Raw genomic sequence first — 72,089 nt, 5'->3', positions numbered from 1 at the left:
AAAAACAAGTTAATAAAAATTAAGTGTATATAAAATGGTTCACTTGGAATTTACTATGAGTTACTGTCTGGGTGATTGTAGGCATGTTTCATAACCTGCTTGTGTGGTATACAATGCATCCAGAAAGTATTCACAGCGCATCACTTTTTCCACATTTTCTTATGTTACAGCCTTATTCCAAAATGGATTAAATTCATTTTTTTCCTCAGAATTCTACACACAACACCCCATAATGACAACGTGAAAAAAGTTTACTTGAGATTTTTGCAAATTTATTAAAAATAACAAAATTAAGAAAGCACATGTACACAAGTATTCACAGCCTTTGCCGTGAAGCTCGAAATTGAGCTCAGGTGCATTCTGTTTCCCCTGATCATCCTTGAGATGTTTCTGCAGCTTCATTGGAGTCCACCTGTGGTAAATTCAGTTGACTGGACATGATTTGGAAAGGCACACACCTGTCTATAGAAGGTCCCACAGTTGACAGTTCATGTCAGAGCACAAACCAAGCATGAAGTCAAATGAATTGTCTGTAGACCTCTGAGACAGGATTGTCTCGAGGCACAAATCTGGGGAAGGTTACAGAAAAATTTCTGCTGCTTTGAAGGTCCCAATGAGCACAGTGGCCTCCATCATCCGTAAGTGGAAGAAGTTCGAAACCACCAGGACTCTTCCTAGAGCTGGCCGGCCATCTAAACTGAGTGATCGGGGGAGAAGGGCCTTAGTCAGGGAGGTGACCAAGAACCCGATGGTCACTCTGTCAGAGCTCCAGAGCTTCTCTGTGGAGAGAGGAGAACCTTCCAGAAGGACAACCATCTCTGCAGCAATCCACCAATCAGGCCTGTATGGCAGAGTGGCCAGACGGAAGCCACTCCTTAGTAAATGGCACATTTGCCAAAAGTCACCTGAAGGACTCTCAGACCATGAGAAAGAAAATTCTCTGGTCTGATGAGACAAAGATTGAACTCTTTGGTGTGAATGCCAGGCGTGAGGTTTGGAGGAAACCTGGCACCGATCATCACCAGGCCAGTACCATCCCTACAGTGAAGCATGGTGGTGGCAGCATCATGCTGTGGGGATGTTTTTCAGCGGCAGGGACTGGGAGACTAGTCAGGATAAAGGGAAAGATGACTGCAGCAATGTACAGAGACATCCTGGATGAAAACCTGCTCCAGAGTGCTCTTGACCTCAGACTGGGGCGACGGTTCATCTTTCAGCAGGACAACGACCCTAAGCACACAGCCAAGATATCAAAGGAGTGGCTTCAGGACAACTCTGTGAATGTCCTTGAGTGGCCCAGTCAGAGCCCAGACTTGAATCCGATTGAACATCTCTGGAGAGATCTTAAAATGGCTGTGCACTGACGCTTCCCATCCAACCTGATGGAGCTTGAGAGGTGCTGCAAAGAGGAATGGGCGAAACTGGCCAAGGATAGGTGTGCCAAGCTTGTGGCATCATATTCAACAAGACTTGAGGCTGGAATTGCTGCCAAAGGTGCATCGACGAAGTATTGAGCAAAGGCTGTGAATACTTATGGACATGTGCTGTCTCAGTTTTTTTATCTTTAATTAATTTGCAAAAACCTCAAGTAAACTTTTTTCACGTTGTCATTATGGGGTGTTGTGTGTAGAATTCTGAGGAAAAAAATGAATTTAATCCATTTTGGAATAAGGCTGTAACATAAGAAAATGTGGAAAAAGTGATGCGCTCTGAATACTTTCAGGATGCACTGTAAATTTGGAAACAACCGACTATAAAAGACAGTATATGTAAACTGATTTGGATGGCGCTATATAAAGCCAGTGAATCACCCTGAATTACTTGGTGACAAGAAACTCATCATGTCACCTACTCATGGAGTGTAAATTTGGAGACAAATCCATTAGAATGTACAGTATATGTAAAATGGTTCCGATGGCTTTTACTGTGAAAAGCGCTCTATAAAATCCCAGGTTCAATCCCAAGTCAATCTTGACACATAAGCAGTTGTATTCTAACACACGATATCTGGTGGCCTGTCCAGGGTTGGGTCCAGCCTTGCACTGAGTGGCATTGAGATTTAACTGGCATCATAACAGGTGGAGTGGTTGGGAGAAAGTTGAAAAGGTGAAATTCAGGTGCAGATGGGTGCCATCATGAGGGTACCATTTCCTTCATAAATGATATGTGGTAAGGACTCATATCAGGAAAGGACACCAGCAATAAAATTGGAGACCAATATAACCAAAAAACTCTACAGCTGAGGCCATATTGTAGGGCCTTGCCCTCACTCTCCTTTGCATTCATGAACATAAAGAAGGCACCAGAGAAAATTCACCATCTGGCCGCTAGATGGCACATAGCCCTGGATAGGAAGTTACGAGAGGCTGAGATGTTATCCATCCATCCATCCATTTCCCAACCCGCTGAATTCGAACACAGGGTCACGGGGGTCTGCTGGAGCCAATCCCAGCCAACACAGGGCACAAGGCAGGAAACAATCCTGGGCAGGGTGCCAACCCACCGCAGGACACACACAAACACACCCACACACCAAGCACACACTAGGGCCAATTTAGAATCGCCAATCCACCTAACCTGCATGTCTTTGGACTGTGGGAGGAAACCGGAGCCCCCGGAGGAAACCCACGCAGACACGGGGAGAACATGCAAACTCCACGCAGGGAGGACCCGGGAATCGAACCCAGGTCCCCAGATCTCCCAACTGCGAGGCAGCAGCGCTACCCACTGCGCCACCGTGCCGCCCCTGAGATGTTATTTTTTCACTAATACCGATTGCTGCAAGGACCTTGGACAGTACAGGTTGTAATTTTGCTTGTGGCCACTAGATGGAGACCTTGGCTGCTTTTAATGATTTCAATTATACAGCACAGTTGACGAGTTTCCAAAAGGGGGACTTACAGGACAAAAAGAGCTGAAATACACACACAAAAAACACACACACAAACATATCTATATATATTTACATAAACACATGTATACTGTAAATTTGTATATATGTACTATATATGTGCATTTACAGTATATGTGCATATATCTACATATATAAATATGTGTGTGTGTGTGTAAATGTATGCATTATTTTCTTCTGACTTTCTATTTTCCATGGTGATTTAATTGGAAAATTAACAAGACAGGCAGCGGCTCTGCACATTGGGAAGGCTTGATGACTCTTTAATCACAAAGTATCTGTAATGAAAGAAAGCAGGTGCTGTGGAGACGCGTCGTGTGTGCCTCAAAGGTGAGGCGCTGCTGCCAACTCGCCGAGATGAGTGCCAGGCCAGCTCACAGACCGGCATCACGCCACAGAGGTGTTAGAAAGTGGACCAAAAAAGTTACACGATGTAATTTAATCGCTCAGTCTCTCTTCGGCAGACTCATTTTCTTTCCCGCCTCATTTCCCATCACACCAACGCATGCATGCTAATGAATGGCACTTGATGAATATTTCATTTTTTTGATCAATTTAGAGATCTCTCTACATGACGCTAATGAATAAATCGGCTTCGTTCTTCTTGTATGTCCTCCTCTGATAGCCGACAGCTTGTGTAAGACAATAAACGCTTGGAGAGTGCAGTGGGCGGGGCAAGGACACTTTAATTAGCATAATAAAATGCAAAGACTCCCAGAAGAAACCTCCGTGTGCCTCAGTGTACACCCACCTCCTCATTACTGCCCACCCATGTCTCACACAATTCTGCCTTCTTGTCATTATCTTCCCAATGCTGCTGGTCCTATGTGCCTCACTGCTACATCACCAACATGATGTGCCCGATGGCTGACTGAGGATGGTCTTCCCATTCTTACTACATCTCTGCGCTTCTGTGTCTCAGTCATTAGTATGGCTGTCATCGCGGCTTTGTACAACACCAGTTTGTTTGTGAGGCTGGAAGTCTGAACACTCACTGCTGCTCACCTTAGCACCACCATCCTCGTACCTTAATGTCTATCTATCTATCTATCTATCTATCTATCTATCTATCTATCTATCTATCTATCTATCTATCTATCTATCTATCTATCTATCTATCTATCTATCTATCTATCTATCTATCATATAGTGCCTTTCACATCTATCTATCTATCTATCTATCTATCTATCTATCTATCTATCTATCTATCTATCTATCTATCTATCTATCTATCTATCTATCTATCTATCTATCTATCTATCTATCTAGTGATTTCATATCACAGTAATATATTATATAGTTCCTTTCATATCTATCCCTCCATTTTTCTGTTTTCTGCATGAATGTTCATCATTGTTCATCACAGTGTCACCTCTGTTTCTCATTGTCATCCCCGTAGTTGACATTTCCCTCCTGCAGGTGACACGTATCTCCCAATCCCGATGTAGATTGTTCTATTTTTTTGACTTCTGTCTTTATCATAGAGTACCAGTCACATTAATAAAAATATGAAAGATGCATCTCCTAGCCCTGATGGTCTCCCAATCTTCTCCGTTCTCCTCTCTGTAAGTGTGTGCTCTCTTTCTACTTGGGTCTGACTTAATGACTTGTCATTCATGAAAGCATGTCATTTGCTAGGGTATCCATGTTGACAAATTCGCGGTCAGATTTTGAAGTAGTAGCAGTCCACATCACACAGGGTCACGGTCTGTGGGTGTGTTTGTGTGTGTCCTGCGGTGGGTTGGCACCCTGCCCAGGATTGGTTCCCTGCCTTGTGCCCTGTGTTGGCTGGGATTGGCTCCAGCAGACCCCCGTGACCCTGTGTTCGGATTCAGCGGGTTGGAAAATGGATGGATGGAGCAATCCACATCCCCTCTTTAGGATGAACAGGTCTGTGTTGCGATTTTTAAGAAGATACTAAGAGTAACTGCTGCCTTGAGGGTTGAGCCCCTTCTGGGTTACTCAGTGTTTAAACTTGTAGAAGCCTCTGTGGCCACGAGAGAGAGCTCTCATGTGATGACCCAGTACATATGAAGGACTCCTGCTGTCCCCACAACAGACTCTGCAGGTGAACCCAGAGGTGAGTCCTGCAGGACTCCAATGGTTGCTTCCTTACAGGGAGTGGGCAATTCATGGTGAAGTATTTAGAGGTTAGAGGGTGGACTATGATAGCATCATAGGGTGGAAAGAGGAGTAACTGCGCAGACAGATAACAATATACTGTATGAAGGCTATCTCAGAAGGGTGGCAAGCCTTTTCCTTTTTAGATATTTTGTGTTCTGCCATCATTGGGTATCAGTTCATGTATTTTTTTTTTTAAATACATTGTGGCCTTCAGTTATGGGAAGACATCAGATGGTGGCTATCCTATCACATTCCCATACAGCCCCTCATGTAGATTCACCAGCCATATGGATTATGTTAATTGCTTTATTCTGGAATTCGCCATGAAAGGTGCTATATAAAATATACTGCCTTGTTCCCGTGCTGCCTCAGTCTCACAATTCATTGAGTGCTTTGAGTTTTCTTAATAATAAAAAAAAACGTGTTGCCATTTCTTTGTGCCGCGCTTTGATCTTATCTGCTCTTCTGCCGCTCCTGTCGGGCGTGTGGCATTTCCAGCAAGACGTGCGCGCTTGTCAGACGGGCTGCCCCCTGATTTCGGCGCGAAACCTTTTCATGTTCATGTTTTTCACTCTGTCCTCAGTGAGCCACCGTGACGGCGCCCTGATAAGCGGATCATCCTGTCTGTGGCGGAGATAAGCCGCAGAAAATGACTGCTGTCCAATTAGTCTCGAACAAGAGCAGAGAATTTGGGCTTTCAAGAGGCTCGACTTTGTCTTTTCATTCAAGGAAAGGCAGGAGAGGCTCAAAAGCCGGAGCTTTGAAGAGCGCCTTTCAAGTCGAATCCATTTATTCAACCCGAGCCTTTTCAATTATATTATATAGCACCTTTTCGCGGAAAATTATGATGGCTCCGTAGGGCAAGTGGCAGAGAATTAAAACAAGGGACACGTACGCATTAAGAGGTGACAGTCTTTATATGCAAGGTGACTGAATAACTAAACCTCTTAACAGCTGCCATGTTTATACGTAAGGCGTGAAGCCAGCGCGCAAACCGCAACACGAGAAGTGCGCGTGCGCTAAAGACCGGAACGCATTTACACTCGCGGCGGGCCGCAGGATCGGTGCGCCGATGTTCTCTAGTCAGTCGGTGACAGTGTTTTCATATCTGTTAGTCTATCCATTCACTCATGCTTTTCACATCAATCTACCGATTATATAGTCCCCTTTATGTCCGTCTATGTCAGTGGTTCTCAAACTGTGGGGCGGGCCCCCCTAACGAAGATGTGAAAAAAAGAAAACAAGAATCGAAAATATGAAAAATACATCTATTGAAACCAAAACAAATTAACTTAAACTACATTCTGATACTATAAAAATAAATAAAGAGTTAGATAAAGGGCGGCACGGTGGCGCAGTGGTGCTGCCTTGCAGTTAGGAGACCTGAGTTCGCTTCCCGGGTCCTCCCTGCGTGGAGTTTGCATGTTCTCCCCGTGTCTGCGTGGGTTTCCTCCCACAGTCCAAAGACATGCAGGTTAGGTGGATTGGCGTTTCTAAATTGGCCCTAGTGTGTGCTTGGTGTGTTTGTGTGTGTCCTGCGGTGGATTGGCACCCTGCCCAGGATTGGTTCCTGCCTTGTGCCCTGTGTTGGCTGGGATTGGCTCCAGCAGACCCCCGTGACCCTGTGTTCGGATTCAGCGGGTTGGAAAATGGATAGATGGATGGATGGATGGAGTTAGATAAATGTCGATAAAAGTTAAGTAGGTATAATGAAATATGTATCATTATTTAAAAAAGAACAAATTGGTATTAGTGGACTCCTTTAAAAAAACGTTAGGGGGCGCGATTAAAACAATTATGAAAACTCGGGTCGCAAATACTTAAAGGTTGAGAAACGCTGTGTTAAGTAGTGCCTTATCTATCTATCTATCTATCTATCTATCTATCTATCTATCTATCTATCTATCTATCTATCTATCTATCTATCTATCTATCTATCTATCTATCGCCTTTCATATCTGTCTATCCATCCATCCATTATCCAACCTGCTATATCCTAACTACAGGGTCACGAGGGTCTGCTGGAGCCAATCCCAGCCATCAAATTTTTAATTTAATTATCTATTGTAATTTTAATCCTTTATTTGCACTTCGTGTTGTTACACTGTGGACCCTGAGCTTCACAATTTTGTATATCTGTATACTTATATGTGGTTGAGATGACAATAAATTCTGCTTTGACTTTGACTATCTATCTATCTATCTATCTATCTATCTATCTATCTATCTATCTATGATTTGCACATGGTAAATGTGGCAGTTAGAAAGAAGAAAATTGCAGCCTGCTGTCTTTTCATTCACAGATATTACTCAAAGATATGCTGTTATTCAAAAGGTTATCATGTCGGTTTTTGTTTTAAAAGATTAATACATATATTCTAACCAAAAAGGTGTTTTTTTGTGTTTTGACCCATTAGACGAAAAGAAATGTTGGGGAACCAATTGTACAATCCTGTTTGATATTGGGCTTTAAAAACAAAGGGCTCTATCAACAAAAAGATGAAAGTTTCTCCGTGATGTCCTCTGTGATTGCTGGTTTATAATGAGATGCCACTTTCCGGGTGTCGTCTGGTTTTATGATGTCTGACGGGAAGGGGCGGAGCCTGAGCAGGATGCTGTGGGCGGAGTTAGGAGTCCAGCCAGGACGGCCTCTCCGAACTGCGGGTGAAAAAGATGATAGTTTGTATCTTATGTTTTGCCTTTTAGGCTTTTCCACAATAGATGTAATTTAATTTTTTATAGTGCCTTATATCATAATAAATACTTTCTTTTATTTGATGCGTTTTGGAGGTAACATCATTCATGTGTTTTTCAGGATGACCACCATCTGAGGGTGAATTTCAGGATTAAAACCATTAATTGTTTTTCGGTTTGATTTCAGTTTTTTTTTGTTGTTCATAAATCTTTTCAGGGTGGACCCCCATCAAAGTGTCATAGTGTTTTGTCTTCAACTCCTTCAGAGAGAATACATCATTCTCTAGAATAAAAATATTTTCTTATCGCATATAGTGCTTTACAAGAATAATACAATTTTGGTTTAGGGTGAATGTTATTGTTTTGTTTTTCATAATTCGTTCAGGGAGAACATCCTCCTCTACCAGAATAAAAGCCTTTCTCTCTCATATCGCGTATAGCGCCTTACAGGGTGAACACCATCATTTCCAGAATTAAGGCCTTTGTCTCTCTTTATTGTGCCTTTCAGAGGGAACATTCCCCTTATCCAGAATAAATGCACTTCTTTCTGTTTATTTCTGTCTTGCAGAATAAAGGCCATTTTCTCTCTTTATAATGCCTTTCTGAGGGAATACCCTCCTTTTCCAGAAGAAATGCATTTCTTTCATTAATACTTCAGGGAGAACGCCATCTTTTTGCAAAATAAAAGCCTTTCTCTGTTTATTGTAGTGCCATGCAATGCGAGCACCATCAAAATTAAGGGCTTTAACTCTCTTTATAGTGTCTGATGGATGGCAGGGGTCCTTTCCTGGCTGGGAGGCTGTCATAAATAAGGGACCAGGGAAGGAGATGTGCACTTGGCAATGTCTCCCCCGGACTGCTAGATGGCAGACCCCCCCAGGCTGCAGCGGTGCCTCAGATTCCCACAGGGCTCCATGATGTTTTTGACCGGCCCTGTTGGGTTTGGTGCAGACCACCAGGGGGAGCTGCAGAGCCAAACTCTGGGCTTCCACTACACCTGGAGATGCTTCCAGATAATGTTGATGGACCACCTGAAGTGCTCCCAGATGCAGCATAAAAGGGACCACTTCATTTGAGGAGCCAGAGTCGGGAGGAAGAAGGATGAAGCTTCCCTGAGGAGTGGAGTGGTGTGAAGGTGGAAGAAGACAGAGACAGAGAGAGAGAAAGAAGAAGAGAAACTGTTGTACTGTGCTGTTTATTGGTGCTCTGTATTGTGCTGTGTGCTGGGGAACAAAGTAAACGATTTCCACAGCGGACTTGTGTGCGCCTGGTGGCTGTCTGTGTCAAGTTTGGGGAGCCGGTGCGCCCCCTGGGTGCCACAAGTGTCTTTCAGTGGGAACATCCCCCTTTTCCAGAATGAATGCCTTTCTCTGTCTTGTATAGTGCCTTTCAGGGTAAGCATCATCCTTTTCCCAGAATTCCTCCCTCCCTCTCCCATCCTTCACTTCCCTGCCTCGCTCTTTCTCTTTTTCTGTCTCCGTTCAATCATCCTGCTTAATTCCGTGCCCACTCTCTCCAGCTCCTCGGCCGTCTCCTTAGAAGAAAATAAGGTCAGCGGCAGCAATTTGGCCCTGCAGATTGAGGCTGGCTGACATGTGCAAAGAAACTTCACTGACCCACTTTATCAAAGAGCGGCTCTTTGGTGCCCAATCTGTCGTGGGTGACCGGGAAGCTGGCGGCCGGCTGGCCAGCCAGGTCATCTACCAGTCTACAGACTCAGCATTTGGATTCCTTTGGTCAGGTTTAGCTCATTTGGGGGGCATCCACTCATTTTATGAACCTGCAATTTTTATTACTGGATGAAAACACCCACCCTGGTAGGCTTACATTCCTAATGGGTGTTGAGCCCTAATGGAGGTTCGGAACATTTGAGGGGTGCACACCCCTGTGGGTACTGGGTCAGTTCAGAGGGGCACATTAACCCAACAGACACAAATGGATGTGGAGGACAGGAAGACATCACACAGATGGGATGTGTATGGAAATTGAACCCAAGTCCCCACAGTTGTGAGACAACACCTTTCACCACCGTGCCACTCACTAGCAAATACTTGAAAGATTTATTGCTTGCTGTGTGCTGCCAATTGAACAGACAGAATACCACAAAAAAGGTTTGGGGCAGCCATCTGTCTACTTGAAATAAGGCTGAAATATCACAGTTGTGTACAGAATCGAGTCCAAAACAGAACTGACTTAGAGGAGATGAAATGGGAAGGCAGAGGAAGTGAAGTCATTACGGCCGGGACTGGAAATGAGCTCATCATGGGGGTGGTAGGATATAACAGGGAGTGGTGTCATCAGGGGCGGAACCAGAAGTGAGGTCATCGGGTCAGAACTGGACATGATGTTGTCGTGGGGGTGGTGGGATGTAACAGGAAGTGGTGTCATCTGGGGGCAGAATCAGAAGTAAGGTCATTGGGGCCGGAAATGGAAGTGAGGTCATCGGATCTGGATCTGGACATGAGGTCATCGTGGGGGTGGTGGGATGTAACAGGAAGTGGCATCATCTGGGGCGGAACCAGAAGTGAGGTCATCGGGTCAAAACTGGACGTGATGTTGTCGTGGGGGTGGTGGGATGTAACAGGGAGTGGTGTCATCGGGGGGGCAGAACAGGAAGTGAGGTCATTGGGGCCGGAAATGGAAGTGAGGTCATCGGATCTGGATCTGGACATGAGGTCATCGTGGGGGTGGTGGGATGTAACAGGAAGTGACATCATCTGGGGCGAACCAGAAGTGAGGTCACCGGGTCAAAACTGGACGTGATGTTGTCATGGGGGTGGTGAGATGTAACATGAAGTGACGTCATCAGGGGGCAGAACAGGAAGTGAGGTCATTGGGGCCGGAAATGGAAATGAGCTCATCATGGGGGTGGTGGGATGTAACAGGGAGTGGCATCATCGGGGGGCAGAACCAGAAGTGAGGTCATTGGGGCCAGAAATGGAAGTGAGGTCATCAGATCTGGATCTGGACTTGAGGTCATCGTGGGGGTGGTGGGATGTAATAGGAAGTGACATCATCTGGGGCGGAACCAGAAGTGAGGTCATCAGGTCAAAACTGGACGTGATGTTGTCGTGGGGTGGTGGGATGTAACAGGGAGTGGTGTCATCTGGGGGCAGAATCAGAAGTGAGGTCATTGGGGCTGGAAATGGAAGTGAGGTCATTGGATCTGGATCTGGATATGAGGTCATCGTGGGGGTGGTGGGATGTAACAGGAAGTGACATCATCTGGGGCGAACCAGAAGTGAGGTCACCGGGTCAAAACTGGACGTGATGTTGTCATGGGGGTGGTGAGATGTAACAGGGAGTGGAGTCATCAGGGGGCAGAACAGGAAGTGAGGTCATTGGGGCTGGAAATGAAAGTGAGGTCTTGGGGGGGTGGGAGTAACAGGAAGTGGCATCATCGGGGGGCGGAACCAGAAGTGGGATCATTGGGTGAAAACCGGACATGACGTTGTCATGGGGGTGCATAACCAGACGTGAGGTCGTCTTGGGGGTAGGGGGATATACAAGGAGTGGCATCATCAGGGGCAGAACAGGAAGTGAGGTCATGAGAGGAGTAACAGGAAGTGGCATCATTGGGGAGGGCGAAACTGAAAGTGAGGTCATCCGGTCTGAAACCAGAAGTGAAGTCATCAGGTCTGGAACCAGATGTGACATCATCGTGGGGGGGGGGAGATGTAACAGGAAGTTGTGTAATCGAGGGGGAAGAGCTTGAAGTGAGGTAATCGAGTCCAGAACTGAATGTGAGTTCATTGTTGGGGTGGTGGGATGTAATAGGAAGTGACATCATGGGGGCGGTACCAGAAGTGACGTAATCGATCCCAGAACTGGACATGGTGTCATCGTGGAGTAGGTGAAATGTAACAGGAAGTGATGTCATTGGGGCCCAGGATGTATTTACTGTAATTGGTCTGCAGAGGAACGAGAGAAAGGGTTACTGCAACTTCATCACCCCCTGGTCTGGCATGGAATTACCCTCATTTGAGCCCTTTAGCTGCTTCCCATGCACATGTGTGTGACAATATGCAGTACAGTCACAGAGTGGATCCTCAGTGGGGTAATCTGATTGGCTGGTCGGAAAGCTGCATTGCCTGATTTTGCTCATAGTTTCAGCCATAATCCTGGTCAACGTGCAAGTAAGATTCATCAGGAGCTGGACTGGGACCACCAGTATGGCGGGGAGGAACCAATGATGGTCTTGATGTGCAGTGGTTGATCTACAGGTGCCTTCAGAAAATGTTCAGATCTCCACGCTTTGTTCACATTTTGTGATGTTGTAACCTTATGATAAAATCATCTCTATTCATTTTTTTCCCACAATACCCCAGAATCACCAAGCAAGAGCAGAATTTTAAGATTTTGTTTTGCAAATATATTCAAAATAAAAAACTGAAAAATTGACACAAGTATTCAGACCCTTTACCTTGATTAAGGTGTATCCCGTTCCATTGGTGATCATTGCGATTTTTGGAGTCCACTGGTGGTCAATTCCATCGAATGAACATGATTTGGAAAGGCAGACACCAGTTTAAAGGTCCAACAGTTGAGCAAAAAACCAAGCCAGAAGATCAAAGGAACTGCCTGTAGAGCTCAGAGACGGGATGGTGTGGGAGATCTGGAGAAGGTGACAAAAAAAAAAATTCAGCCGCCATGAAGGTTCTACGTCTTAAATGGAAGAAATTTGGAACAACCACAGCTCATCCTGGACAGACTAAGCAATTAGGGGAGAAGGGTTTTGGTAAGAGAGGTGACCAAGAACCTGATGGGTACTCTGGTTGAGCTCCAGAGAACCTGTGAAAAGATGGGAGAAACTTCCAGATGGGCGGCCAGAATGGCGGCCATTACCGTGACACTTCATGGATCTGTCCTTTATGATAGAGATGGGAGGAACTTCCAGAAGGGTGGCCATCACCGTGACACTTCATGGATCTGTCCTTTATGATAGAGATGGGAGGAACTTCCAGAAGGGCGGCCTTCACCGTGACACTCCATGGATCTGGGCTTTATTTTAGAGATGGGAGAAACTTCCAGAAAGGCGGCCATCACTGTGACTCTCCATGGATCTGTCCTTTATGATAGAGATAGGAGAAACTTCCAGAAGGGCGGCCATCACCGTGACACTCTGTGGATCTGTGCTTTATGGGAGAGATGGAAGAAACTTCCAGAACGGAAGGGTGGTCATCACCGTGACACTCCATGGATCTGTCCTTTATGATAGAGATGGGAGAAACTTCCAGAAGGGCGGCCATCATGGTGACACTCCATGGATCTGTCCTTTATGATAGAGATGGGAGAAACTTCCAGAAGGGCAGCCATCACCCTGACACTCCATGGATCTGGGCTTTATGACAGAACGGCTAGACAGAGGCTTCTCTTCAGGGGAAGCCGGGTTGGAGTTTGCAGGAAGACACCTGAAGGACTGTCAGACTGTGAGAATCAAGATTCTCCGGTGCAATGAAACTGAAATTGGCATCATGTATGGAGGCAACCAGGCGCGGCTCACCATCTGTTCACTACTATTCCATCGGTGAAGCGTGGTGGTGGCAGCATCATGGGGTGGGGTTGTTTGTCAGCGGCCGAGACAGGAAAACTAGACTGTGCTGAGGAAAGGCTGAACAGAAGACATCCATAATGAAAACCTCCACCAGAGCAGCCTGGACCTCAAACTGGGCTGAAGGTTTAACTTTGTCACAAGAATAGGCTGGAGCCATAAAAAGGTCTGGAGCAGCCACCCGTATATTGCTTCCTGACTGAAAAATTAGTTTAAATGGTGAACAGCTGTGTACAGGTTTGAGTCCAGGACAGAAATGATTTGCTGGCACAAAGATGGCGACTTTAAAGGAGAGGGGAGGAAGTGATGTCATCATTGGGGCTGGGAAACGGAAGTGACATCATCAGTGGGGGAAGAAACGGAAGTGATGTCATCGAGGCCAGGTGGAATTTCCCATAACTGGTCTGCAGAGAAGTGAGAGAAAGAGTTAGTGCACTACGCCACCCCTTGGTCTGGCCTGGCATTACTCTCATTCAGGCACAAAGGAAAGACAACAGGGAGGGACAACTCTTAGAATGTTCTCAAGTGGCCCACCAGCAGCTGGTACCTGAACCCAATCCATCCATCCATTTTCCAACCCGCTGAATCCGAACACAGGGTCACGGGGGTCTGCCGGAGCCAATCCCAGCCAACACAGGGCACAAGGCAGGAACCAATCCTGAGCAGGGTGCCAACCCACCGCAGGACACACCTGAACCCAATGGAACCTGAAAATAGCCATCCACCGTTTTTTGTATGGTTTGGTTACGCATACATAAAACATGACATGTTGTCACACATGCGCGTCTGTGGACCACTCTGCGGACTTATCTGTGCTATGTACTACCATTCCGGGACAAGATGTTGACGCTGGACCTTACCTTCTCCACAAATTTCCTCCACAACACAGAAAAGGCACCCAGTGAGACCTTCCAGTTCCCCACCCTATAAAATCCCACTGCTGCCGTAAGGAGGTGTTCAGTCTTTCGCCGAACTTACCGCAGGATGGAGTTCCTTCCTCGATGTACATAGCCTGACGGCCGATCTTCATTTGGAAACTCTCTTGTATCGATGCACATAACGGCTTGATTTTATCGTTGACTTTACATTGATCTATGTTGGAATTTAACAAGGATGGCCAGGTTGGCGTCTCAACATTTTCCAGTGGTGATGAGCAGTTCCGCACTCGACCACAATGTGTTTGCCAAGATGAAAAGTCAAACTGCAGCCATGTCAGAATCTCCTAAACGTTATCAGAGCTTTTTAATGCAGTTAATTAGAGCACCAAGTGAGAAGAAAGTTAGCCGTTAGCAGTGACATTCCTAAAAAGGACAAGACATACACACACCGGCCACTTTATTAGGTACACCTTGGCATTACCGCATTGGACGCCGCTTTGCCATAATTCTTTGTGGTATTGATTGAACAAGGTGCTGGAAACATTCCTCAGGGACTTTGGTCCATAGTGACATGATGGCATCACGCAGTTGCTGCAGATTTGTTGGCTGCACATCCATGATGTGAATCTCCAGTTCCACCACATCCCGAAGGTGCTCTACTGGATTGAGATCTGGTGACTGTGGAGGCCATTTGAGTCCAGTGAACTCCTTGTCATGTTTGAGATGATTTGAGCTTTGTGATATAGCGGGTGGGGAGGCACGGTGGTAGCGCTGCTGCCTCGCAGTTAGGAGACCTGGGTTCTCTTTCCAGGTCCTCCATGCATGGAGTTTGCATGTTCTCCCCGTGTCTGCGTGGGTTTCCTCCCACAGTCCAAAGACATGCAGGTTAGGTGGATTGGCGATTCTAAATTGGCCCTAGTGTGTGCTTGGTGTGTGGGTGTGTTTGTGTGTGTCCTGTGGTGGGTTGGCACCCTGCCTGGGATTGGTTCCTGCCTTGTGCCCTGTGTTGGCTGGGATTGGCTCCAGCAGACCCCCATGACCCTGTGTTCGGATTCAGCGGGTTGGAAATGGATGGATGGATGGATATGGCGGGTGATCCTGCTGGAACTCGCCATCAGAAGTTGGGCAAACTGTGGTCATATAGAGGTGAACAATAATACTCAGGTAGGCTGTGACATTTAAACGATGCTCAGTTGGTACCAAGGGGCCCAAAGTGAAAATATCCCCCACACCATCACACCACCACCAGCCAGAACCATTAATACAAGGCAGGATGGATGCCTGCTTTCATGTTGTTGACGCAAAATTCAGAGCCTACCATCTGAACGTCACAGCAGAAATCGAGACTCGTCAGACCAGGCAACATTTTTTCCAACCTTCTGTTGTCCAATTTTGGTAACCCTGTGTAAATTGTAACCTTATTTGCCTGTTCTTAGCTGACAGGAGTGGCACCTGGTGGGGTCTCCTGCTGCTGTAGCCCACCTGCTTCAAGGCTCCAAGTGCTGTGTGTTCAGAGATGCTCTTCTGCACACTTCGGTTGTAACGAATGCTTATTTGAGTTCCTGTTGCCTTTCTATCAGCTCAATCCAGTCTGGACATTCTCCTCTGACCTCTGGCATCAACAAAGCATTTTCACCCAGAGAACTGCCGCTCACTGGATATTTTCCCTTTTTCTGGACATTCTGTGTAAACCCTTAGAGATGATTGAGTGAGAAAATCCCAGGAGATCAGCAATTTCTGAAATACTCAGAGCAGCCTGCCTGGCACCAACAACCAAGTCACTTCAGTCCCCTCTCTTCTCCATTCTGATGCTCAGGTTTGAACTTCAGCAGGTGGTCTTGACAAGGTCTACAGGCCGAAGTGCATTGAGTTGTTGCCATGTGATTGGTTGATCAGATATCTGCGTTAACAAGCAGGTGTACCTAATAAAATGGCCGCTGAGTGTATGTGACAAACATCATGTCTTGGTGGTCTGAGTCAACCGATAATTTATTTTGAGGCCATGTAGCTTTGTCATAAGCAGTGATGTTCCATTAACGCAGATGTCAAGATACGGCTGACAAACGTTGTGTCTTCCTGGCCTGGGTCTGGCGGTGATTCATTTATTTTGAGGGCATGTAGCTTTGACTGACGTGACAGTGATGTACATGGTGTCTGAACCCTCAGTGTTTCACATGGCCTGCATTGTGTGACGGACGGCTGGAACCCTAGCCTGGTTGGGACACCTGGAGAACAGAAGGACCGGGAGAGAGGCGATATCCTCCCTGGGACCCAAGAGGACATCCCCCCTGGATTACATCAGGACCACAGGACTGGAACTTGGAAGCTCAACCCTGTTGGGGCCCGTGGGCCATTGCCAGGTGGCGCCTGGATCATTCCAGAGCCATGGACTGCAGCACTTCCGTCACACCAGGAAGTGCTGCCGGAAGAGGCACCAAATGCACCTGGAGTACTTTCGGGTGCCCATGCAGCACTTCCGCCACACCGGGGCGCACCTGGAGCACATCCGGGTGCAACATAAAAGGGGCCACCTCACATCATTTGAGGAGCCGGAGTCGGGACGAGTAGGACAGAATTTGTGGAAGAGGAGTGAGCGATACTGATGGTGATTCTGTGCATTTTGAGAAGCAAGTAAATGGTGTGTTCTGGACTTCTGTGTGTCCTGTACCTGTCCGGGGCTGGGCTGAACTTCCACAACTGTTAGTTGTAACAGCAGTCACGTCATGCATGTGCCAGGTGATAGCGCCAACCCGCTCAGACGCTGGCGCCTTACCCCGAGAACACAGAGGAGAGGCGCTGTAATGCCATTCATGATCTTGAGCTCTCAGTTGCAGAGCACAGCCAGATGTTTTGGAATGCAGGGGGCGGGGTCTCTACGCATCAGACTGCTCTACCAGCCAATGAAGTTCTGCAGCATTGTGATTGCATATGTATGAGACTAATTATCATACGCCATATTTGGAAGTTTCAGGGTGGCGTTTGTGGCGCATTTCTATGCACATTTTTACAAGGTGATCACGATCTGTAAACAGTAAATTGTGTAGAAATGATTCATAAATCTCATTTTTTGTAGCGTATGCATTTTCTTGTTTTTTTGGTGCGTTAATATGAGTTTTATAAATGAGGCCCCAGGTCAGTTGTGTCCCTCTGACACCATGTGTGTGTGTTACACTCCACCGGTTTTGATTCTCTGGCTTTCAGTGGGTCCAAAGACCCCACCCAGTCTGTGCCCCCCAAGATTCCAAAGGACGACTTGACCACATTCTCATTTCACTGTCTGGTAGGATCCAAATTAAAATCCTACTTAGGACCCCCATAAAAGGGCTAAGAGTGGCCCAGCCCTAAACTGACGACCCGAAATGCATATCAATTTGGAGGCCAAAGTCCATGGATGCCGATTCCAAGGTTACTTAGGACTGAGAGGACATTTTTGCACGAGGCTCCTCTTCTCCCCACAGGCTGCCACCATTGTCACACCACACTCTTTTTTCTTTCTTCTGTCATTTGCATTTTAAGTGCCTGTCACCGAGATTGGAATTGAGTTGCAGCTCCGTAAATGGACAAGGTCAGGGGAAGAGGCCAGGCCGGCTCTCTGGAGGCTCCCACCTCAGGCAGCATGAAATTGCCAGGCCTCGTGTCCACGGGGATGACGGCAAAGTCTTTAGAAAACAGGAGACGAGGGCAGAGGAGGAAGTTGTGAAGAAGAAATGCAGGCTTGACATTTGGCAGATGACCCTTTCTTTAATGGATCTGAACTGTCCGGGAGTTGAGGTGACCTTTAAGAGTCACAGATCTGCTAGCCCTGATGGCCGTTGTGGCTACACAAGACTGAAGAAGCATGAAAGAATGACCAGCGGTTCTCCGTCTTAATGATGATGTCTTGCAGACCTTAAAGGGTTACAGCCAGGGCCGTCTTAACGCATGGGCACGCTGGGAAGTTGCCCGGGGGCCTAACACTAATCTTATGTATGTTTGTGACTTGCTGAGTGGTTGTGTAGTTAGGGACCCCAGTGCACTGCTTTGCCCGGGTGCCTAAAATGCTGTTAAGATGGCTCTGGTTACAACAGGAGTGCCCACCAACCTGTCTTGTCCTCCTTTTTTTTCCTGTCCTCCAGTCTGATGGGACAGCAGCCACCCTTGGCCATGTCCTAAAATGATCCTCTTCAGAACCCAGCAGTGGTTTTTACTGACCCAATGGAGACCACCAGACAGTCCACACAAGAAACACCATCTCCACTACCATCACATCACATGAGAGGTTGGGCATGAAACTCAAAGAAGTGGCTGTTCAGGGTGTGGTGTGTAGGTGGGTGCAGAATTGGCTCAGACACAGGAAGCAGAGGGTGATGAGGGTACGAGGAACCAAATCAGAACTGGCTGACATTAAGAGTGGTGACCAGCAGGGGTCAGTGCAGGGGCCACTGCTATTTTTAATATAAATAAATGATTTAGATAGGAATATAAAGAACAAGCTGGTGAAGTTTGCGGATGATACCAAGATAGGTGGATTGGCAGATAATTTGGAATCCGTTATATCATCACAGAAGGACTTGGACAGCAGAGAGGCTTGGGCAGATTTGTGGCAGATGAAATTTAATGTCAATAAATGTAAAGAATTACACATAGGAAGTCAAAATGTTAGGTTTCAATACACAATGGGAGGTCAGAAAATCGAGAGTCCACCTTATGAGAAGGATTTAGGAGTCATAGTGGACTCTAAGCTATCGACTTCCAGACAGTGTTCAGAAGCCATTAAGAAGGCTAACAGAATGTCAGGTTATATAGCGCCTTGATGTGTGGAGTACAAGTCACCGGAGGTCCTGCTCAGTCTTTATAACACACTGGTGAGGCCTCATCTGGAGTACTGGGTACAGTTTTGGTCTCCAGGCTACAAAAAGGACATAACAGCACTAGAAAAGGTCCAGAGAAGAGCGACTAGGCTAATTAGAGGACTACAGGGGATGAGTTATGAGGGAAGATGAAAAGAGCTGAGCCTTTACAGTTTAACAGAAGACTAAGAGGAGACCTGACTGAACTGTTATGACGTTAATTAGTGTGGTGGATCGAGATGGTGACTTTAAAATGAGTTCATCAAGAACACGGGGACACAGTTGGAAACTTGTGAAGGGGAAATTTCACACAAACATTTGGAAGCTTTTCTTTACACAAAGAACAATAGACACTTGGAATAAGCAACCAAGAAGTGAGTGTGGTGGACAGTAAGACTTTAGGGACTTTCAAAACTTGACTGAGCACTGGTTCCCCCCCCAGAGTTGCATACTCAGCCCACTCTTGTTCACTGTGCTGACTTTTTGATGGCATGGCTGCAAACAGTTCTCACACCACCATTAAGTTTGTTAATGATTGTGTCTCAGCAGCAACAGGGATGGCGGTCTTGTGCAAGTGTAACATTCTGACTCTTGAAGTGGAGAACATGAAAGAGATGATTGTTGACTTTAGGAAGGCCCATGCTGTCCACACCACACTGCACATCAACGACTCTATGGTGGAACTGGTCAACTGGTGTGCACCTGGCAGCCGACCTTACTTGGTCAATTAAGGATAACCTCCATAGCCAAGAAGGTGCAGCAGCGTCTCCACTCCTTTCAACAACCGAGGACAGCAAGACTACCTTTCACTGTTCAGGGGCACCACCAAGAGCGTCCTGACCAGATGTATCACCATCTGCTTTGGAAACTGCAACATTTCTGGCCATAAGGTCCTACAGTACAATGGACACAGAAAAGATCATTGGGACCTTCCTAAATTCAAGACATCTTTATTTAGCATTGCATCTGCCAAGCCTACAGCATTGGTTAGACCCGCTGCCACCCTTCCCAGGATCTCTTTGCCCCATACCCATCTAGCAGAAGGTTCTGTAGCATCCAAACCAGTTAAATTTTGAGTCAATATGAAGACAATACTTTTTGCAGTCATTCATTAGTAGCTTTGCTGCCCATTTAAGACAGGGTGAAATCTAAATAATCAATGTAAACCTCTGCATTTGCAGTTCACCATCTACTGGACTGTATTTTGTAATTGCATGTAACAATAAAATGCACTGCATTTATCATTCCAACAGATTGATCATCATCACCATTTTTTAGTAATAAAATGCATTAGTACAAATGATTGTGATGTGCCATCTGTTGGAATGGAAAATGCAATGCACATGTCTCTGTTATATGCCATTTGGAATGGGGTTGGTAAAACCAGTGTTAAAGTTTGTGAGGCGACAGCTGTTCAAATGACAAATGCAATGCAGGTTTATTACTACAAATGTTTGTGATGCACCATCTGTTGAAATGACAAATGCAATGCATGTGTCCCTGTTATATGCCATTTGGAATGGGATTAGAAAAAGCAGTGTTAAGGTTTGTGAGGCGCCATCTGTTCAAATGACAAATGCAATGCAGGTTTATTACTACAAATGTTTGTGATGCACCATCTGTTGGAATGAAAAAGGCAATGCATATGTCTCTGTTATATGCCATTTGGAATGGGATTGGTAAAAGGAGTGTTAAGGTTTGTGAGACGCCATCTGTTCAAATGACAAATGCAATGCAGGTTTATTACTACAAATGTTTGTGATGCACCATCTGTTGAAGTTGTTTTGCTTGACCTCCAGTCTCCTCTTGAGGTGCACATCCCACTAGTCTTCTGGTTTCTTATCGAGTGACTGGTCTTCTGTTAACTGGCTATTTGCCCCTTTTTCCTGACTGCATTACCTGTCTGCAGTATTCAGATCAGTTCCTATCCTGCCCCGTTTATGGTTGTCTGTTCCGTGGTCCTCTAGTCTCTTATGGATGACCAAATCCCCCCAGTTCCTTTGCTAGTCTTCTCTTGTCTGTGTTACTCCCCATCCACTCTGACTACTGTTTTCAGCTCTGATTGTGTCCAACCCAACATGCTGATTGGCCTCCAGCCCATTCTTGATGACCACCCCCCTCTGTTTCTCTGCTTTCTTTTCAGGTGACCGGTCTTCCCTTGACCGGCCATTTTCTGCTCTTTCCTAAATACTCTGTGTATCTACTGTTTTCAGCCCTAATCACGTCCCACCTCATCTCTTGACTGGTCTCCAGCCCTCTCATTGATGATCACATTGCTCTGATCTCCCACTCAGTACTATGATTTCTCTTGACTGGCCTTTTGCACCTCCTTCTTCACTACAAAAGAGGTCACATCTGAACTCATTCCACACACAACTCCAGAAATGAACTGAAAAAAATGACTGACACCCTAGGATGGTGACTTGTGGTCTTCCATCACTTAAGTCATCACCACACTTACTGAAATTCCTGGTATGAAGACCCTCGACCAGACTCCGTACAGGGGGAGTCTGTAGGCAATGCGACCATGTAGCCCTTTGAATGGTGCTGTGCTCCCCAAGGTTCATGTTTGGCACCTTGCAGAGAATCCAAGCTGACAGACCCCTCCAAGAGAGACGTCAGAGGAGTGATCTTCCTCAGCTTTACCGTGGCGTGACCTCTTTCTGCCACATTTCAGATGGGATTTTCTGTGAATGATTCATTCATTTCTTATTCATGACTCTCTCATCTTTTTTTGGTCTGCTATAATTTCTTTCTATGAGTTTACCGGAGAGGACGGCAGTCCGAGGCTGCGGTCATTACTGTATGTTTAAACTCAAATGGGAATGCCAGAACCAAAACACAAGTCCTCCCGGATCTCCAATAAGATGCAAGATGATTATTAAAATTAATTATTAAGTTAAAAATCAAATTAAGAATAAAGAAATCCATTGCGCATAGTAGAAAAGCATATACAGGGTGAGCCAAAATGAAGTCCCACATTTCTCAAGGTTATTGCGTGAGGTAGAAGCAGCTGAATGGGATATTCCTTTGATAGGTGATCCATAGTAGTTTTAATGCCTTGGTCCGGTCCGCACCGTGCTTTCGCTGTCGAAGCGTTCTTCAGAAACAACGAATCCATCATCACTACGCAAGGCGCCTTCTGAACGCACTTCAGCGTTCCTCCTAACGATGAGGACCCAAATCGGAAAGCAATTCTTCAGTAGGTAGCTAAATTTAGACAGACGGGTACAACATTGGCCATCTTTGGACTGTACGGATGCCTGAAAACATCCAAGCTGTAAGGGCGTCCATTTTGCAGTCTCCTACACGTTCAGAGCGCTTCTCCCTTAGGCATTTCCAACACGTCTTTGAGGAGGATTTAGCACAAGGACCTTAATTTCCATCCACACAAAATGATGGCAGTGCAGGAACTCACTGAGAGAGACTGGGAAAGCCGTAAAGAGTTGCGTGCGGACATTCTGCAAACCGTGATGCCATCGTCATGGGCAGTGACGAGGCACATTTCTATTTGAATGGTTACGTAAATAAGGAAAACTTTCACTATTGGGCTGAAACCAACCCTCGTGAACTCCATCAGAGACCCCTGCACAGTGAGCGTGTGGTGCGCCGTTGAAGAATTTGGCATTATAGGTGAGGAGGAGGGAGCAACGGTCACCGTCACTTCACAATGTTACATCGAAATGCTGGAGAACTTATTGCGGCCCCAACTGGAAGAAATGGATGTGGTGGATGCCTGGTGTCAACAGGATGGAGCAACAGCTCATACGGTGTGGAGATCCATGCAAGTTGTGCGGGAGATGTTTCCGGGGACACTGATCTCCCTGCGCGGCGATGTTGGGTGGCCGTCACTTTCGCCTCATCTCGCTCCGTGCAATTTCTTCTTGTGGGTGTTATCTCAAGTCGAAGGTATACACTGTCACACACATGTGAGTAGGAGGCAGGTAAAGGGCCTAGTAATTATAATTCCACAACATACCAGGGGGTGGCGAGGTGCGCAGTTCCTTGCAGACCAGCCAGGTTCCGGCGCCTCTGAAGACGTCACTTCAGGTCCCCAATGACATCACTTCCGGTCCCCCCCCTAATGATGACGTCATATCCTGTACTGGCCTTTAAAGCTGCCATCTTGCCTCCATACAATCAGTTCTGTTTTGGACTCAAATCAGTGAACATCTCTTTTCATTTTTAACCTATTTTTGCAGCCGTGAGACAATATACGGGTGGCTGCCCCAAAACCTTTACGATATCTTTGCCTCATTGTTATCACAACACACACCGACGTCAAACCCTTGAAGCCCTCAAGGATGCTTTTTGACACCACCCCTCCGCTATTCCCCCTTGAAATGGCCGAACGAGTCATGCGAGTGTTCAGAAATCGTCTCGAAGAGTGAATCGCTAATGACGGCCACCACCTTGAAGACATCGTTTTTAAAACACAGTGAAAAAAAAATCTATTTTGTATCCCCTTTCTTGTGTCGTAATGAAATTTATTTTATCTTGTAGCGCTTTTGTAGAATAAACGTTTGAAATGTGGGACTTCTTTGTGGCTCACACTGTACAATCAAAAAACAGCCAAAGGAACAAAACAAAGTCAAAGCAATGCAAAACCACCAGGACTCTTCCTAGAGCTGGCCGGCCATCTAAACTGAGCGATCGAGGGAGAAGGGCCTTAGTCAGGGAGGTGACCAAGAACCCGATGGTCACTCTGTCAGAGCTCCAGAGGTCCTCTGTGGAGAGAGGAGAACCTTCCAGAAGGACAACCATCTCTGCAGCAATCCACCAATCAGGCCTATATGGTAGAGTGGCCAGACGGAAGCCACTCCTTAGTAAAAGGCACATGGCAGCCTGCCTGAAGTTTGCCAAAAGGCACCTGAAGGACTCTCAGACCATGAGAAAGAAAATTCTCTGGTCTGATGAGACAAAGATTGAACTCTTTGGTGTGAATGCCAGGCGTCACATTTGGAGAAAACCAGGCACCGCTCATCACCAGGCCAATACCATCCCTACAGTGAAGCATGGTGGTGGCAGCATCATGCTGTGGGGATATTTTTCAGCGGCAGGGACTGGGAGACTAGTCAGGATAAAGGGAAAGATGACTGCAGCAATGTACAGAGACAACCTGGATGAAAACCTGCTCCAGAGCGCTCTTGACCTCAGACTGGGGCGACGGTTCATCTTTCAGCAGGACAACGACCCTAAGCACACAGCCAAGATATCAAAGGAGTGGCTTCAGGACAACTCTGTGAATGTCCTTGAGTGGCCCAGCCAGAGCCCAGACGTGAATCCGATTGAATATCTCTGGAGAGATCTTAAAATGGCTGTGCACCGACACTTCCCATCCAACCTGATGGAGCTTAAGAGGTGCTGCAAAGAGGAATGGGCGAAACTGGCCAAGGATAGGTGTGCCAAGCTTGTGGCATCATATTCAACAAGACTTGAGGCTGGAATTGCTGCCAAAGGTACATCGACAAAGTATTGAGCAAAGGCTGTGAATACTTATGGACATGGGATTTCTCAGTTTTTTTATTTTTAATAAATTTGCAAAAACCTCAAGTACACTTTTTTCACGTTGTCATTATGGGGTGTTGTGTGTAGAATTCTGAGGAAAAAAATGAATTGAATCCATTTTGGAATAAGGCTGTAACATAACAAAATGTGGAAAAAGTGATGTGCTGTGAATACTTTATGGATGCACTGTAGATAGATAGATAGATAGATAGATAGATAGATAGATAGATAGATAGATAGATAGATAGATAGATAGATAGACAGACAGTCATATGAAAAAGTCTGTGAGCCCCTCTCAGCCTGTATAATAATTTCCTCTCCTTTCAACATAAAAGATAACAGTGGTATGTCTTTCATTTCCTAGGAACATCTGAGTACTGCAGTGTTTTCCGAACAAAGAGTTTTAGTGACACAGTATTTAGTTGTATGAAATTAAATCAAATGTGAAAAACTGGCTGTGCACAAATGTGGGTCCCCTTGTCATTGTGCTGATTTGAATGCCTGTCACTGCTCAATGCTGATTACTTACAACACCAAATTGGTTGATGAGCTCATTAAGCCTTGAACTTCATAGACAGGTGTGTCCATCATGAGATATAAAGGTATTTATATTTGACTCTCCTCTGAAGAGTGACAGCATGGGATCCTCAAAGCAACTCTCCAAAGATCTGACAACAAAGATTGTTGAGTCTCCTGGTTTAGGGGAAGGCTACAAAAAGCCATCTCAGAGGTTTAAACTGTCAGTTTCAAGTGTAAGGAATGGAATCAGGAAATGGAAGGCCACAGGCACAGTTGCTGTTAAATCCAGCAGGTCTGGCAGGCCAAGACAAATACAGGAGCAGCATATGAGCAGGATTGTGAGAATGGTGACAGACAACCCACTGATCAGCTCTGGCTGCAGATGGTGTATCTGTACGTCGTTCTACAATTCAGCGCAATTTGCACAGAGAACATCTGTATGGCAGAGTGATGAGAAAGAAGCCCTTTCTGCACTCACACCACAAACAGAGTCGCTTGTTGTATGCCAGTGCTCATTTAGACAAGACAGATTCATTTTGGAACAAAGTGCTTTGGACTGATGAGACAAAAATGGAGTTATTTGGTCAGAACAAAAAGCGCTTTGCATGGCGGAAGAAGCACATCGCATTCCAAGAAAAACACCTGCTACCTACTGTCAAATTTGATGGAGGTTCCATCATGCTGTGTGGCTGTGTGGCTAGTTCAGGGACTGGGGCCCTTGTTAAAGTCGAGGGTCAGATGAATTCAACCCAGTATCAACAAATTCTTCAGGATAATGTTCAAGCATCAGTCACAAAGTTGAAGTTACGCTGGGGTTGGATATTCCAACAAGGCAATGACTCAAAACACAGTTGGAAATCTACAAAGGCATTCATGTAGAGGGAGAAGTACAATGTTCTGGAATGGCCGTCACAGTCCTCTGACTTGAATATCATCGAAAATCTATGGGATGATTTGAAGCAGGCTGTCCATGCTCAGCAGCCATCAAATTTAACTGAACTGGAGAGATTTTGTATGAAGAATGGTCAACAATACCTCCATCTAGAATCCAGACACACATCACAAGCTATAGGAGGACAGCGTCTAGAGGCTGTTAGATTAGCAAAAGGAGGCTCAACTAAGTACTGATGTCATATCTCTGTTGGGTGCCCACATTTATGCACATGTCTAATTTTGTTATGATGCATATTGCGTATTTTCTGTTAATCCACTAAACTTAATGTCACTGCTGAAATCCTACTGTTTCCATAAGGCATGTCAGATATTAAAAGGAAGTTGCTACTTTGAAAACTCAGCCAATGAGAAACAAAAATCCAAAGAATTAAGAGGGGTTCCCAAACTTTTTCATATGACTGTAGAATAAAAGTAAGGTCCAATGGCCAGGGAGGACAGAAAAAACAAACAAAAAGAAAAACTCCAGATGGCTGGAGGAAAAATAAAATCTGCAGGAGTTCCAGGCCATGAGACCACCCAGCCCCTTCTAGGCATTCTACCTAACATCAATGACCTCAATCAGTCCTCATGGTATTCAGGGTTCTCATGGAAGGACTTCATGATGATGGTCATGTGGACTTCTGGCCTTTAATCCATCAAAAATCTGCAGGGGTCCCGAAGTCACGAGACCCCCCAGCCCCCTCTAGGCATTCTACCTAACATCAATGATCTCAATCAGTCCTCATGGTATTCAGGCTTCACGTGGAAGAACCTGATGATGATGATGGTCATGTGGACTTCTGGCGTTGTAAACCATCAATGTAGGGACATCACGGCGCTTTCATCAGGTGGTGGTGCAGATCACAACAACAAAGAAAACCAGAAAAAGAACAGCAGAGAATCTAGGGGTGAGTACGGATTTTGGAGCCACCATGAATGATAATGATAAATTAATTGAATATACAGAGTATCAGGATTAAGCTGAAATGAAGCTATGAGAAAGCCGTGTTAAAATAACGACTTTTTAGCAGTTTTTTAGTCCAGAAACCCCGCCTCCATTTCCACGCCTCCATTTAGGGTACCACCCCTTTTGTTCTTTCAAGTGTCAATCATTTCTCTGACTGCAGTTCTACTTCCCTGCTAGACTCCATAGTCTATCAGCAGCCAGGCCAGGCTTCACCAGTGATGATGATAATAATAATATTAATAATAATAATAATGTAGTAACAGATGGCACTGACTTCCCAGGAGGCTCTGCGGCCTGCACCTAAAATTATACTGTTAACTTTGATTTCTTTCATGTTGGGTTTCAAACAGTTGTGTTTAATGTTGGTTTACAGCTTTTGGCAATGGGAGTGTTTTATTGAAGTTTAAAGTTAGGGTTTGAGTTTGCCTACCACCAGGGCCATCTTAACAGCATTATAGGCCCCCGGGCAAAGCAGTGCATTGGGGGCTCCTACATAAACAACCGCTCAGCAAGTCACAACATCCATAGATTAGCATGAGGCCCCTATGCTCAGTGGGGTCCCCGTGCAACTGCCCAGCATGCCCATGCGTTAAGACGACCCTAATTGTAACCCTTTAAGGTCTGCAAGACATCACCATTAAGACGGAGAACTGCTGGTTATTCTTTCATGTGTCTTCAGTCTTGTGTAGCCAGAACGGCCATCAGAGCTGGCAGATTAGCACTTAAAGGTCAGCTCAACTCCCAGACAGGTCAGATCCATTAAAGAAAGGGCCATCTGCCAAACGTCAAGCCTGCCTTTCTTCTTCACAACATCCTCCTCTGCCCTCGTCTCCTGTTTTCTAAAGACTTTGCCGTCATCCCCGCGGACACGAGGCCTGGCAATTTCATGCTACCTGAGGTGGGAGCCTCCAGGGAGCTGGCCTGGCCTCTTCCCCTGACCCTGTTCATTTACGGAGCTGCAACTCAATTCCAATCTCGGTGACAGGCACTTAAAATGCAAATGACAGAAGAAAGAAAAAACAGTGCGGTGTGAAAATGGTGGCATACGTAGATTAGCATGGGGCCCCTATGCTCGGGGGCCCCCCTGGCAACTGCCCAGCGTGCCCATGCGTTAAGATGGCCCTGTCTGTGTCAGCCTTCCTTTAAAGGAATCCTGTGGCATCTTGACACACCTCTTGAACCAGTGGGGTGCTACTGTTTTCCAAGGATATCAGCTTTTCAGTGTACTAACTTTAAAAAGGGCAATCGTTTTATAAAATACAGTGGGAGTGAAGCACAGGAGAAGGAACAGAGTCAAGGCAAAGAGGGGCTCAAAGCTAAAAGTCGGGAGGAAACAACATCAGAGCCAAAAATCAGAGTCAAAAGCCAGAGCTTGGATTCAATAAGGCAGTAATGAAAATATCAAGTAAAGTGAATGGCTAGGTTTGGTTCAGTCTCAGATACAAAATGGCCGTCCAGGTGACATTTTAACCCTTCACCAATTACCCTTAATGTCACGACCTTAGAGGCCACGTCCCTAGCAACCAGGATCTGTATCATGAGGACTGAAACCATAAAATGGCCACCCCCGATAGTCTAAAGAAAATGGTATCTGAAAAGAAGCTAAATAAAAGTCAGAAAATAAGAAAAGAATTAAATTCCTTGAGTAGATAAACCTCAGAAACGATACCTAGGAATGTTTACAGGTCAGAAAAGCCTGAAAAAAATAAATGGAGAAGTTCTGTTCAGCATGTCTCAGATAAGCCCCCCCAAACAAATTGTTGTCCAGCTGATGGTCAGCACAACGTCCTTTTGATCTCAGCCACCTGTATTCCCCCAGTCTAGCTGGCCAGTCAGTTCCTGCTTTGAGATTTCACCTTGGAGCGACCTGCAGGCAGAAGTCTTATCCGATCAATGTGCCTGTATGTGACTCGCTTAAACATTATTAAAAATTAAAAAGTAAAAAGGCAATCTTCAAAATATTTAATACTGTATATTACCAATTATCTGCTCTCCACTACAAACACACACAGCATGCCAATTTAATAACACCAGAACACCTTAATAAACCACACAGGAGTTGAACCGAAGTCTCCTTGCTGTGAGTCATCAGCACTACCAGTGCACCTCATACTGTATAAGTGTGGATAAGGGAAGGGGTAGAAATAACAAGCAGAAAATAAAACGTACACAGCATGACAGGCAGCAGTTTGGAGTCTGTAACCCCATGATGTGTGGGCTCTGGTGGTCTTTTAATATCATAACCTAATCCTGATGACTAGATAGATAGATAGATAGATAGATAGATAGATAGATAGATAGATAGATAGATAGATAGATAGATAGATAGATAGATAGATAGATAGATGTGAAAGGCACTATATGATAGATAGATAGATAGATAGATAGATAGATAGATAGATAGATAGATAGATAGATAGATAGATAGATAGATAGATAGATAGATATGAAAGGCACTATATGATAGATAGATAGATAGATGTGAAAGGCACTATATGATAGATAGATAGATAGATAGATAGATAGATAGATAGATAGATAGATAGATAGATAGATAGATAGATAGATAGATAGATAGATAGATAGATATGAAAGGCACTATATGATTGATAGATAGATAGATAGATAGATAGATAGATAGATAGATAGATAGATAGATAGATAGATAGATGTGAAAGGCACTATATGATTGATAGATAGATAGATAGATAGATAGATAGATAGATAGATAGATAGATAGATAGATAGATAGATAGATAGATAGATATGAAAGGCACTATATGATTGATAGATAGATAGATAGATAGATAGATAGATAGATAGATAGATAGATAGATAGATAGATATGAAAGGCACTATATGATAGATAGATAGATAGATAGATAGATAGATAGATAGATAGATATGAAAGGCACTATATGATAGATAGATAGATAGATAGATAGATAGATAGATAGATAGATAGATATGAAAGGCACTATATGATAGATAGATAGATAGATAGATAGATAGATAGATAGATAGATAGATAGATACGAAAGGCATTATATGATAGATAGTTATCTTAATCCATAATTCACATTTAGTAACATAAAAACAAAATTTTTAAATCTGTTTTATCCATTTCAGGATCACCAAAGGGAGCTGTTTTGAGATGCAGTCATGGTAACAAGAACTAATACGTACAAGGCTCCAGTCCATCACAGGTCCGGCTCCTACGCTCACATTTAATTCAGTTTGCTTCTCTTTATTCATGCATGTTGCTCTTCACTCAGCCCACCCTGAGAACACTTCCACCTCCTGACTTTACAGATGTGATGCAATAACACCGTCTGTGTGCCTTTAACAAGCAACTCCTTTTCTGTCCTTCTCCAGATGACTTCTGCGAAAGAACCCCACAAACCCACTCCGCTGGTCTGAGGACATTTCCAGATCAAGGAACAGAAGGGGACTTTGCAGCTGGTTGGCCTTTACAGCTCATTAGCAAGGTATGGATGTGCAATAAAAGGAGCAGAAAAGTGTCCTCTAGTTGACCATGTGGAATGAAATACTTGCGATGGGCTGACAAGGCCACTAGATGGAGCTTTGAGGAAAGGAAAAAAAATTAAACAAACGATCAGAGAGGGCTGCCGTCGAAGCACACATCTGCTGTGTTAACCAAACTCACTAGAAAAGAATGAAGAATATGGAAAAGACGATGGGGCGAACGCTGATGCCTGTCATGTTGGTTTATCTGTTATATAGTGGCTTCCATATTAATCTATCTATCTGTTATATAGTGCCTTTCCTATCTATCTATCTATCTATGATGATGAAGAACACTGTACTCCTACACTGTCACACTTTATTAAAACACTGCTCACCTTGTTAGGTCAGTTAGTGTAAAGTTGCTTTGTGATGGTCTCCACATGTATGCTTTGTCTTTACGGGGATATCGCACTTCATGACAGCAGTTTCTGATCTCGTTGCCTGAGTATATCAATTCACATAACAACAATCCACTGGGGATGTCCAGTTAAACCAATGTCACATTACCCGAGGTCTAGTTGGAGAGTATGTCAAACTTGATGACTGAAGCTGCTGATCTTGTCACCTGAGGATGTCACTGCACTGTTTCTCGTTTCTAAAGTATTGCATGTTCACGTCTTCTTCTGACGGTCAGTAAAGTGGTGCCTGATGGAGCCTGTTCTGTATGAAGGGTTCACAGCTACAGCGAATTCAGTCACAATCTCAGCCCTTTTTTGTTCTCTGTCATGGTACATAAAGCATGAGACATCAGTCAGACGAGCTTAGCTTCTGTTTGTCAGTTCCAAAACCCCGGTGTTTCTTATTCCTTGTTGTTGTGTTTATGCATTGCATTTCAAGGTGACCTCTTATTGGTTGTCTACTCTCATGCAAACGCAGAGCTCACCCCTATGACTTAAGACAAGCTGCGTCACAAACTAGTTGTACTGAATCGCTGGGGTTGTTGGACTACACAACTGGGGTCTCTGGACAACACAGCAACTCTCTCCAAATTGCTATGATTAAATAAATGAAGTCTGTGACTGACAATTGCTGGAAAGGTCATGTAATATATGTCCAGAATGACTGCCTACTAGAAAAGAAACCAAGAAGAAAGCAAAAATAAATCCTCCTTATTAAAAGAAAAAATGTCTGAGTGTCCGTCTGGTTGCTATGTCTCTGTCATTCCAATTGCAGCAATAAAATGCACTGTGTTTGTCATTCCAACAGTTGGTGCATTACAAAGATTACCATTGCTTTTACAAATCCATATGCATTGCATTTCTCATCATTTTACCAGAAGGCACATCAGAAACTTTAACACTGCTTTTACAAATCCCATACCGAGTGGCATATAATAGAGTTATATGCATTGCATATCATTCCAACATCACAAACTTTAACACTGCTTTTACAAATCCCATACCGAGTGGCATACAACAGAGTTATATGCATTGTATTTGTTATCATTCCAACATCACAAACTTTAACACTGCTTTTACAAATCCCATACCAAATGTAATATAACAGTGACATACCGTATGCATTGCATTTGTCATTCCAACAGATGACGCATCACTAACATTTGTAGTAATGTATTTTATTACAACACATGTTTGTGATGTGCCATCTGTTCAAATGACAAATGCAATGGATGTTATTACAAAACATGTTTGTAGTGTGTTAATGACACAGGCAGTGCACTTTATTACTGCATGCTTTCCTAAAAATATTGCAGTAGATGGTGTACTGCAAATGTTAATCCAGGGGTCCGCTTTGATTACTTGGATTTCAACCCGTCTTAGACAGGTATCACAGCTAATAAATGAATAAATAAATGAACAATAGAATAATAGATGTGCTGCACAGATTGCTTTCGAATGAGGATGCTGAAGAGATGACCCTCATCGTTCGACTTTTTACCAAAAAGTTAAAGATTTGTCCCTCAGGCCGCGCTGTGCTGCAGGTCTAATTTCTGTGTTGGAGATGATTGATGGTATTTCTGTAAAATCCGAAAATTAAACTGTAGTAATAGGAAGGAAGTCATCAGATACGGCTCACAGATCTTGAAGGACGCAATTTTATTCCGTAAATTCAACAGGAGTAAAAAAAAAAAAATGTCTGAGTGAGAGGGTGAAAGAATAAACAGTTCAGCAATGTGTCTAAAAGCAAGGATTCCTCTCAAACAAGGAAGTTGAATTCTGGCTCAAAATAGAGAGGATTACAAATCGTAAGGTGCAGCGTGTCTCCAGTTACATCACGCGACTTCTAGATGTGGTGTGTCAAGTTTTTATTTTCTAACAGTACCTTATCAGGCTCGGTCCAGTCCAGCGCAGTACAATATAATAAAAACACCTTTTCCACCTCCTTCTACTGCTTAGTTAGCGTGGTCCTCTTTCCCCCGACTGTGACTATAACCTACAGCCATCCCAGGACTGAAGGACATGTCGTATTCTGATAGAGAATTAAATCCGCAGAGGACGCTGCCTGGGGACCTCATCCAGGTCTTCAAAATCCTCAAAGGTCTTGATAATGTACAACCAGCAGAATTCATTCATCTTATGGCATAACACGAGGACATCAGCGGAAATTAAAGGGAAGAACATCTAAGACCGGAGACAACTAAAAGCACTTCTGTAATCAACGATGTGGGGGAATCTGGAAGATTCCACTGAGGCATGGAGTTGACGGAGAGACCTTGACGATGTTTAAGGAACATCTGGAGCGGTGCTACTGGGGAATGAAGATTCAACTTCCCAGCAGTCCCTGCGGTGGCTCTGATTGCTTGTCTGCTGAGGGTGCAGGGGCTGCTGGGCACAAGGAGGCCGGCACAACATTTAAAACGAGGCCAGTTCTACAGAGAAAGAAATGTCTTTTGTTGTTTCGTGTCTGGAGTTGCCAGTCTGTTGGCCTTCCCGTTTACTACCTGTGGGTTCTTGTTTTGTGTCGGATCGTCTCCTGTTTTTGGGTGTATGGACCGTCTGGTGTCTTCCTGCTGCACAAGAACTGTCTGAGGATTTGTTGTCGTCCTGCGAAGAAAAGGGCACTCGTGATCTCATTCACACATCACCATCTCATCAGGAAATACCGGTAGGACTGATCTTTACATTCACGTACAGCCTGCTGATCTCTGGACTGTCCATTTCCATCATTTCATTACTTCGGTGTCCGTTTTCATGGACTACATCATGTGTGGTTTTTGTTAGTAATTTGTTATTGTTGAATTTGTGTTTATTGTGCATCGCCGTAAGGGGAACTGGGGTGGATCATTGTAGTTTGCATACAGTATATTTAATTTGTCATTGTTTAATATACCATTTAATTTATGTTTCATTACCGGTATCTTTATTGTCTCCATGAGGGAATGTGTGTGAGAGTCGGGCCAAGGCTGGGTGCGTTCCTGGGATCCCCACAGAAAAAATAAATTTTGGTGGGGATCTTAGCTGGGTTTGAATCCGCTACAAGTGAGCTATGTGTCAGAAGGGGACCTTGTTTTTCAATTTCCTGGATAATCCAGTTACTGATTGTGTCAGGGTTGTCTTCAGGATGGAGGTATTTGCTGTCTTGCAAAGGAGTCACCGCTTTGAAGTCTGGCTGGTTGAGTATACAAACAATACCCAAGTTGTGATAACAGACCTGGGGCCTCATGTATAAACAGTGTGTATGCACAGAAATGTTGCGTAAGAACGTTTCTACGTTTAAATCGCGATGTATAAAACCTACACTTGGCATAAAGCCACGCACTTTTCCACGGTACCTCATACCCTGTCGTACGCAAGTTCTCAGTTAGGTTTTGCAGACTGGCGGCACCCAGCATCAAAGCAGTGCTGCTGTTCCTGAGTGGTTACCCTTTCTTAGATCTACATCCACGACGACGGCTCAAGTGCTCCTTGTAGAACTGTTTGTACTTGCAAGTTACCGTGAGGTAATTGTACTTACAGTGGTGTGAAAAACTATTTGCCCCCTTCCTGATTTCTTATTCTTTTGCATGTTTGTCACACAAAATGTTTCTGATCATCAAACACATTTAACCATTAGTCAAATATAACACAAGTAAACACAAAATGCAGTTTTTAAATGATGGTTTTTATTATTTAGGGAGAAAAAAAATCCAAACCTACATGGCCCTGTGTGAAAAAGTAATTGCCCCCTTGTTAAAAAATAACCTAACTGTGGTGTATCACACCTGAGTTCAATTTCCGTAGCCACGCCCAGGCCTGATTACTGCCACACCTGTTTCAATCAAGAAATCACTTAAATAGGAGCTGCCTGACACAGAGAAGTAGACCAAAAGCACCTCAAAAGCTAGACATCATGCCAAGATCCAAAGAAATTCAGGAACAAATGAGAACAGAAGTAATTGAGATCTATCAGTCTGGTAAAGGTTATAAAGCCATTTCTAAAGCTTTGGGACTCCAGCGAACCACAGTGAGAGCCATTATCCACAAATGGCAAAAACATGGAACAGTGGTGAACCTTCCCAGGAGTGGCCGGCCGACCAAAATTACCCCAAGAGCGCAGAGACGACTCATCCGAGAGGTCACAAAAGACCCCAGGACAACGTCTAAAGAACTGCAGGCCTCACTTGCCTCAATTAAGGTCAGTGTTCACGACTCCACCATAAGAAGGAGACTGGGCAAAAACGGCCTGCATGGCAGATGTCCAAGACGCAAACCACTGTTAAGCAAAAAGAACATTAGGGCTCGTCTCAATTTTGCTAAGAAACATCTCAATGATTGCCAAGACTTTTGGGAAAATACCTTGTGGACTGATGAGACAAAAGTTGAACTTTTTGGAAGGCAAATGTCCCGTTACATCTGGCGTAAAAAGAACACAGCATTTCAGAAAAAGAACATCATACCAACAGTAAAATATGGTGGTGGTAGTGTGATGGTCTGGGGTTGTTTTGCTGCTTCAGGACCTGGAAGGCTTGCTGTGATAGATGGAACCATGAATTCTACTGTCTACCAAAAAATCCTGAAGGAGAATGTCCGGCCATCTGTTCGTCAACTCAAGCTGAAGCGATCTTGGGTGCTGCAACAGGACAATGACCCAAAACACACCAGCAAATCCATCTCTGAATGGCTGAAGAAAAACAAAATGAAGACTTTGGAGTGGCCTAGTCAAAGTCCTGACCTGAATCCAATTGAGATGCTATGGCATGACCTTAAAAAGGCGGTTCATGCTAGAAAACCCTCAAATAAAGCTAAATTACAACAATTTTGCAAAGATGAGTGGGCCAAAATTCCTCCAGAGCGCTGTAATAGACTCATTGCAAGTTATCGCAAACGCTTGATTGCAGTTATTGCTGCTAAGGGTGGCCCAACCAGTTATTAGGTTCAGGGGGCAATTACTTTTTCACACAGGGCCATGTAGGTTTGGATTTTTTTTTCTCCCTAAATAATAAAAACCACCATTTACAAACTGCATTTTGTGTTTACTTGTGTTATATTTGACTAATGGTTAAATGTGTTTGATGATCAGAAACATTTTGTGTGACAAACATGCAAAAGAATAAGAAATCAGGAAGGGGGCAAATAGTTTTTCACACCACTGTATGATACAGTTATAATATTGCACATCCTGAGCCACTTTATAAAGCGTGTATTTACATATGATGACGTTATCATTTTTAAGATGAAATGCAGCAAAATATGTTGATTATATTATACAGATAAAACTTTAACTACATGGTGCCGCAGCGCTAGCGAGCTTGAGCTTCGTTCACGGTTTGTTCCTGCCTCGCGCTGTTTTCATGCTGTGGCTGGCGCGACACTAGAAGGATATATGGATAGAATAATTAAACATTACGAAGATATTTCGATGTTCCTTAAAAGTTTTGAAGAATCGGCGTTCTAAGCTTAAAGATGGCTTAACGTCTATTACAGAGCTGATTGTGTGGCGATTGGCTATTTGGAGAAAGAAAAGTAAGGACAGGAATTGGGGGTTAGTACGTTTGAAAAAGACAGTACTTGTGTAATAAATTATTTCATTGAAGGTCGCACATGGCACAGCAAGCCTCTTGCGTAAGACATGAACAATCACTGCGCCACCGTGTTCCCATGTTTAATAACATGCTTTAACTCATGTCATCATGAAAATGATATCACTTATACTTCTCAGTATTTTAATTACTCAGAGAGCTGAAATATTACGAACGTAATGGATTCTGTGTCCTGTCGGAGGAAGAGCACGTAGTGATTCAGGCACATATAAGATCAAATACACAACAAAGCATTTAACGTACTACTTTAGTTATGATGGGATTTGAGAAACTAGTAAATTAAACGATTTTAAGATGAAGTTTATGATGTTCTACTTTAATGACAAAATAAACTACGTGATTAAAGTGGAAATTTCGAGATTAAAGTTGACATTTCGTGCTTTTTTCACATTGTGTGTCTTTTTTTTTGTACCTTAATAAGCTTTCCTATGACACTCAGACGGTCCGCACGAGTCGCCTTTTCAAGCCGACTATGATATCTGACAACTATTTCATTTCGGGCACTGTGCGACTTTGTGAACTTGAGCTTTCGAGTTTCTCCGACACGCTATGTCACTCGATCAACTTCCTTTTGTTGCTTATATAACTGTTTAAACCAACAAATAGTACGTTTTTCTTTGCCTCCATTTGGTATTCGCTGAAATTCTTCTATTTTACCTCGTACTTTTGCCATTGCCTTTTCACAAAATGCTGGGCTTAAGGGCTATTTATATTGACTTGCATATTCAAAGAGGCGTAATTCTGGGAGGAGTTAGGGTGGGACAGCAGGCGCGTGCACGTGCGTTTATTTCCACGCTGAGCGGGATTTATGTAGCGGGAGAACGCGGAAGCTGGCGAACGCACAGATTCCTGCATCTGGATTTTTCTGTGCGTGAGCACATTTCGGCTTTTGTGCTTACGTCATGTTATAGTGCGAATTCTACGCATGGCGTTATACGTGAGGCCCCTGCTCCTTTCTTGGAGGATGTGTGTATTTACCTGACTTGGAGATTACATGTCTGACGCTATTGGTTTCTAATCAGCATATCTGTACTTATTCATGATTGGTAACAATACATTTTGTTAATTTGTGTTTTCATTAATTGTTAAACCCTGGAAATTTAGATCCGATTGTCTAGAACTGATAATGGCAGGGACTGAAGGAGATTTAAACTTCTGGGCTGGAGAAGGAAAAGGAGAGCAGGGACGGTCCACTGAGAACGTTGCTAAGACACTCGGACAGAGCACAGGGGCTCATAGGCAGACGAGGGTACCTGGCTGGCACGACGTGAGGCACAAGGATGGCAACACTTACTTCCAGGGAGGAAGAGACGGCTCCACAAGAAGATAAAGGTTGTGGGTCCCGCGAGAGGGGGAAGCAGCATGGAAGGACCAAACAAAGCTGGAGGAAGAGAAGCGAGGCGTGCCAAGGTCACAGCAACACAAGGAGCCCAGAGTGGAAAAAAATGAACGACGAAGAGACGTTGACAGGGATTCAATGATTTGGCACAACTTTTGTTGGGAAACGAGTGTCCGGTGAACAGAGTGCATCCATTGGACGGCTGAACAATTAAGCGTTGGGGTAACACAGTACGCAAACTGGACTCTGCATCACTAAAGGTTGTATCCTCCGATTCTTGTTGTTAACGAACTTTTAGAGTGTGGACTGTGTGTTTTCCTTTTGAAAAAAGGAAATTCGTTCCTGATATGTTTAGATTTCGTTATGTTCGTTTATTTTTTTAATGTACTTTATATTGTCTTGTGTAATAGAACTTACTGTTGCTTTTTCTGAAATTACTGTTGTGTCTTTCATTGAGTGTTTACTCACCGCCCAATTTAAAGAAACCTGTGTGCTTTTATTAGTAAATTTCAAGAGTTCCCAGTCTCTTAATAAAACTGGGTGGCGTAGTCGGATATTTTAATGGTGACTAAGCTAGATTACCTGTAAGTGTGACCAGACACCTGTCACATATGAGCTAAGCAAATGGGCTTCATGGACTGAAATGCCTCCTCTCATTTGGCATCGAGCGGCTAATTCCAGTCCTCCGTCTCTCACACCCCCATTACTTTCGTTATTTATGTCTATTTTACACTACAATCTGTCGTCGCCTTGCTTTAAAATGGATTGTCATATCCCATATACTGTAGAATACCTTGTGATGATTAACCCTAATCCATGAATGAGGGGGTCTCCAAGACCCCCAGTCGCAGATTTTCAAATTCTTTCCCTTTCAAGGTAATACGACGGCCATGAAATTTTCTGACTTTTCATTTTGTGTTGTCTTGAAAAATGTGCCGAAATCCGCTTCTCAATAGCTTAGTGCAAAGAAGTGCTACCGTAGCACAAAGTAGTTGGGGGTCTCCGAGACCCCCCATTCATGGAAACGTTACCATTTTTGTACGAGTGTTCTTGCTTCGTTTTATATTTTATATTTAAATTTGCATTTTCTTTGGTTTTTTCTTAGTCCTGCTTGAGACATTGCTGGTGTGTAGTTTGTTGAGGAGCAAGTCCAGTTAGTAATCCCTCGCTATATCGCGCTTCGACTTTCGCGGCTTCACTCTATCGTGGATTTTATATGTAAGCATATCTAAATATATAACGCAGATTTTTCGCTGCTTCACGGGTTTCTGCAGACAATGGGTCTTTTTACTTCTGGTACTTGCTTCCTCAGTTGGTTTGCCCAGTTGATTTCATACAAGAGATGCTATTGGCGGATGGCTGAGAAGCTACCCAATCAGAGCACGCAGTTAAGTTCCTGTGTGCTGCTGATTGGCTCAGCGACGGAGTGCTGCATTAACCAGGAAGTCTCATCTCACTCATTCAGAATTAACGTGCTACTGCTTCAGGGGCCGTGTCCAAGCGCCAACAGAAGATACAAATGATTGCAGAAAAGGTAAAAGTTTTGGATGTGTTGAAGGAAGGGAACAGCTACACCGCTGCAGGACACCATCACAGCGTCAATGAGTCCACGATTCTTTTTATTTAAAAAGGAGGAAAAGCATATAAGATCTACGGCCGCAGTGTCCTTTAACCAGGGCGCAAAACGAGTTGCAAGTGGACGTGATAAGGCGGTAGTCTGGATGGAATCTGCTTTAGGGATTTGGATTGAACAACAACGGCGGTGCTACACCGTCGCCTGAAGAGACTCCTTTAGAAGAGCTGTAACGCTCTCCTCTGTTGTGCAGTAAAATTAAACTCATCGTTATCGGACAAGTCGCCGTGTCATTGTTGGTGAGTAACCATAATTAATTATCTATGTACAGTACTTATTGCATGTACATAGTTTAGTGTCACTGTACACACATTTTACTGTATACAATTTTTCTTGCATTGTACGTATTTATTGCTGGTGGCCTGTCTGTCGTAATGGCTGTAACATATGTGATATCGGAGACGCTCGATATCTTTAAAATAATATTTAGGTTTTACTGTATATAAACTGCTGCGGTGGGTTGGCACCCTGCCCAGGATTGGTTCCTGCCTTGTGCCCTGTGTTGGCTGGGATTGGCTCCAGCAGACCCCCGTGACCCTGTCTTCGGATTCAGCGGGTTGGAAAATGGATGGATGGATGTATATAAACTGTGTTTACATACATAATTTCAATGAATCTTACTTAATATCTAAGAGAATACAAAGGGTTTATGCTGTATAATTGTGCAGGAAATGTTTATAATAGTGTGGGAGAGTTTATAAGAGCTTAAAATATATAAAAATAACTATATGAACATATGGTTTCTACTTCACGGATTTTCACCTTTCGCGTGGGGTTCTGGAACGCAACCCCCGCAATAGATGAGGGATTACTGTATTGTGTTTATGAACAATGAGTCAACGACCAACCAAGAAATTCAATGCAAGTGAAGCCCTTGCTGAAATAATGAAGGAGTTGTCAGATTTCGATACATCAGACAACTCAAATGAAGAGGACAATGATGATGGAAGTGACACTGTGTCAAGTGATGAGGAAACAAAAAATCGATGATGAAACAGCCCCGTGGAGACGCAGCAAATGTAGCTAAGAGGCGACGCTGTCACGTGTGCCCACGGGCAAAGGAGAGAAAGATAAAGGCCGCTCACTCCCAGTGCAAACTTCGGTTTGTCAGGAACATTCAGAGCGTTCCCTCGTATGTCCGGCCTGCAAACAAGTTGAAGTTGAGGCAGATTCTGAGTGACTGTTCTGTATGCGAATCAGATGTGTAACTGACATCTTGTTTTAGTGCTACTGTGTCTGTATTTTATATGATTTGGTGAACACTGAACACACGTTACTATTACAAAGGTAACATGTAAACCATTGAAAATTTACATCACATTTACTTCATTTCAGAGGTAATAAAAATTTCTGAAGTTATTGTATTGCTTTTTAGGCAGATTTAACTAGTTTAAAATGGTCTGCAAGATGGGGGTCCCCCCCCCATTCATGGAAACGTTATAAAAATGGCATTCATGGATAAGGGTTAAGTCTTTGAGGGCTGAGTATTTTTTCAGTTTTCTGAAAAGCACACAAAGCAATGTTTTCACACATAAATCAACATAAAACGTCTGGTGCTATGTACAGTGGCTGCTGTTGGCACATGTTCGGAATCTTTGGAGGCACCTCGATGGCCAGCAGGAATGCATGGTGGGCCGGCTGCCTGGCTGTCTTCACGCAGCAGGTGGGCGGCGGTGGCAGTCACAGTGTGATGCAATATGGTTCGTACCTCTCGTCATCATAAGCGGTGGTCCTCCCAAGCGAACTCTGCTGTAGGCATATCAGCTGGGGACCAATCAGCAGTTGCTGGTCCTTCACTTTCGTTTCTGACCGCCATCTCCAGATCACTTACATCGAATTTCAAGTCCGACAAGTCAGAGTCTGGTTCAGCAATAATACGTAAAACACCCATGGAGTATTTTAATTTTCACATTTGCATTAATCTCTCGTAGAGGTGGGAGGTATGACCAAAATTCTATATCACGGTATTTTTCTAAATTCTGCCCGTTTCACGGTATTAGATGGTATTTTTTTCCCATGCATGAGTGGATGTTAACCACATTTTCCACTGTAATTACTGCAGTAGACTGGCTAAGAATAACCTATTCCACTTTTATGTACATCAATTGTACATTGTACAAAAAGACATTTTAATGAGCACACAAGTATTAATCCAGGTTTGCATGGCCCCATAAAGTGATAGTTTTCAAGGGGGTGGCACTTAAGAGAAGGAATCACATTGCATGACAGATGCAGTCAAAATATAGAACCTTTAATTGAACAAATTTTGCAAAAGCTTAAACTATGATTTTGACAACATATTTTCAACCATCCAAAGAGGCATTTAGACTTAGTAAAATATCCAGAGGTGTTTGTCAAAAGTTGGATTGCACTGAACACGTCTTAGAAAAGGAATAAATAGTAAACATTTTTTGTAAACCAACTACACTTTCTGTTAATGTTAACAATCTCTGTCCACTGACACGTTTAAGTGACTTTTTAAACAATTTTACCATCATTAAACTGCATAATATTTAAACTAAGAAATAATAACAATAAAATACATAATAGTATTACTGGTAGTTGCACCATTACTTCAAGGCTTCAAGCCCAGGTGCATTACACAGTATTCACCAAATTAAAATAAAATAAAACAAGTGCAATCTTGGTGATGACAATGTCATGAAATCTTACCAACTGTACCATCATTTAGGTAAACTGCATTAATATGGACCTTGCTTCAAGCTAAGCTATATACATAAATAATAAAAACTGCAACTTGCATTTATAATGCTGTTTGTGGTATAGCCCTATTGAAGCGCATTAGGGCCACTGTGAAGAAAAAAAAATATGGACACGGAAGAAAAAAACAAACTATATGTCGAGAATAAATTCGACATGTTGACTATGTCAAGATTAAAGTCAACATTTCCATTTTATTCTCAGTTTATAATTAAAGTAGAATGTTGTAAACTAAACTTCATCCTAAAATCAATGTTTAATTTATTGTACTAGATTTTCTCAAACCCCGTCACAAGTTAATGCAGCACATCAAATACTTTGTGTTAAGTGTTCCCCGACCCAGTCGTTAATCACTACGCTGACTTCCTCCGCACTAAGAGCAGGCGCCGGCAGCAATCACCGCACAGAATCCATTCACTTCATGATATTCCTGCTCTCTACCAAAACCACACGATAAACGTCTTTGTGAAATTAAAACTAGTTATTAACTTAGCCGACGGAGTGTTCAGAACTTTAAAAATATCTTCGTTATACATGTTTAATTATGCCATTCATTCAGAGTTGCGCCCATCTCTGAACGAGTCGATAGCACATCGCAGAATGAATAAAAGCAAAACATACACTAGCAAGTACAAAAACAAGTACAACTTGGCTTGCAGTATTATCCAGTAGTATAGAAACAGTATTTACACATCTAACCTTTTAAAACTAAAGTATCTCCAGGCGAAGGATGTGACTCCTTTTTTTCGGCAAAAGTTCTTCTGTTCATCACATGTTCAACTTTACTTTTAGTTCAGTTTCAGAATGCTCTCTGTCCATTTTCACCGCGCAGAATACCTATGCTACCGCCCACTATTTGGTGGTGTAGCAGTGAAAAAGAGCCCTAGTGCAACAAATTTGTGTTTAGCGGTGTAGCAGTGAAAAAGGTCCCCACTTAAACAGTTTCCCGCTGTGCCACGTTCCGAACGTCGTTTAGGCAATTTAAACCGGTGTTGCGGTATAAGAAAAATCCATATCATAAAAAAAATAAAAAATGGTTTTCGGTATGAACCGGTATACCGCCCAGCACTAATCTCTCGTCAGATGTCATTTTAAAGGTTGTTTGCCTTTTTGCTACTCATGCACACACAGGGAATCGAGATTAAATCAGCAAAGGCTACTTAACTTTCTTTCTAGTAAAGAGAGTTGAACTAAAACATAAGGACGAGTTCTGTCACAGTTTACAGCCAATTACCGTCCTCTACCCCTGAATTTCGTTAAAAGTTGACATCAGCCCTGAAAGAGTTAATTGATCATAAGTTCATTTTGATGTTTCATTAATTACTAGGGGGCTTCGCCCCCTGCTCGCTTCGCCTGCCAACCCCCCTGCCAGCGCTACGCACCAGCACCTTTGAGTCTCTGTCGCTCGCGTATGTGGATTTCACTTTCACGAAACAACAAAACTTTTAATTCTCGCGGATACGCCTCTTCATTGGGAAGAAACATTACTTTTTCCCTGATGGCAACACGAATTAGACAATCTACAAGTTTCTGACTTAAACTTTAAAGCCGAACAATATCTATGTACTTCTGTCATAACACTGTCGTACGTTTATTCGATCTCCTTTCGCTTTTACCTTTTCATCGATATCGCATTGAATTTTGATTCCATGTTTGGAATTACATCGTGACAACGCCTACACGAACTGTGTCTGACAATAACGTTCACACAAATGAGAAGTGATCGAACCGTACGCGTGGTTGAAAACGTTTTAGATGTGGGCGGAACTTTTCCATATCTCTTTGCATAAAGTCTTGTCTCGCGGGGTTTGAAATTTCCTCACTTTCACCAAACAACAAATCTTTTAATTCTCGTGCATATGCCTCTTCATTGGGGAGAAACACTGCTTTTCACTACCTGATGGCGACATGGATTAGAGACGATCTGCAAGTCTCTGAATTGGTGTGGCACCTGCTCTGCTTGTAAAGATTGTAAAGTCCTTCAGAGGGTGGTGAAGGTGGCACAGAATATGACTGGCACCAGCTGCCTTTCTGTTCAGGACATATACAACGCTTGCTTCCATATAAGGAATCCATTACCGGAAGCCCAGGATTCCCGGACGTTTCCCATTCCGAAACTGCTGGAATTCCCAGCTGAACGGGAACGGCCAAGCTCGCATATATAGAGTGTAAAAGTGTAAAAATCGATCAAGAAATAACAGAGTTATAGTTGAAATTAACTATTAATTATTAATAATTAATTAATAATTAATTATTAATTAAGGTGGCACCATTGCTGCAGCTTGCACTTCATCAGACAACAGCTTTGAACAGCAACTTGAAATTGCAATGCGTCAGTCTGTTGCATTCACATTATCTGTGCCAAGAAACTTGCCATCACAGAATGATGACAAGAAACTGGATGCCTCAGTAAAAGCTGAAATGGCGCAGTTTCAGAGCAACAGCAAGCGCGGGCATTGTTCAGAACAAGTGTATCAGTATCTGATGACTGTGCCGCCTACTTCAGTGGAGGCAGAGCGTGCTTTCTCAGCGGCTGGCGTACTCTGCACGAAGGTGCGCTCTCGCCTGGACGACCGCACGCTGGACACATTGTGCTTTCTGTGCTCTTATTACCACAACTAACTAGATACATGTACTTATATGACAGCATGAACTGCTTGTAGATAAGGTTAGTCTTTTATTGGTGTCAACATATTGCAGTAGTTTTACTAAAAATATGTGTCATTCGTTCTAAAACTGTTCACATGTGAGATGCCCGTGCACTGTGTAATTTGTGGGAGTCTGGGATTCCTGGGAATGACATGGGGGATTCCCGAATCCTCGGGAATGGATAAACCCATCCAGGAATGGATTCCCTACTGCCATAGAAAGGCAAATGGGATAATTAAAGATTCCAGCCATCCTGCATAGTTGTTTTTGCCACTTGTGTCTTTAGCAAACGGTACAGGGCCATTGGCACTCACACCGGTTGATTCAGGAACACTTACTACCCATACTTGCTAAACAGTCAAGCAAAATAATGAATATTAAAACACAGCAAACTATATATTTACCTAACACTTATAAAAACATATATATATTGTCACACACTTGCGAGTAGGAGGAAGCTGTATGGACCAAGTGAAGGTAATTCCATGCCAGGCCAGGGGGTGGCAGGGTGCACTAAACCTTCTTCTGTTATCTCTAAAGACCAAACACGGGAAAACCTGTCTGACTCATCCCTAAAGGTGTCACTTCCAGTTCTGGCGCCTAGAAGAACGTCAATACAATATATACTGCTCGCTTCGCCAACCCCTGGCCTGCACTATGTGCCAGCCACTTCGCATCCTTCAACATCTGCAATAAGATGCTGCAGATGTTCTCAGACGGTTGTGGCGAGTGCCCTCTTCTACGCGGTGGTGTGCTGGGGAGGCAGCATAAAGAAGAAGGACGCCTCACACCTGGACAAACTGGTGAGAAGGCAGGCTCTATTGTAGGCACAGAGATGGACAGTTTGACATCTGTGGCAGAGCGACGGGCGCTGAGTGGACTCCTGTCAATCATGGAGAATCCACTGCATCCACTGAACAGGATCATCTCCAGACAGAGGAGCAGCTTCAGCGACAGACTGCTGTCACGGTCCTGCTCCACTGACACACTGAGGAGATTGTTCCTCCATCACAGTATGCGACAATTCAATTCTCCCCCGGGGGGGTAAACGTAAACATTATACAAAGTTATTGTCTGTTATACCTGCATTGTTATCACTCGTTAATTTAATATTTTCTTTATCAGTATGCTGCTGCTGGAGTATGTGAATTTCCCCTTGGGATTAATAAAGTATCTATCTATCTATCTATCTATCTATCTATCTATCTATCTATCTATCTATCTATCTATCTATCTATCTATCTATCTATCTATCTATCTATCTATCTATCTATCTATCTATCTATCTATCTATCTATCTATCTATCTATCTATCTATCTATCTATCTAGTTCTTAATATATAAACTAATCTACAAGCTACAAAAATAAATTTAACATCATTTCAAATTAACCGAACGTAAAAATGTTAATACAGAACTTGGCGCATACACTCATAAATTTGCTGAGATTTAACACAAGTTTTAATGTGGGAGAAGGTTAGTTTGAATTAAATCAGCCTTTAGTAATGCGTTCAGGAGTGTAAGTCCTCTTGCAGTTTTTTTTGTTTAGTGTTATTTTCCCCTGTCTGTGTCAGTTTGACTAAATATTATTATTATTGTGACAGATGCACTCGATTTATCAAGAAAACACTTTTTGTTTCCTCTTTTCTTAATACATGTATTGTTGTGACACAATCACTACAAACAGCAATATTCAAATTACGCCCTTACTTTAGTTCCAATACCAGGCCTCATACACCAGGTAGCATCAGTTAGTGGTGGTAGGCAAGGCCGTCTTAACACATGGGCATGCTGAGCAGTTGCCCGGGGGCCCCATGCTAATCTATGCATGTTGTGACTTGCTGAGCGGTTGTGTATGTAGGAGCCCCCAATGCACTGCTTTGCCCTGGGGCCTATAATGCTGTTATGATGGCCCTGGTGGTTGGCAAACTCAAACCCCACCTTTAAACTTCAATTAAACAATTCCACTGCCAGAAGCAATAAACCGACATTAAACATAACTGTGTGAAACTCAACATAAAAGAAAGCTAAATTAACAGTCTAATTTTAGGTGCAGTGCCACAGAGTATCCTGGGATGTCAGTGCCATCTCCTACCCCCCGCGGGTTTGGTGTTCCGGATATACAATTTAAAGAGATTGTTATTTTCATGGGAATTGTTACATATGCATTATTTTTACTTTTACTTTAAAACTTTTGCAAAAACAGTAGTTGTCCTTTATTTCTGGCCACGGGCGTGGTTAAATCTCTCTCTCGCGGGACTTATAACGCTGCTCGTGTTGTGAAGGTGGGGCTGAACACACGCTAAGGAGATGCGGTCAGACCAGCTGCTGTCTTGCTGCTGCGTGTTCTGCTTGCCGTGCAGAGCGTTGATCATTTAAAAGCCTGTACAGCAGCTGTCCTTATGCCACTTCGCGTCTTTGCCGCTCACGTTGTGAACCAGGCTTGGGGGGTGGCTGAGAACGCACGCTAAGGAAATGCCGGTTCATCTGCTGGCGAGCTGCATGTTCTGCTTGTCGCTTGTCGTTGTTTTAAGAGCTGGGAGCACATGAAGCGTGTCTGCTAAAAGCTGAACACACGCTAAGGAGAAACGGTCGGATCAGGCACTGGCTTTGTGCTGCTACTGCCAAGGTGCCTGTTCTACATGTCGCACTGCGTGTCGATCATTTAAAAGCCTGTTAGGCAGCTGTCCTTTTGTCTCACTGCTTTGTCTCGCGTGACGTTAAAGTGTCTCTCGCGGGACGTCAAAATGTCTTCCGAGAAGATCACATCTCGTCTCTCTTGTCTCCCGCTCAAGATTGTTTTAATAATAGATAGAGAGATAATAGAGAGATTATTATTATTATTACTGGTGAACCCTGGCCTGGCGGCTGATAGACTATTGAGTCTAGCTGGGAAGTAGGACTGCCGTCAGGGAAATGATTGACACTTGAAGGAACAAAAGGGGTGGTACCCTGAGTGGAGGCGGAGTTTCGGGACGATATATAAGGGAGGATTCTACGTAGGGAACTGGAGTTTTCTTTTAGGGCTGTGCAGAGCTGCAGCAGTGAGAGTTTTATAGAAAACTAGTCATTTAGCCCGTTACAGTAACGGGCGCTAGACAGTAGTGCATAAACATTAGTAGGAACAGTCTATATTAAATGGCAAGGGACTTTGACCTCATTCATTTTGTTGGTCGTATTTTTCTTTCTTTCAGCCTTTCTTTTGTTGATGTTTACTTGCTGAACTGACCGTTCTTCGTGGGCTGCCGCCGTGTATTGTGTGTCTTTAATTTTCTGTGACAGTAATACTGTCTTGTAGGTCTGCTGGCTTGCACGTCCGTAATATACCTTTAATTTTCTCTGGCGGGTCGGTAATATGCCTTTAATCTCCTCTGACAGTAATACTGGCTTGTATGTGGCTGTAATATGCGTCACTGTATTGTCTACCTTTAATTTCCTCTCGCAGTAATACTGGTTTGTATTGCCGTAAAACGCCTGTAACTTTCTCTGACAGTAATACAGTGCAACGCACCGTGCCCCGCGCATGCGCACTTCACCAGAAGACACACGCACACGGACACCTGGAGGCACACTGGGATTTTATTAAAGAGGATTATAAATCTTACCAGTTCAATTTCCTTCGTTTTTGTTTTACGTTCGTGTATTCTTATTACACTTTTGCGAGTAAACTGTTCTGCAATCACTTCTTTGTCCTGGTGCGCCTTCCTCACGAACCGGTTACGAAGAGGTAGCTACATTATTATTATTGTCATTGTTGGATTGCGTAGGTCGTCAGCCATTAATATAAAACGTCGCTAGTATAATATAAAACAATATAACTGGACAGTCATGTTGAGTCCGAGTTTTCGTTAAGTCTGTGTTATTTAAAAAACTTCTACCTGTCAGTTTTTGCCACCTACTAACTGGTAGAATCAGCCGTGATGGCCTTCTAATACGATTAGTAGCGGATGTAGGTGTGGGCGACATGGGCATCTGGAGTCCCTGCACCGAAAAATTCGGATTTTCAATTCCAAGCGGAGCTTAGCCGCTCCATCCTTTTATGGGCGGTTTTTATTTAAATTTAGGGGCGTGCGTCAATTCGGCACACGTTACAGTATGGCCGGCTGCAGGCCTTCGGCGAACGACGCTCCTCTGTGTATTTTCCGTATTATATACAAAGAAGGGCGCGCTCCGTGCACCGATCGTGGAATTCTAATACTAAGTACCTGCTATGGACACCGACGAGCGCCGCCTCCCACCCTCCGCCTTGGGTTCCAAATGGGCATCGACCGGCACTGAATACGCCGATCATTATCATAGTGGATTTTCTTACCACAAACGAACATTTAACACCCACTCTTGCTATATTGCACGAGTTTTCCTGTCATTTTCACTTGCAGACTAGTCCAGTCTAGTCTGCATACCCAGCGACTCGCCAAAATAAAATCAAACTGGCGTGATTTTAACCTAAATCGGAGCGGGTCTCTGTGAGTGCGAGACTGTCAAAACGAATGGCGCCCAGGCGGAAGTGCAATGTACTATACATAATGCAGCAATAAGGAATGATGGACATGGGAACCTTTAACCCAGCAAACAGAAGACAGTCTTGACTGCTTCGCCAGAATGGAGGTTTGGGGTGGGGGTTAAGGTTTGGATTGCGGCTGAACTCGCTGTACCTGTAAAGCACTATCTTGCATACTGTAGTTGGCCTACATATACACACGGACACCAGCTACACCAGGCAGCACGTTTATTGACTGTCAGAAAAAAGGGGCGAACTCGCGATACTTTGGAGATGTGAAACTGTGTGCTAAAGTCACCACAGAGACACCTAACCGGTGAAACCCTGAGATTATCAAGTGATTAAATCAGCAACCGTAATCGCTAGTGATGGGAAAATGCTTTGAGGCTTTCTTTCTATTTGTGCCGAAAAAAGATTCGAAGCTTTGAAGCCTCGGCCCTATTATGAACAGCGACATCTGGTGGTTAACTGAGGTCAAGGCACGCTCTCAAGAGCGCAAGTGAAGGAGCAGCACTCGCTGCTTCAGTCTCAGGTCAGAAAAGCCTGTGTTCATTTTATTATGCGAAGGCCATTGTCCATTTATACTATTTAAATTTTGAACGCTGTTTTCCATTGTTAGTCGCCATCAGTCACCAAAGCTCTCTGCCCTTACAACCCAACACTGTTGAATGAGAATGATGCATCTTATATAGGCTACCTGTTCATTTAGCGCCAAAGCTGTCAAACTCCCGAGACGCAGTCAAACCAATAAAGCGCAAAGTGAAACACTGATGACGTGCGAAACTTCAAACGTCACGGGTCACGTGACAGCGGTGTTTTGATATAACCCCCGACAGAGTTATTCGACTCAACTACGCTTCAGATTGACAGGCACAAGCTTCGACGCTTCAGTATTATTTTGCCATCTCTAGTAATCACCAAATCTGACCTCCCCTCTGACTGGAAGTCGTGTAATGAACATCGGCTTAAGACTTTGGCAAGGCACATTTAGCACCAGGCTTTTCGTTTAATACCAAAAGCCACATCAAGCGTCCAGCAGCTGAAAGTGAACTGAAAGGTGTAGTCACACATAGGCAACTTCATGCCTTTTGTTGGACATGCATTATTATTAAGAGTGACCCGTCAGAACGACCTCAGGCCATTTGCGTAAGTCCATCGAAAAGGCACAGAACGACCACTTTGGTGGGGACGAGGCTGATCAGGGCAGCAGATTTCTGTCGGGCTTGTTGCAACGCTGTTCAGTTACGGCTCACCGGGCTCTTCAATAGAGACGATAGGAGCGGGGCTGCTGAGGTTAATTAATATTTAAATGAGTCCGCATGGCGCCTCCGCAGTAGCTTGTAGACGCGGTCAGGCGGAGCCGTCACGGCCGCAATTATTCCGCCAGACAGCTGCTAGATTTTTCTTTCGCCACCGGCTGTTGCTATTTACATTTTAAAGGTTTCTTTCTTTCTTTCTTTCTTTCTTTCTTTCTTTCTTTCTTTCTTTCTTTCTTTCTTTCATTCAATATATATTTGATTTTTAACAAATACTTTTTATCCGGTATATTCTATTACTCAGTAACAGTCATTACAAAAAGCAAAGAAAAAAAGACATATTTGATTTTTAACATACTGTATACCTTTTTACTCGGTATGCTTTATTAGTCAGTAACAGTGATTAAAAAAAGCAAAGAAAGAAAGAAAGCTGTTTTTTTCCAATAAGTGACATCTGTTCATCTATTGCTTGCCAGAATCAGACCACCTAATGGCCCCGTATGATGCACCAGTCCACCTCAGGTCAGTCTGCCTCACATCCACATTAGAAATGCAGCGGATCCATAAAGTACTCCGATCTCTTCATTTTTCCAAACACTTTCTTGTGTTGCAGATTAAATCTGAAATTTTCACACTTCAAAAAAATAAAAAAAGACGTAATTTCTTTTTATTTAATTAAATGAAGTTGTCCTCATTTAAAACAAATATGTAGATCCAACATATTCATCTCTTGTTACAACATTTAAAAAACAATTCCAAGTCCAATGCAATTCACTGAGGTGATTTTAAAACTCTCCAGGTATATTCGATGTAATTAATACTCAAATAGCTCTTTATGCCGCGTCAACATAACCAGTTACAAATATGAAATAACTTTTACCATTTATCTTGGATGACTGCACTTTATGGCTAATTTTTACATTAATCATTTTTTGTATAAGAAGCAAAAAAAAAGATGTTTTTTGTGTTGTAGGGTGGGAAGCCAATTTGCTAGAACATCAGAGAACACAAATCATCACAAGTCAGCTTCTACCACACAAAACCCGCAGCATCTGAAAAAAATCAGTTTACTAAAAGTTTTTAACTTTTTTTTAATTTTTTTTATTTTATTGAAGTCTCACAACACTTCCCATGGGTTCACCACCTATGGGAGGGGCCAAGGAGGTCGGGTGCAGTGTGAGTTGGGTGGTGGCCAAAGGCGGGGACCTTGGCGGTCTGATCCTCGGCTACAGAAACTGGCTCTTGGGACGTGGAATGTCACCTCTCTGAAGGGGAAGGAGCCTGAGCTAGTGCGCGAAGTTGAGAGGTTCCGGCTAGATATAGTCGGACTCACCTCGACGCACAGCTTGGACTCTGGAACCAATCTCCTTGAGAGGGGCTGGACTCTGTACCACTCTGGAGTTGCCCCCGGTGAGAGGCGCCGAGCAGGTGTGGGTATACTTATTGCCCCCCGATTTGGAGCCTGTACATTGGGGTTTACCCCGGTAGACGAGAGGGTAGCCTCCCTTCGCCTTCAGGTGGGGGGACGGGTCCTAACTGTTGTTTGTGCGTATGCACCGAACAGCAGTTCAGAGTACCCACCCTTTTTGGAGTCCCTGGAGGGGGTGCTAGAGGGCATACCTTCTGGGGACTCCCTCGTTCTGCTGGGAGACTTCAATGCTCACGTGGGCAATGACAGTGAGACCTGGAAGGGCGTGATTGGGAGGAATGGCCCCCCCGATCTGAACCCGAGCGGTGTTTTGTTATTGGACTTCTGTGCTTGTCACGGATTGTCCATAACGAACACCATGTTCAAGCATAGGGGTGTTCATATGTGCACTTGGCACCAGGACACCCTAGGCCTCAGTTCGATGATCGACTTTGTGCTCGTGTCGTCGGACTTGCGGCCACATGTCTTGGACACTCGGGTGAAGAGAGGGGCGGAGCTGTCAACTGATCACCACCTGGTGGTGAGTTGGCTTCGATGGTGGGGGAGGATGCCGGTCAGGCGTGGTAGGCCCAAACGTGTTGTGAGGGTCTGCTGGGAACGTCTGGCAGAGCCCCCTGTCAGAAGTAGCTTCAACTCCCACCTCCGGCAGAACTTCGACCACATCCCGAGGGAGGTGGGGGACATTGAGTCCGAATGGGCCATGTTCCGTGCCTCTATTGTTGAGGCTGCTGACCGGAGCTGTGGCCGTAAGGTGGTCGGTGCCTGTCGTGGCGGCAATCCCCGAACCCGTTGGTGGACACCGGCGGTGAAGGATGCCGTCAAGCTGAAGAAGGAGTCCTACAGGACCCTTTTGTCCTGTGGGACCCTGGAGGCAGCTGATAGGTACCGGCAGGCCAAGCGGAATGCGGCTTTGGTGGTTGCTGAGGCAAAAACTCGGGCGTGGGAGGAGTTTGGGGAGGCCATGGAGAACGACTTTCAGACGGCTTCGAGGAGATTCTGGTCCACCATCCGGCGTCTCAGGAAGGGGAAGCAGTGCAGTGTCAACACTGTATATGGTGGGGATGGTGCGCTGCTGACCTCGACTCGGGACGTTGTGGGTCGGTGGGGGGAGTACTTCGAAGACCTCTTCAATTCCATTAACATGCCTTCCAATGAGGAAGCAGAGCCTGGGGACTCAGAGGTGGGCTCTCCCATCTCTGGGACTGAGGTCACCGAGGTGGTCAAAAAACTCCTTGGTGGCAGGGCCCCAGGGGTGGATGAGATACGCCCGGAGTTCCTCAAGGCTCTGGATGTTGTAGGACTGTCTTGGCTGACACGCCTCTGCAACATCGCATGGACATCAGGGACAGTGCCTCTGGATTGGCAGACCGGGGTGGTGGTCCCCCTCTTTAAGAAGGGGGATCGGAGGGTGTGTTCCAACTACAGAGGGATCACACTCCTCAGCCTCCCTGGAAAAGTCTATTCAGGGGTCCTGGAGAGGAGGGTCCGTCGGATAGTCGAGCCTCGGATTCAGGAGGAACAGTGTGGTTTTCGTCCTGGTCGCGGAACAGTGGACCAGCTCTATACCCTTAGCAGGGTCCTGGAGGGTGCATGGGAGTTTGCCCAACCAGTCTACATGTGTTTTGTAGACTTGGAAAAGGCATTCGACCATGTCCCTCGGGGAATCCTGTGGGGGGTACTCCGAGAGTATGGGGTACCGGCCCCCCTGATAAGGGCTGTTCAGTCCCTGTACGATCGGTGCCAGAGCTTGGTCCGCATTGCCGGCAGTAAGTCGAACCCGTTTCCAGTGAGAGTTGGACTCCGCCAGGGCTGCCCTTTGTCACCGATTCTGTTCATAACTTTTATGGACAGAATTTCTAGGCGCAGCCAGGGTGTTGAGGGGGTTTGGTGGGCTCAGGATTGGGTCACTGCTTTTTGCAGATGATGTTGTCCTGGTTGCTTCATCAGGCCGTGATCTTCAGCTCTCTCTGGATCGGTTCGCAGCTGAGTGTGAAGCGGCTGGGATGAGAATCAGCACCTCCAAATCCGAGACCATGGTCCTCAGCCGGAAAAGGGTGGAGTGCCCTCTCAGGGTTGGTAGCGAGATCCTGCCCCAAGTGGAGGAGTTCAAGTATCTCGGGGTCTTGTTCACGAGTGAGGGAAGAATGGAGCATGAGATCGACAGGCGGATCGGTGCGGCATCCGCAGTAATGCGGGCGCTGCATCGGTCTGTCATGGTGAAAAAGGAGCTGAGCCGCAAGGCGAAGCTCTCAATTTACCAGTCGATCTATGTTCCTACCCTCACCTATGGTCATGAACTATGGGTAGTGACCGAAAGAACGAGATCGCGAATACAAGTGGCTGAAATGAGTTTCCTCTGCAGGGTGTCTGGGCTTTCCCTTAAAGATAGGGTGAGAAGCTCAGTCATCCGGGAGGGGCTCAGAGTAGAGCCGCTGCTCCTCCACATCGAGAGGAGTCAGATGAGGTGGCTCGGGCATCTGATCAGGATGCCTCCTGGACGCCTCCCTGGTGAGGTGTTCCGGGCACGTCTAACCGGGAGGAGGCCCCGGGGAAGACCCAGGACACGCTGGAGGGACTATGTCTCTCAACTGGCCTGGGAACGCCTCGGGATTCTCCCGGAAGAGCTAGAAGAAGTGGCCGGGGAGAGGGAAGTCTGGGCATCTCTGCTCAAGCTGCTGCCCCCGCGACCCGACCTCGGATAAGCGGGAGACAATGGATGGATGGATGGATGGAAGTCTCACAACATTCCATACAAATAGATCAATTTTTACAAAAATAGGATCAAAAACAAATCAACTGTACAAAGGTGTGGAGAACCCTTGGAGCACAATGCAACAAAAGGGGCGGTTCTTTATGCAAATAACGGCGAGTCACGTGCATAAAACGTGTTTCTTTTGAGTTGAATTACGTGCCACCTGAAGAAGGAGCCGAGTTGCCTCGAAAACTTGCATATTGTAATCTTTTCAGTTAGCCTATAAAAGGGGTCATTCTGCTTTATTTCTCACTAAATTAAATCCACTTAGTTCAACTGTGTACAATACAGATGTACTACTATAATAATTTTGAGTACGAAAAGGTATTACATTTGAGTAAGATTAACTTAAAACAGTGAGTAAACAATAAAGGTGCCAGTGCGGTTCATAAGTGCCATGCCATAGAGCAGGGGTCCCCAATTCCGGTCCTGGGGGGCTCCAGTGTCTGCAGGTTTTCATTCTAACCCTTTACTTAATCAGTGACCTGTTTTTGCTACTAATGAACTTCTTGGGAATTCATTTGAATTGTTTTTTGTTTTAATTTGTTCCCCTGAATTTCTTCATCATTCCTCTGAATTGCTTCATTTCTTTCCTTAACTGACACTCAAACAGAAATGAAATGTGAAGTGAGTGAGCCAACAGAAGACCACCCAATTCAGGGCCTCAAACTGCAGCCAGTGCTTAATTAGGTACTGATTCTTGTTGTTAATTAAACTCATTCTTTAATTCTGTGGCTTGTTGCTGCTCTCGTTGTGCAATAGCAGGTATTTCTGAAATTGTTGATTTCCTCTTTTCTATGACCGCTGGTAAAATGTTTTCTGGACCTGAGCAGATCAACATTTCTGGGACCTTCACCTTTCTTTATTTTCAGATATTGTATGATGGACACCAGTTTGCTGGTCATGTTTTGTATCTCATTATTGTTTGGCTGCTAACTATGGAAAAAGAAACAATTACGGGGTCTGAGTCTTCAAGAGCAAGTCAATTAAAATGAATTCCAAAGAAGTTAGATAGACAGATAGATAGATACTTTATTAATCCCAATGGGAAATTCACATTATCCAGTAGCAGCATACAGATACAATAAATAATATTAAATTAAAGATTGATAATAATAATAATGCAGGTGAAAAACAGACAATAACTTTGTATAATGTTAAATGTTAACGTTTACCCCCCCGGGTGGAATTGAAGAGTTGCATAGTGTGGGGGAGGAACGATCTCCTCAGTCTCTCAGTGGAGCAGGACAGTGACAGCAGTCTGTCGCTGAAGCTGCTCCTCTGTCTGGAGATGATCCTATTAAGTGGATGCAGTGGATTCTCCATAATTGATAGGAGCCTGCTGAGCGCCTGTCGCTCTGCCACAGATGTCAAACTGTCCCGCTCCATGCCAACAATAGAGCCTGCCTTCCTCACCAGTTTGTCCAGGCATGAGGCGTCTTTCTTCTTAATGCTGCCTCCCCAGCACACCACCGCGTAGAAGAGGGCGCTCGCCACAACTGTCTGATAGAACATCTGCAGCATCTTATTGATAATTGTTAATGAGGAGGTCACTAATTAAGAAAAGGGTTAGAATGAAAACCTGCAGTCACTGGGACCCTCCAGGGACCCCTGCCATAGAGGAAGCATTTTTGGTTCCCAAAAGACCCGTCTACATGAAGGTTTCAGAAAGAGCCTTTATTTATTTAGATCTGTAACAGTACATAACCATGGATTGATAGTAACAGATTTGTGAAATAGAAACAGGTTATGATTTTTAAAAGGACTCCATCACACAGGGTTAGTGCAGCTTTTCTTAATCTGTTAGTGTCCTCCTAGGTTGCCTATCATACCATACATTAAAGACGTCAGTCTTTCGAGGTTTTTCAAAGCACGAAGAACCAACTTCATATGCAGAGAAACCTTCCCAGAATGCAATGGTGCTTCATCAAGCAACGGCTGAGGAGCCACACAACCCAGTAAAGAATCATCACTTTCAAGAGTGTAAAGACAACAATCCCAGAAGCTGATTACACTTCTGTTAAAAGAACATAATTGAATGGTTTTGTTTCAGTGTGATTTATTTGTGTTAACGTGAATGTAATAAAAAACACATGCTATCTGAGGGTTCCTCTTGAGTGCCTCTTTCTCTTGCACGATTTGGCTCAAAAACTAATCAGCACATCGGCCATCTTAGAGTTTTGAGTTTGGTGTTTTTCCATCCAGTCGTTTTAGCTCTGGACAGTCCTCGAGAACCTGTGACACACAGACAGACTCACATTTTTAGTATCGGGGGACCCCAAAACATCGAGATCCGTCAAACACCGGAAATCAAAATTTTTAAGGAATCTAAAGCGTTCGCTCCTCTCCCATAGACGAGAGGTTATGGTGGGGGAGGCCGCAAAGCAAACATGTAAGGTAATATCAACAAAGAGGATTATTTTAAGTTGTATGACCTTAAATTAGAAGTCAAGCAAAATGACAGCTTTTATCGGCTAAATCAGGGGTCCTCAATCACAGTCCTGGAGGGCCACAGTGGCTGCAGGTTTTTGCTCCAACCCAATTGCTTAATAAGAAGCACTTATTGCTCAAGTCACACTTCTGCTTCACTTTGGTTGTCTCAAGAGTTTGCTTATTTTAGTCTTAAACTGCCATATTCTTGGCTTTTAATTGCTCCTAATTAGCAATAACATGCAAATGATAAAAGAGACCAGCATTTCTCCATTTAGCTTGTTACCACTTACACCTCTGTGTATTTATCATGGACTATTGGGTTAAATTAAATACTTGGAAGGAAACTGAAGAGAAAAAAGTGAAGGAATAAGAATTACTCATCCATTTTAGCCTTCAAATCATTTAGAATGGGAAAGAAAATCCAGGATATAAGAATTACCTGACATAACAGAGTTAAAGCACTAACACGCCATGAAATTAAATTATTGGTAAGAATTGCTTTCTAATTAAGCAACTGGGTTAGAACAAAAACCTGCAGCCACTGCAGCCCTCCAGGACTGGGATTGAGGACCCCTGGGCTAAATGAACAGATTACAATATTTCAAGCTTTCGAGGCCCCTTCTTCAGGTAGTTTGTACACATGCATATGGTAATCTCTTGGTGTCATTTGGCTTGACTTCTCATGTTTTTGCCATTAAAAAACTTTCATGGTCCAGTTTTTGGCTCTCCTAGTTTCGAGCCCTGTCTGCTCAGACTAAGAGTTGTCTTCTCCTTTGGTCTCTTCATCTCCCGGTTAATGTTTCTTGTGCCTCTTTCTCCTTCTGCCCATAACATGTAGTGCTGTCTTTCTGCCAGGCCATATTCTTGACATATTGAAGATCATTTTCTTTGTAAAGACTAGGGGGTTGTGCCCCCCTGCTCACTTCGCTCACCAACCCCCCGTGCGGGCGCTACACGCTAGTCACTTCACGGCTCTGTCGCTCGCGTATGGTGGAGCGGATGTGCAATTTAAACAGATTGTTATTTTCATGGGAATAGATAGATAGATAGATAGATAGATAGATAGATAGATAGATAGATAGATAGATAGATAGATAGATAGATAGATAGATAGATAGATAGATAGATAGATAGATAGATAGATACTTTATTAATCCCAGGGGGAAATTCACATACTCCAGCAGCAAAAAATATTAAATTAAAGAGTAATAAAAAATGCAGATAAAAAACAGACAATAACTTGAATAATGTTCAACGTTTACCCCCTCTGGTGGAATTGAAGAGTCGCATAGTTTGGGGGAGGAATGATCTTCTCAGTCTGTCAGTGGAGCAGGACGGTGACAGCAGTCTGTCGCTGAAACTGCTCCTCAGTCTGGAGATGACACTGTTTAATGGATGTAGTGGATTCTCCATAATTGATAGGAGCCTGCTGAGTGCCCATTGCTCTGCTACGGATGTCAAACCGTCCAGCTCTATGCCAACAATAGAGCCTGCCTTCCTCACCAGTTTGTCCAGGCGTAAGGCATCCTTCTTCTTAATGCTGCCTCCCCAGCACACCACTGCGTAGAAGAGGGCACTCACCACAACCATCTGATAGAACATCTGCAGCATCTTACTGCAGATGTTGAAGGATGCCAGTCTTCTAAGGAAGTACAGGCGGCTCTGTCCTTTCTTGCACAGAGAATCAGTATTGGCAGTCCAGTCCAATTTATCGTCCAGCTGCACTCCCAGGTATTTATAGGTCTGCACCCTCTGCACACAGTCACCTCTGATGATCACGGGGTCCATGAGGGGCCTGTGTCTCCTAAAATCCACCACCAGTTCCTTGGTTTTGCTGGTGTTCAGTTGTAGGTGGTTTAAGTCGCACCATTTAACAAAGTCCTTGATGAGGTTTCTATACTCCTCCTCCTGCCCACTCCTGATGCAGCCCACGATAGCAGTGTCGTCAGCAAACTTTTGCACGTGGCAGGACTCCGAGTTATATTGGAAGTCTGATGTATATAGGCTGAACAGGACCGGAGAAAGTACAGTCCCCTGTGGCGCTCTTGTGTTGCTGACCACAATGTCAGATCTGCAATTCCCGAGACGCACATACTGAGGTCTGTTTGTAAGATAGTCCACGATCCATGCCACCAGGTATGAATCTACTCCCATCTCTGTCAGCTTGTCCCTAAGGAGCAGAGGTTGGATGGTGTTGAAGGCGCTAGAGAAGTCTAGAAACATAATTCTTACAGCGCCACTGCCTCTGTCCAAGTGGGAGAGGGATCGATGTAGCATATAGATGATGGCATCTTCCGCTCCCACCTTCTCCTGGTATGCGAACTGCAGAGGGTCGAGGGCGTGTTGGACCTGTGGCCTCAGGTGGTGAAGCAGCAGCCACTCCATGGTCTTCATCACATGTGATGTTAGAGCGACAGGCCGAAAGTCATTCAGCTCACCAGGACGTGATATTGTTACATATGCACAATAGAACTAACTAGTTTACATTACAGCGAGTAATTAACCATAGTAAATCGTAATAAATTGAAAGAAAATTATGTTTCATATTGCGTTAGAGGTATTTGTTGCGTTACATGTTTTTGTTCTGTTTGGCTATGAAATTAACACGCAAATACTTTTTAAACTTACACTTTTACTGTAAAACTTCAGAAAAAACAATATTTGGAATTAACTTTTCGTCAAAATCGCTTTGAATTTTGATTCCGTGTTTGGAGTTACACCGTGACAACGCAACGTATAACTGCCCGTGACCGAATTTCGTTTCTTTCTCTCTAATAAATAAACCAACTTTTTCAAATGTTTGTCCCTGTGATTTCAAAGTGAAAGTCAATGTCAAAGTGAACTTTATTGTCATCTGAACCATATACAAGTACAAGTAAGCCTGCGATTCCCTAGTGAATCGGAAATCCAAGAATGGCAATCAGTTTCTGTTCCGTCTGATATTTGGATGGATGACATATCATGGAGGGTGGGTGGTCCTGGGGAAATGTCATTTAATTCAATAAGCATATCTGTAGTAAAGTGGTTTCGTTTTGTGGAGACGTGATTCTGTTGCTTTTGCTGACTCCGACTGCTGGCAGTGAACAGGTTGTGTTGTTTGGGCGCCACCTACTGACTCTGGGAAGCCGCTGTGTTTGACTCTGGGGCGTGCGCCACGGCGCAATATGCGCCTCGGTGGGAAGCCGCTGAGCGATGAAATATCATGGAGGGTATATGCGGTGGTGTGGGTGGTCGCGTCCGTGCGGCTGTACAACCTGACGTGCACGCTTTACCTCAGGTGTAGTTCACAGGTTGTAGGCATGGTAAAGTTTCCATTTAATTCACTAACCCTATTTGAACTAAAGTGGTTTCTTTGTGTGGGCGCCTTCGTTCATTGTTTGTATCCATGACTGTACAGGTTGTGTTGTTTGGGCGCCACCTACTGACTCTGGGAAGCCGCCGCGTTTTGGGAAGCTGCTGTTTGACTCTGGGGCGGGTGCCACGGCGCAGCACATTGTGTTATTTGGGCGCCACCTACTGACTCTGGGAAGCCGCTGCATTTGACTCTGGGGCGGGCGCCGCCGTGTTTTGGGAAGCCGCTGCGTTTGACTCTGGACTCTGGGGCGGGCGCCAAGGCTGCAGAGTGCATGCGTGCGTTTGACTCTGGACTCTGGGGCGAAGGCCGCAGTGCGCATGCGCCTCGGTGCGTCCGCTGTGCATAAATTAACTGTGGTTTAGTAAGATAGATACAGATAGACGAAATTGTGAAGCTCAGGGTCCACAGTGTAACAACATGATGTGCAAATAATAATTTAAAAATAGAATTAAAATTTAAATTAAAATTAAAACACAAACAAGACAAGACATTGTGCAAAGACAAGACAAAGACAAAGAAGTAGCAGCAATATTGATGTGTAAGATATGTAATATAATAAATAAATAATAAATAATAGATATAAATAATACAGAAATTATCAGTGTATGGTAATAGTTGTTTAAGATGTGTAAACAATGACAGGTCAGAATGTTTCACAGCAGAAGGATAACAAGAGTGTCAAAATACTTAAAGGTCAGTATGAGATTTTCAGTTCTTCTCTACCTGCACACTCGTCTTTGCAGGACAGTGGCTCGCATGTATAAAAGTTTTGTTTTTAGAGCTGGTTGAGGCCGTGTTGAAGGTCCCAGGGGGCAGCCTGGTGTTAAGGAGTCTGACAGCTTAGGGGTAAAAATTCTCCTGCAGCCTGGCAGATCTGGCTTTGATGCTGCAGTATATTCTCTTGGATGGCAGATGTGTGAAAAGTCCACGTGAGGGGTGTAAGGGGCCTTACGGACACTGCGCTTATAGAATATGTCCTGTAGTGAAGAGAGAGAGGCACCCCAATAATGTTCTCTGATGTCTTCACTATCCTTTGCAGGCGCTTGCGGTCGGATATGTTGCAGTTGCCATACCAGACAGTGATGCAGCTGTTCAGCACACTCTCAATGGTGCCTCTGTAGAACATGGTGAGGATGGAAGGAGGAAGACTTGCTCGCTTCAGTCGCCTCAGGAAGTGTAGTCTCTGCTGGGCTTTCTTGTTTAGTGATGAGGTGTTATGTGTCCACGTAAGTTCCTCAGTTATGTGCACACCGAGGAACTTGGTACTCCTAACAGTCTCCACATCTTGGAGTTAGCCAAGATGAGATGAGATGACCACTCTTCTACGCGGTGGTGTGTTGGGGAGGCAGCATTAAGAAGAAAGACGCCTCACGCCTGGACAAACTGGTGAGGAAGGCAGGCTCTATTGTTGGCATGGAGCTGGACAGTTTAACATCTGTGGCAGAGCGACGAGCGCTCAGCAGGCTCCTGTCAATCATGGAGAATCCACTGCATCCACTAAACAGTGTCATCTCCAGACAGAGGAGCAGCTTCAGCGACAGACTGCTGTCAATGTCCTGCTCCACTGAGAGACTGAGGTGATCGTTCCTCCCCCAAACTATGCGACTCTTCAATTCCACCCGGGGGGTTAAACGTTAACATTATACAAAGATATTGTCTGTTTTTTACCTGCATTATTATCAATCTTTAATATTGTTTTTTGTATCAGTAAGGTGCTGCTGGAGTATGTGAATTTCCACTTGGGATTAATAAAGTAGATCTATCTATCTATCTATCTATCTATCTATCTATCTATCTATCTATCTATCTATCTATCTATCTATCTATCTATCTATCTATCTATCTATCTATCTATCTATCTATCTATCTATCTATCATATAGTGCCTTTCCTATCTATCTATCTATCTATCTATCTATCTATCTATCTATCTATCTATCTATCTATCTATCTATCTATCTATCTATCTATCTATCTATCTATCTATCATATAGTGCCTTTCCTATCTATCTATCTATCTATCTATCTATCTATCTATCTATCTATCTATCTATCTATCTATCTATCTATCTATCTATCTATCTATCTATCTATCTATCTATCTATCTATCTATCTATCTATCTATCTATCATATAGTGCCTTTCCTATCTATCTATCTATCTATCTATCTATCTATCTATCTATCTATCTATCTATCTATCTATCTATCTATCTATCTATCTATCTATCTATCTATCTATCTATCTAAACCGTTGATGCTGAGTGGGATGTGGGCAGGATGTGATTTTCTGAAGTCCACGATAATCTCTTTTGTGGACATTGAGAGATAGATTGTTGTCTTCACACCATGCAGACAGCCGTTCCACCTCATCTCTGTATGCTGTTTCAACATCCCTGCTTATCAGTCCCAGCACCGTCGTATCATCCGCAAACTTGATGATGTGGTTGGTGTTGTGTGTGGCTGTGCAATCGTGAGTCAGCAGGGTGAACAGCAGTGGACTAAGCACGCAGCCCTGTGGTGCTCCAGTGCTCAGTGTGATGATGCTGGAAGTGTTGCAGCCCATCCAAACTGACTGGGGCCTCTCTGTCAAGAAGTCCAGGATCCAATTGCAGAGGGTGATGTTCAGGCCCAACCTGCTCAGTTTTACAACCAGCTTTGGAGGGATGATTGTGTTGAAGGTAGAGCTAAAGTCTATGAATTGCATCCTGACATATGTGTCTTTTTTATCCAGATGTGTCAGGGAGAGGTGAAGGGCAGAGCATATGGCATCCTCAGTTGACCTGTTTGAGTGGTATGCAAACTGAAGAGGGTCAAGGGAGGCAGGGAGATCTGTCTTTATGTGTGACTTGACTAACCTTTCGAAGCACTTCATTATGATTGGCGTGAGTGCAACTGGTCATTCAGGCATGTCACTGATGACTTCTTTGGCACTGGTATGATGGTGGTCGACTTCAAGCATGCTGGGACTGACGACTGGCTCAGAGATGTGTTGAAGATGTCTGTGTTAATTGTCATAGCAAAAAGCTATTCTAACGGTAAACTAAACGTTTGTAATAAGAATATAAGTTTAATGTCACTGTGCTCTGTACAAAAATTATTTTAGAAATCCACTCACATGTACAGGTCAAAGTTAGCACACAGGGGCTCTCAGCATTTAGAACTGCTAGGAAAGCATTTGAAGAGAGAAGATACAACTGCAAAAATGGGCATTGTACTATTTCTGTATGTTAGAGATGAAATTGAATCCTTTCCTTCCCTTGTTTGGAACCAAAGTAAGGTCCTACACGTGGAGAAGACAGTATAAAAAGACGTGGACAGCAGTCAAACAGTTTGAAGCCGACAGACGGATGGGTGATATCGTCAAGCCTTCCAGCGCAGCAACAGAAAATGGCAGACTGTATACATCGAGATCCCACCTTGATAAAAGTATTGTCTTGCTATGGCTTCCACTGTCTGTAATGCCGCGTAAATCGTTAGTAAAGAAATCTAAGTTATTTTCTCTTATGTGATTTTTACCGCTGTATCACTATGGGAGGGATATCGCCTTTTAATATCATATCTATATAGTTTTCGGTTACTTAAAACGCCGCAATTATAAAAGAACTTATTTCAACTAGGGAGCTATATCGCCCCCTTAAGGAAAAAATGTTTTAATACGAATGGCTTATCGAGATCTCCTTTGTTATCTCATGTTATCTCCTGAAGATGTACTATGTTACCTTTTTTTAAAAATTGACATGTTAGTATTGTTCAACCAATTTTGAATACGACTAATGACCAAATAACTCCATTTTTGTCTCATCAGTCCAAAGCACTTTGTTCCCAAATGAATCTGGCTTGTCTAAATGAGCATTGGCATACAACAAGCAACTCTGTTTGTGGCGTGAGTGCAGAAAGGGCTTCTTTCTCATCACCCTGCCATACAGACGTTCTTTGTGCAAATTGCGCTGAATTGTAGAACGATGTACAGATGCACCACCTGCAGCCAGATGTTCTTGCAGGTCTTTGGAGGTGATCTGTGGGTTGTCTGTCACCATTCTCACAAACCTGCTCATATGCCGCTCCTGAATTTTTCTTGGCCTGCCATACCTGCTGGGTTTAACAGCAACTGTGCCTGTGGCCTTCCATTTCCTGATTCCATTCCTTACAGTTGAAACTGACAGTTTAAACCTCTGAGATGGCTTTTTGTAGCCTTCCCATAAACCAGGAGACTCAACAATCTTTGTTTTCAGATCTTTGGAGAGTTGCTTTGAGGATCCCATGCTGTCACTCTTCAGAGGAGAGTCAAAGGGGAGGAAGCCCAACTTGTAATTGACCACCTTAAATACCTTTATATCTCATGATGGACACACCTGTCTATGAAGTTCAAGGCTTAATGAGCTCATCAACCAATTTGGTGTTGTAAGTAATCAGCATTGAGCAGTGACAGGCATTCAAATCAGCACAATGACAAGGGGACCCACATTAGTTCACAGCCAGTGTTTCATATTTGATTTAATTTCATACAACTAAATACTGCGTCACTAAAAATCTTTGTTCGGAAAACACCGCGGTACTCAGATGTTCAAAGGAAATGAAAGACAGACCACTGTTATCTTTTGTGTTGAAAGGAGAGGAAATTATTATGCAGGCTGAGAGGGGTTCACAAACCTTTTCATATGACTATCTATCTATCTATCTATCTATCTATCTATCTATCTATCTATCTATCTATCTATCTATCTATCTATCTATCTATCTATCTATCTATCTATCTATCTATCTATCTATCTATCTAATTTTATAATTTTATTGCAGGGCGGAACGGTGGAGCAGTGGTAGCGCTGCTGCCTCGCAGTTAGGAGACCCGGGTTTGCTTCCCGGGTCCTCCCTGCGTGGAGTTTGCATGTTCTCCCAGTGTCTGCATGGGTTTCCTCCGGGCGCTCCGGTTTCCTCCCACAGTCCAAAGATGTGCAGGTTAGGTCAATTGGTGATTCTAAATTGGCCCTGGCATGTGCTTGATGTGTGGGTGTGTTTGTGTGTGTCCTGTGGTGGGTTGGCTCCCTGCCCGGGATTGGTTCCCTGCCTTGCGCCCTGTGTTGGCTGGGATTGGCTCCAGCAGACCTCCATGACCCTGTGTTCGGATTCAGCGGGTTGGAAAATGGTAACATAATAAAAAAAAGTAACATAATAAACAAACAAACAAAAATAATGCAGAACTTCTACAAGTAACTTCAAAACCGAATGAAGCAAGAATTCAACCCCCACTTGTGATTCCTGGAAGCCTTTACTGTGACACCTCCACTTGTGTTCAGGAACCTCCTGTTTGCTTAATCTCTCCTTCAGGTGTTCCCAGAACTTGACTTGAGTCCAACAGTGGCTAACTGAATTGACAGGATGCCATTTAGAAGAGCACATGTGTCCCCGTGTATAGAAGGTCCCTCAAGTAACACTGCATGGCAGGACAAAAACCAGGCTGTGATGTCCAAGGAACTCTCTGTGGACCTCTGAGATCAAATTATGGTGAGGCACAGATCAGGGAAAGGGGGTTGCAAACCATTTCTAAAGCTTTGAGTGTTCCCAGGAGCTCGGTGGCCTCAAGAATTGTGAAATGGAAGAAGTTTGGAACCATCGGGACACTTCCTAGAGTAACCGGGCAGGAAGGGTCCTAGTGAGGGAGGTGACCAAGAACCCAGTGGTCACTAATAGAGCTTCAGAAGAACTCTGCTGAGATGGGAGAACCTGTTGGAAGGACGATCATCTCATCAGCATTCCTTTGATCAGGTGTTTAGGGTAGAGTTTCTCGTAAAAGGCGTATGACAGTTTGACGGATTCTCTGGTCTGATGAGACAAAAGCTGAACTCTTTGGGCAGAACTGCAAGCACAATGTGTCTGCTGAAGACCAGGCACTGCTTATCACCTGCATAACACCATCCCTGCAGTAAAGCATGGTGGTGGCAGAATCACGTTATGGGGGTGTGAAAAAAACCAACAGGCTTAATATGAGCGATGTTCAAAAAGTTTTTTTTTTAACTCTGTTTATTAAGAATTTCAAAAACATTGAGTATTGAGTATAGATTGATGGGCAAAAACAGCAAATGTATCCAATTACACATAACTCCACAACACAATAATGTGTGCAGAAAGTGAAGGGGTCTGAAGACTTTCTGAATCCACAAAATCTTTAGGCCAGAAAAGCCCTAAAAGCGACTTACAAATAAAATATTCCAACATGTGAATTTCATGCATAAGGCGTCACAATAGGAGAATACTAAGAATGTCAACACGAGACAATGGAGTTTTTGAAGACGTAAAGGAAATTGAAAATGTCACTCTTGATCTGCATAGAAAACAATGCAATAGTCTATTTATCAGCCCCAAAATAATAAATAAATAAATAAATAAAGTAAAATAAAGCTCATCCATCAGTCACTTAAGGATTGATGACTCATTCAAAAAGTTTCATGTTTGAGTTTAAGGTTTTAAAACTCGTCCGACTCTTTCATTAACTGGTGTGTCTGTTTATTTATGAAGAAGGGCTTTGTGAAGTTGCTACAGCTCTGTTAGGGGGACAGTGCTGATGTAAATGTTTCAGTAATTCAAAGAAAGAAAGAAAGAAAGAAAGAAAGAAAGAAAGAAAGAAAGAAAGAAAGAAAGAAAGAAACCTTTAAAATATAAATAGCAACACCAGTGGTGAAAGAAGATTCTAGCAGCTGTCTGACGGAATACAGTGATCCGGAAAGTATTCCCAGCACATCACTTTTTCCACATTTTGTTATGTTACAGCCTTATTCCAAAATGGATTAAATTCATTTTTTTCCTCAGAATTCTACACACAACACCCCATAATGACAACGTGAAAAAAGTTTACTTGAGAGTTTTGCAAATTTATTAAAAATGAAAAAACTGAGAAAGCACATGTACATAAGTATTCACAGCCTTTGCCATGAAGCTCAAAATTGAGCTCAGGTGCATCCTGTTTCCCCTGATCATCCTTGAGATGTTTCTGCAGCTTCATTGGAGTCCACCTGTGGTAAATTCAGCTGACTGGACATGATTTGGAAAGACACACACCTGTCTATATAAGGTCCCACAGTTGACAGTTCATGTCAGAACACAAACCAAGCATGGAGTCAAAGGAATTGTCTGTAGACCTCCGAGACAGGATTGTCTCGAGGCACAAATCTGGGGAAGGTTACAGAAAAATTTCTGCTGCTTTGAAGGTCCCACTGAGCACAGTGGCCTCCATCATCTGTAAGTGGAAGAAGTTCGAAACCACCAGGACTCTTCCTAGAGTTGGCCGGCCATCTAAACTGAGCGATTGGGGGACAAGGGTCTTAGTCAGGGAGGTGACCAAGAACCTGATAGTCACTCTGTCAGAGCTCCAGAGGTCCTCTGTGGAGGGAGGAGAACCTTTCAGAAGGACAACCATCTCTGCAGCAATCCACCAATCAGGCCTTTATGGTAGAGTGGCCAGACGGAAGCCACTCCTTAGTAAAAGGCACATGGCAGCCAACCTGGAGTTTGCCAAAAGGCACCTGAAGGACTCTCAGACCATGAGAAAGAAAATTTTCTGGTCTGATGAGACAAAGATTGAACTCATTGGTGTGAATGCCAGGCGTCACATTTGGAGGAAACCTGGCACCATCCCTACAGTGAAGCATGGTGGTGGCAGCATCATGCTGTGGGGATGTTTTTCAGCGGCAGGGACTGGGAGACTAGTGAGGATAAAGGGAAAGATGACTGCAGCAATGTACAGAGACATCCTGGATGAAAACCTGCTCCAGAGCGCTCTTGACCTCAGACTGGGGCGACGGTTCATCTTTTAGCAGGACAACGACCCTAAGCACACAGCCAAGATATCAAAGGAGTGGCTTTAGGACAACTCTGTGAATGTTCTTGAGTGGCCCAGCCAGAGCCCAGGCTTGAATCCGATTGAACATCTCTGGAGAGATCTTAAAATGGCTGTGCACCGACGCTTCCCATCCAACCTGATGGAGCTTGAGAGGTGCTGCAAAGAGGAATGGGCGAAACTGGCCAAGGAAAGGTGTGCCAAGCTTGTGGCATCATATTCAACAAGACTTGAGGCTGGAATTGCTGCCAAAGGTGCATCGACAAAGTATTGAGCAAAGGCTGTGAATACTTATGTACATGGGATTTCTCAGTTTTGTTATTTTTAATAAATTTACAAAACTCTCAAGTAAACTTTTTTCACGTTGTCATTATGGGGTGTTGTGTGTAGAATTCTGAGGAAAAAAATGAATTGAATCCATTTTGGAATGAGGCTGTAACATAACAAAATGTGGAGAAAGTGATGCGCTGTGAATACTTTCCGGATGCACTGTAACTGGGGAAAGAAAGAAAGACCACTAGCTGATCCAGAATCTCGGGTTTGTATTTACTGCTCTCATCGATCATATTGTCATGCATGCAAACCTGAGGGTCTCCTCACTGGCTCATTCGAGGTATGTGATAACGAGAGGGGGCGCCGTCACTAACTGTTTCTTCTCCTTTTCTTCCTGCAGCTCTGAGAAACCGCCCAGTGAGGGCACTTAGCTCCGCCCCTTCTGGCCTGCATTACATAAGAAGGCTGGCTGCCCAGAAGGAGGCGTCTTTTTACAAGCCTGGCAGAACGCCGGACGGAGCTCCTATGAAGGACCCTATTTGATGACGGCATACGAGCCTATTGAGTTTTATTTGGTTTGCCCCTAGAGGGCTGTATATTTGCACCAGAAAGGCACTTATTTAAATTAGAGACCTTTACTAAATGGGACGACCTGGTTGGTGTCCTAACTATTCCCCGTTGTTGTGACCCGTCATTACTTGCAGCCAGCCAGGATATTTAATTTTCAATGTCGTTTATTCTCGTTAAGCCCACATTGAACAAATAGATCTATTGGACCCTGGAGGGGATGCAGCATCAACACAAGACCCAGTCTAACCCCTTCGGACCCCTTCACTGTTTTCACGTTTCACTCCTTGGCATTCTTGTGCTAAAATCATTTCCATTCATTTTTCTCCCTCATCAAGCAACACTCAATACCCCAGAATGACAAGGTCAAATTAGGATTTTAGAAATTGGCTCAGATGCATCTCCATTGTATCAGTCATTGTCGAGATGTTCCTACACCTCGTTTTGTAGTCCACCAAGTGCTCAGAGTGATTAGCAAAGGTGCACCACTCTCTATAGGCGTGTGTGTGTGTGTGTGTGTGGGGGGGGGGGGGGGGGCAAGGGGTCTCACAGTTCACCAAAAACCAAACCATGAGGTGGAAGGATTTCCCTGGTGAGCTTAGTGACAGGATTATATGGAGACACAGATCTGGGGAAGGCTATTTCTGCAGCACTGAAGGTTCCAAAGACCACTTAAACTGAACTGTACCGACCATGACTCTTCTTAAAACTGGCCACACTGTGCTATCAAACCTAGAAGGGCTGAGATAAGAGAGGTGACTGAAAACCCAATGGTCACACAGACGGAGCTCCACAGAACATGTGTGGAAATGGGAGGAAACTTCCAGAACTGCAATCACCGCTGAAACATTTCATGGATTTATGACTGAAGCCCCAGACAGGAGCCTCTTCTCTGTAACTGACTCCACTTGGAGTTTGCAAAATGCCACCTGAAGGATTTGGAGACTGTCTGGACAGACAAAACAAAGATTAGTGTCATGTCTGGAGGAGTCTCTGCAATACCATTCCATCAGTGAAGCATGATGGTGGCAGCACCATGGAGTTGGTTAGTTTGACAGGGCCAAAAAGACAAGACAGGGCAATGGGAAAGCTGAACAGAGCAAAGTATGGAGATATCCTTAATGAAAACCTGCACCGGAGCAGTCTGGACCTCACACTGAGCCACAGGACCACCTTCCAACAGCAGAATGCAAAGAACAACACAACAGACGCCTCCATAGTTCTTAAATGGAAGATGTTCAGAACATCCACAACTCGTTCTAGATCTGACTACCCAGCCAACCTGAGCAATCGAGGGAAAAGAGGCAGGAAAAGAGAGGCGATGAAGAACCTAACGGTCACTCTGGGGTCTGAGTCATGTCAATTAAAACGAAGGCAAAACAAGTGAATCAGCAGCAAAAATGGCTCACTAATTAAGAAGATGGTTGGAATGAAAACCTGCAGCCACTGCAACCCACCAGGACCGCAGTTGGGCACCCCTGGCTTACAGCAATCAGTCAGGGGAGTGGTCTTAATCATTTTAGGTCTTAATCGTCCATGTCCTCAGTTTTCAAAATGTGCCAAAAGCTAAAGCAAAGCGGCAGGTGTGCCCGGTACCCCAAATACAACCTGGATGGATAGCATCATTTCTTGTTGAAGACTAGTCACCCAATGTGCCTAGCACTCAGGTGGAGGGTCTTCATGCTTTATGCAGTGAGCTGGTCAGTCTTTCTTTTAGGGCACATATCATCAATTTGCCTGCGGTGGGTTGGCACCCTGCCCAGGATTGGTTCCCTGCCTTGTGCCCTGTGTTGGCTGGGATTGGCTCCAGCAGACCCCCGTGACCCTGTGTTCGGATTCAGCGGGTTGGAAAATGGATGGATGGATGGATCATCAATTTGCACCCGCAAGCCCCACCCTACCAGCACCTACCAGCAAATATTTCTGGGCTAATGGGGCATCGAAAAGCCGAGGCTGACTCCTTTCTAATGGTGGCTTCTGGCCCCACAAGCAGTCCCTTCCTGATTCTACCTTTCTCCTCAATTCTTCTACTAGTCGATGTTTTACCCATGACAACAGTCTCACGGGACGTACCTCGTGCTTTTACATCTTCGGCCCACGCTGACCTCAAACACCCCTCTTTACCAGTTCTAGCCAGTCAGGCGGCAAGCCAAGCAGCTCAGCACATCTCCAAACTGAATAACTCATAGACTAAGCACATTTAACCCTAAACTTTCCAGTGTTTTTTAAGTATGTGAATTTTTTACTGCTGCATTATGTGTCTGATCAATACATGCATAAGATATGCATTCGAGAACACGCACGATATAATTATTCAAAGTTCATTCCCATATCACCCTGCTAGTTGGTCACTAATTAATAAACTGGCTTAACTTAACATCCACCTTAGAAAAAACTTTAAGTGTCCGTGTGTCTTCCCAGTTCCTATGTCTCTGGCATTCCAACTGATGGTGCATCACAAACATTTGTAGCAATAAAATGCATTGCTTGTCATTCGAACAGATGACTCATCACAAATATTTGTAATACCAAAATGCACTGCATTTACCATTCCAATAGTTGGTGCATTACAAACATTAATATTGCTTTCATGAACCCCTTACCAAATGGCATATAACAGAGACATGTGCATTGCATTTGTCATTCCAGCAGATGGTGCATCATAAACATTAATAGAAATGCATTTTATTACTACAAATGTTTGAGATGTGCCATTACCATGTGTACACACACAAAGAAAACATGCAAACGCCACACAGATACTGATTTGAATCAAAATGGCATATAACAGACACATATGCATTGCATTTGTCATTCCAACAGATGGCGCGTCATAAACATTTGTAGAAATGCATTTATTACTACAAATGTTTGAGATGTGCCATTACCATGTGTACACACACAAAGAAAACATGCAAACGCCACA

Source organism: Erpetoichthys calabaricus, chromosome 3 (assembly GCF_900747795.2).
Source record: "Erpetoichthys calabaricus chromosome 3, fErpCal1.3, whole genome shotgun sequence".
Lineage (NCBI taxonomy): Eukaryota > Metazoa > Chordata > Cladistia > Polypteriformes > Polypteridae > Erpetoichthys > Erpetoichthys calabaricus.
The sequence above is the reverse complement of the archived record's forward strand: the minus strand, read 5'-3'. Positions refer to the sequence as shown.